General features: G+C 43.5%; 3 protein-coding genes and 1 pseudogene across 6 annotated transcripts in view; 2 read left to right on the top strand and 2 right to left on the bottom strand.

Moving 5' to 3' along the window:
* The window catches only part of ARK2N (arkadia (RNF111) N-terminal like PKA signaling regulator 2N), an 88101-nt gene extending 77889 nt beyond the window's left edge, over window positions 1-10212 (bottom strand). For 2 of the 3 annotated variants that reach the window (XM_059409587.1, XM_059409590.1), the window contains exon 1: window positions 9405-9699. The gene's annotated coding sequence lies outside the window, so the exon portion shown is untranslated. Of the gene's footprint in view, window positions 1-9404; window positions 9700-10015 lie in introns of those variants that run through there. The other variant, XM_059409588.1, reaches the window with a different exon arrangement.
* A 14211-nt stretch (window positions 10213-24423) lies between these two features.
* On the top strand, window positions 24424-32202 carry LOC132023009 (large ribosomal subunit protein uL6-like; annotated as a pseudogene).
* Window positions 32203-42157: 9955 nt separating this feature from the next.
* HAUS1 (HAUS augmin like complex subunit 1) lies at window positions 42158-56875 on the bottom strand. 2 transcript variants are annotated; one of them, XM_059409585.1, is made up of 9 exons: window positions 56782-56875; window positions 55833-56046; window positions 50444-50579; window positions 49049-49183; window positions 47442-47565; window positions 46562-46627; window positions 44909-44980; window positions 44622-44669; window positions 42158-42419 (listed from the first exon to the last, which is right to left on the bottom strand). In XM_059409585.1, the coding sequence occupies exons 1-9, from the start codon at window positions 56809-56811 to the stop codon at window positions 42369-42371; spliced, it is 876 nt and encodes a 291-aa protein (XP_059265568.1). In that variant the 5' UTR covers window positions 56812-56875; the 3' UTR covers window positions 42158-42368. The 2 variants fall into 2 exon arrangements, with proteins under 2 accessions (XP_059265568.1, XP_059265569.1); XM_059409586.1 differs by having other exon boundaries at window positions 55872-56046.
* A 3053-nt stretch (window positions 56876-59928) lies between these two features.
* On the top strand, window positions 59929-70122 carry ATP5F1A (ATP synthase F1 subunit alpha). The gene is made up of 12 exons (XM_059409584.1): window positions 59929-60063; window positions 61952-62030; window positions 64184-64353; window positions 66047-66220; window positions 66308-66474; window positions 66660-66808; window positions 67234-67385; window positions 67496-67720; window positions 68428-68535; window positions 68665-68809; window positions 69601-69751; window positions 69888-70122. Exons 1-12 carry the CDS (start codon window positions 60004-60006, stop codon window positions 69967-69969), a joined length of 1662 nt encoding a protein of 553 aa, XP_059265567.1. The 5' UTR covers window positions 59929-60003; the 3' UTR covers window positions 69970-70122.
* Window positions 70123-70709: the final 587 nt, after the last annotated feature.

Below are 70709 nucleotides of genomic sequence, written 5' to 3'. Positions count from 1 at the left end.
ATGATCCCAGAGTCCTGAGATCCAGTCCCTCATCGGGCTCCCCACTCAGTAGGAGACCTGTTTCTCCCTCTCCCATTTCCTCTGGTTGTGTTCCGTCTCTTGCTGTCTCTGTCAAATAAATAAACAAAATCTTAAAACAAAAACAAAAACAAAAAAAAACCCTAACACAAAAACGGACACCACTAATAACCTGGTATTTTTCCTTAATTAGAATACTAAATATAGGGGCACCTGGGTGGCTCAGTGGGTTAAAGCCTCTGCCTTCAGCTCAGGTCATGATCTCAGGATCCTGGGATGGAGCCCCGCATCGCATGGGGCTCTTTGCTCAGCAGGGAGCCTGCTTCCCTCACTCTCTCTCTCTCTGCCTGCCTCTCTGCCTACTTGTGATCTGTGTCTGTCAAATAAATAAATAAAATCTTTAAAAAAAAAGAATACTATATATAAATGTTTGTGAACTGATGCATAAAGATGCAAAAATAAACACAACTAAACTAAATTTCTTAGACAACATAACACAAATAAGGTAAAAGTAGAATTATCTTACTAAAAATCAAAACAAAGCCCCCAGTTCTAGGAAGAGAATCCACTATGTCTTTAACAGTGATGTTGCCAAATCTTTTGAAATAGAAAAATCAATCTTTTTTTCTAATTTTTATATATGCACACTTCAATTTTTTAAATTTTTTTTAAGATTTTATTTCTTTTGAGATAGGGCACATGAGCACGACTGGGGTGAGGGACAGAGGGAAAAAAAGACTTCTCCAGGGACGCCTGGGTGGCTCAGTTGGTTAAGCAGCTGCCTTCGGCTCAGGTCATGATCCCGGCGTCCTGGGATCGAGTCCCACATCGGGCTCCTTGCTTGGCGGGGAGCCTGCTTCTCCCTCTGCCTCTGCCTGCCACTCTGTCTGCCTGTGCTTGCTCTCGCTTCTCTCTCTATGACAAATAAATAAAATAAAAAAAAATTAAAAAAAAAAAAAAAAAGACTTCTCCACTGAGCAGGGAGCCCGATGCAGGACTTAATCCCAGTACCCTGGAATCATGACTTGAGCCAGCTGCAGATGCTTAACTGACTAAGCCACCCAGGCACCCACTAACCTACTCTAATAATAACAGTAGTCTTACCTTAGTAAGCACCAATATCTCAAAACAAATTTTGCTCCCAAAGGACTTCTTTTGATTACTTGTTGTATTTGGGGTTAGTTTTTTCACTAAGAAGTTGCAGGTAGCATGGATAATATGCACAGTCCAGGAACCAAAGATCAGGACTGAAATAAAACCACTACAATATAATGATGTAACGGAAACAGCCCTCTTCCCCACAGCAACTCATCCCTTCCCTTAGCTCTCAAAAGGAAGAGGTTGAAGAGGCTATAAACAAGGTACAGTATAAAAGCCTCAGAAATGAGAATGATGAAAGGCATTCAGAGTGAGGAATTAGGAGTAATTAAGTGCAGCTCAGCAATGAGTGTCAACAGCTGCTAACACCACAGAGAACCAAACATTATGTGCCTCCTCATACAACTACTCAACATGATCTAACAAGGTATATTTTTGCCCCTTCAAAGAAAAAGGAAAGAAACAATATACATTACAGGGGTGCTTGGGTGGCTCAGTTGGTTAAGTGTCTGCCTTGGGACTGAGTCATGATCCCAAGGTCCTGCGATGGAGCCCCACGTCGGCTTCCCTGCTCAGTGAGGAGTCTGCTTCTCCCTCTCCCACTCCCTCTGCTTGTGTGTGCGCTCCCGCTCTTGCACTCTGTCAAATAAATAATATCTTAAAATACACACAAACACACACACACACACACAGTATAAAAACTGAATCTGATCAAGCCTCTAAACCTAATACCAAATAACAAGAGACCGAGGGACAGAGGAACATGTTTAAAACCACCATAGGAATGTAACTGACAAATTCAAATGGGGAAAACTGTTTCTTCAAGTTATTTGCCAGGGAAAAAATGTAGGGGGAAACTTTAGATTACCAAACAATACCCAAACCTTTTTGACTCAGTCTGAATAAGTATGAAAATACATTTAGGAGACAATGGAACAATGTGAACACTAAATATCATATGATAGTAAGAAATTATTGCTAATTATCTTCAGTGTGGTAATAGTTATTTGGGTTTTTTTCCTTCATGAGTGAAGTTGACTAAGAAACTGAAGTGCTAAAAAATTGGAGTACAGAAAAGAAACATTAGAAATTAATGCAGCTGGGGCGCCTGAGTGGCTCAGTGGGTTAAAGCCTTGGCCTTCAGCTCAGGTCATGATCCCAGGGTCCTGGGATCGAGACCCGCATCGGGCTCTCTGTTCAGCAGGGATCCTGCTTCCTCCTCTCTCTCTCTCTCTCTCTGCCTGCCCCTCTGCCTACTTGTGATCTCTCTCTGTCAAATAAATAAATAAAATCTTTAAAAAAAAAAAAAAAAAGAAATTAATGCAGCTGAATGGATTTGGCCCACCTAGACTGAAATATAAATTGTGAGACCATGGGAAGACAGCAGCTCTGCTTGCTTGCCAGCCAACCTTCCTCCAGTGATACAACCTCTATAAATAGGCCAAGAGTGATAATGGCTGCTCAAATCATTTCATGTTGCAGATACCACCACTACTGACATGCAACTGGCCCAGCCCCAGGCTGTGAATAAACCAGCATCAAGAGCCAAGGAAGTTACCACATGCAAAGAATGCACCACGGCTAATATGAGACCCTCCAAGTACTCAAAAGCACTATCAGTGTAAATCAAAAATACTTTAAAACACACGTTCCAGATTTCCTCCAAGATCTCTGCTCTGGCCATTTCTATCTCCCTCAAAATACAGTACACATAAAGATGGGATAAAGATGGGTCATCATATGCCAGGACCTGAGGTCCCCTAGCTAAATGGTGCCGAAAACTTAACATAGCAATTATTTGATGAACTGTAGTGGAATAAAGTAATGGGAAACCCTTGATAAAGCCCTGATGTAAGAATAAATGATGCTTCTATGCTAGGTTAAAACTAGGGCAGACAGAATACCACTTAAAATCTTAACCACATGAGGTTTTTGTTCTTAACACAGAAAGGAAAACAGTCCTGTTTTCCCAGAGTTTTAGTCCACACCCAATTTCCCTATCCCCAACAATACCTTTCTCTAATTATAAGGCACCTAGCAAAATGCTGACTCAGAACATCATAAAAGTTGTTGTTGTTGTTGTTTTTCTTTAAACCAGACAACTCAGTATAAAATAACTTCTGGACACTTCAGTCAGTATCTTGTTTCCCAAATGTTTATCATGCTAATGAAAACTTAAAATTCTAGATTACCTAAGCACAAGCCTAGTTTATCCAAATTCTTAGGAATGACTGCTATAAATTTTTAAAGATTTAATTTTGTTGCTCTTTGAACAATCAAAACTAATTTACTACTAATACATGGACTTGAATTCCAGGCAGAGGAAAAAGTATTTTGTAAATGAACTGGCAGTACAAAAAAGAACACTCAAGTCTCCAATCATTTTCTTTCACATTTAGAGACCTATTTAGGAAAAACGTCATTCTCCAATACCGTATTTAAAATGATTTTATAAAGGAAAAGACTAACTCCATCCTATACTTCGCTATACGTTTTTCTGCTATAACCTACTTTTCTTCACATTTTAGGACAGGAAAGAAACTTAAAGGTCATCTGGCTCACTAGATTTGAGTACCTTATGCAGAAATTTTCTTTCATCTTTCTACCCATCCCCAACTGGCACCTAAGTACTCAGTAAATGGGCTTCCGATTTAAAAAGGTATAAACACCCCCACAAACAAACATGGCAGTTATGTGGTAGGTTTCTACTTTTAACTAATCTTAACTAGAAAATACCATCCAGGTTGTTTCAAAATTGAATCAAGTCAAATTAATAACTTAGGATTTATACCATCTATCTTTTGGCTATTAAGTGACAGAAGCGGAGGTCCCTGTTTTGAATGAAGACATGAGAGAGAACAGAAACAAAACTTAAAATGAACACTATAAAGCCACAAATCCTAAACAAGACAATCATCAAATCTGAGTCACACTGGTTTTCTGCTATTTTTAAACTACGTTTAGTATTATCATCTGTTACTAAAGTGTTATGAAAAGTATGTTTAATATATACAACACACATTTCCTCCCTTAGCCCAGAAATACAGAAGGAATATAAAATACTTTTTAGTTTCACCCTGCTCCTTTCTTTTACCACAAGGACTTGTAGGCTGAGTGTGCAAACTGACTAAACATCAATCCCACTTGTGCTGAGGCTGCCCACACAGAAGCAGAAAACACTGTTTATTTCCCCTACCATGAGCCCCGAAAGAGTAAGAAAGGTAGGTACAATTTAAAGATAACCCCTTGGGGCGCCTGGGTGGCTCAATGGGTTAAGCCGCTGCCTTCAGCTCAGATCATGATCTCAGGGTCCTGGGATCGAGTCCCGCATCGGGCTCTCTTCTCAGCAGGGAGCCTGCTTCCCTCTCTCTCTCTCTGCCTGCCTCTCCATCTACTTGTGATTTCTCTCTGTCAAATAAATAAATAAAATCTTAAAAAAAAAAAAAAAAAGATAACCCCTTAAAAAAAGATAAACCCTAAAAGGATTTAGAAAAAAGTTTCATGACAACAATCAAATTTATACTTAAAACTGGAATTTAAAACCTAAAGAAAAGTACTATCAAATTAGTCTGACAAATAAGAATCAAACCCAAAATAAAAAAGAAAACCAGTGGAACAGCTGGATGGCTCAGTTGATTGAGCGTCTGACTCTTGATTTCAGCTCAGGTCATGATCTCAGGGTCCTGGGTCTTGGGACTGAGCTCAGCATAAGGCTCCACACTGAGTATAGAACCTGCTTAAAATTCTCTCTCCTCTCTCCCTCTGCTCCTCTCCACTCACTCATTCGCTTACTCACTCTAAAATAATAATAATAATAGGGACGCCTGGGTGGCTCAGTGGGTTAGGCCTCTGCCTTCAGCTCGGGTCATGATCACAGGGTCCTGGGATCAAGTCCCGCATCAGGCTCTCTGCTGGGCGGAGCATGCTTCCCCCTCTCTCTGCCTGCCTCTCTGCCTACTTGTGATTTCTCTGTGTATCAAAATAAATGAATAAAATCTTTTTAAATAATAATAATAATAAAATTAAACCAGTAACATTTCTACTCATTGAACAGAAGAATGAAGAAAATTTTTCAAGGGGCGCCTGGGTGGCTCAGTGGATTAAGCCGCTGCCTTCGGCTCAGGTCATGATCTCAAGGTCCTGGGATCGAGCCCCGCATCGGGCTCTTTGCTCAGCAGGAGCCTGCTTCTCTCTCTCTCTCTCTCTGCCTGACTCTCCGCCTACTTGTGATCTCTCTCTCTCTGTCAAATAAATAAATAAATAAAATCTTTAAAAAAAAAAAAAAAAGAAAGAAAATTTTTCAAAAGGAATGCCCATCCTTCATATTCCACCTGAGCTTTTTCCCCTAAAAGAAAAAAAAAAAACAAAAAAACACTTTAGCAGACTAACGTACCTTCACAACCTATCCCTTTGTGAACTCAAGGCACTGGCCACACTTAACCAGCCAAGAATGATACTCATGACTCTGGGTAAGCAGTTACCTAGGCTGGAATGCCCACCTGGAAACTCATCTTAAACTCAGGTTTAAATGTTTAAATGTTTAAGTTCTTTTAGCATCAGGACCTTGTCAGTCCTTTTCACCAGTATATCTCTAACAACTAGAGCATTAGCGACACACAGTAGGCAATCAATAAATTAGTGTTGTAAGAATAAAGAGGTTCTACCTGAATGTGTTGTCCTCTGTTTGCTCAAAGTTTTCAGTAGCTCTTCCCCAATTATTAATGTCTATTTCATTTTCACTACAGCTAAGAAAATTTATTTGGCCCCAGATTCTTTCCTAAAATAATACAGAATACCATAATCAGTATGGTTCAAAAGAACACACTTAATAGCACATTTTGAGGGGCATCTGGCTGGCTCAATCCATAGCGCATATGACTCAATCTCGGGATTGTGCGCCTGAACCCTCATTAGGTGTAGTATTTACTTAAAAAATAAAAACTTTGTAAAAGTAGCAGGCTGCCTGGGTGGCTCAGTTGGTTAAGCTACTGCCTTTGGCTTGGGTCAAGATCCTAAAGTCCCGGGATGGAGTCCCACATCGGGCGTCCAGCTCCATGGGGAGTCTGCTTCTCCCTCTGACCTTCTCTCCTCTCATGCTTTCTCTCTCTCTTTCTCTCAAATTTAAAAAAAAAAAAAAAAAATTTTTAAGTAGCAGATTTTTGGGATGCCTGGGTGGTTCAATCGGTTAAGTGTTTGCCTTTAGCTTAGGTCCTAGGATCCAGCCTGGCATGGGCTTCCTGCCCAGCCGGGAGTCCACTTCTCCCTCTGCCCCTCCTGCTGCTTGCGGTGTGGGCACACACAGACTCGCGTTCTCTGTCTCTCTCTCTCTCTGTCAAATAAATAAATAAATACATTTTTAAAAGGTAGAACATTTTTAATGTTTTACAGGAAGGTCTAAGATGATTCACTGAAATTACACAGGGTTTGAGTCTCTAATATATACCAGTACCAAACTTTAAAAGAAAGATAAAACAAAAACAAAACCATTCTAACTACATATACATCGAGTTTACTCATGCAGATGTCAGAACAAAACTCTTAAGACTGAAGATCCCAGCAAAACAACTCCCTGAAAAATGAGTTTACAAGTTACACAAACCTGGAGAAGTTACTAGTCATATAGTAACGAGACTTAAGGTACCAATGTCACTTACAAAATAAAAGCTTTGAAGGACATATACTAAGCACTCAATTCCAAAAGAACTGCATTAAATTAAAATTTAAGCTGAATTTATTTTTAATATACAGATCTTGGATTAATCACAGAGAGTACAAGACAAAGAGTATTAGAACACTTTCATAAATGCACTTAAGAGTAAATGTAAACTAAATTAGTGAGCAATGGAACAACTACACTGTGAACTTAACATGAAGCTAGCAGTGAGGAAAGTCTCCAGCTCCACTCTTTTTTCACAAAAAGATGTCAGAAAAATTTTTTTCGTTAAGAAATCATTTAGCTGGGGGCGCCTGAAGAGGCTCAGTGGGTTAAATAAAGCCTCTGCCTTCGGCTCAAGTCATGATCCCAGCATCCTGGGATCGAGCCCTGCATCAGGCTCTCTGCTCGGCAGGGAGCCTGCTTTCCCCTCTCTCTCTGTCTGCCTCTCTGCCTACCTGTGATCTCTCTCTCTCTCTCAAATAAATAAATAAAATCTTTTTTAAAAATAACAAATAAATAAAAAGAAAGAAATCATGAAGTTTCTCTCTGCCTCTCATATTGCACACACCTATCTATACTGAAGCTTTTTTTAATTTATTCATTTGACAGGGAAAGACTCGAGAGAGGGAACACAACCAGGGGGAGTGGGAGAAGAAGCAAGCTTCCCGTGGAATATGGGGCTCAATCCATCAGGACCTGAGCCAAAGGCAGACGCTTAACAACTGAGCCACCCAGGCACCCCACTTATTTTGAAGTTTGTATCTACAAAAGGTTATTATGAAAAATAAACATGGTTTGAAGTTTTAAGAGTACAGTGATACTGAAAAGCACTCTGATTTAAAAATGGCTAAAAATGGGACGCCTGGGTGGCTCAGGTGGTTGAGCAGCTGCCTTTGGCTCAGGTCATGATCCCAGCGTCCTGGGATCGAGTCCCGCGTCGGGCTCCTTGTTCGGCAGGGAGCCTGCTTCTCCCTCTGCCTCTGCCTGCCATTCTGTATGCCTGTGCTCGCTCTCTCTCCCTCTCTGACAAATAAATAAAATCTTTAAAAAAAAAAATGGCTAAAAATATTTTTATTTCTCAATGGAACTGCATAAAATTTCAGTAAGATTCTTTTTAAAGCAGCATAGGTCATTGCAGTAAATTCCATCTCAGTTTCCTAAATTAAAACTTAACTCAATTTTATATTTACTGAGCACCTACTATGCATAAAGCACTAAATGAAGCATCGGACTGGCCAGATTAGACAGCCAAAATATTACACTTCCCACTAACAAACGGTTAGCATTTTGACTCCTCAGGACATCAGGTAATAACTATCAATTTTAAGCCTCTAAAAATGCTTGTTAAACCAAAAGGCAATGCTCTTACTGGAGGAATCCAGATTGCCTGCATCAGCAAAACTACATTAGAAAGTTAATAGCCTCCATCCTTAAAATATCCCAGGAGAAGAAAGGAAGTGATTCAAACTGTTAGCATGTGCCCAACGACACTACACAATAATAGCCTAAGCAAAACTGCCAGATGTATTTGTAATTAAGAGGTCCAACCTTGACAAAGCATCATCAGTGGGATTTTCATCCTACTGGGTAGATGGATTCAGAAAGCAAAAGCTCAGTCAAGAAATGAAAAGCACATGTAAGCATAAACTGCTCAAGCGGTTCGATCAGGAAGAACAAGTAGAGACAGAGGTTCATTCGTTCAACCTGCAAGCCTCTACTCTGCGACAGCCGAGAGGACTTAAAAGAAGAGAATGAATGACCTGCGGTTTCTCGTGGGAACTGCGGCCCCAACAATAAACTGAGGACGGTGCTGTAAGAAAATAAGTTACAAAGCATGGAGTGCTAGTGGGGAGAAGTGAAAACTCCCCGGGAAGAGTCAAAGAAGACAATGATCTTTAACTTGGGGCCCGTCAGTTTACATCTGCGCCTATTTTCTACATAAAGTTGACAAATTGTCCAGAAGAGGTCAGTTTTGGAGGCTGGCTGACACATCCCTCCCATCGACTGGCGGCGTCTGCCGACCGAAGGTGGTGGAAGCACCGAGAGGCAGGCGGCGCCAACCAAAGGAAGCCTTTTCTCCCTCCTCCTAGGCCCCGGCAACCGCGGCACTGGGGCGGCCGCCCGGGCTCCCGGGAGCAGTGGCAGGTGTCGGCGCCAGATCCCGGCTCGCGGAGCTGGCAGAGTTGGCAGGGCTGCTGCCGCCGCTTCTCCCACGGGCTGGGGCGCCGTAAAGTTGCATGAAGACAACTTCAGGGCCGAAAAGCCGCTCTCCCGCGCGGCTCGCGGGCAGCGGCACCACCAGCCTCCTCTCAGCTCCGGGAGAGAGAGATCCGCGGCCCGGGGAAGGCGAGAGGGAGCTCGACCCGCCAGCTCGCCCCGGCCGGGAGGACCTGAGGGTCACCGGCGGGCGGACGAACAAGGCGTCCAGTGATTCCGCTCTCGTCGGGGGCCCCCACCTGGGCCGTGCCTCCCGCCAAGTCCGGGCGCGAACAGTCTGCGCCCGCCGGGCCCGTCACGACCCCGCAGCCCGGGCGCCGCAGAGCCTACACCCGCGGCCCGTACCCCTCCGACCCAACCCGACCCCTCCCGAGGACGCAGCCGGGCCCCAGCCCTGCGCACCTTCCCGGCTCACCTGAGCTCCGCAACAGCTCTGCACCTCCTCGCCCGCTCCGCGCGCCCCGTCGGGGCACGGACCGACCCCCCGGCCGGGACTCCCCCGGCCGCGGTGACTCGGGACGCGACGGTCACCGCCGCCTTCTCCTCTTCAGCAGAAGCCCCAGCGGCGAGCAGAGAGTCGAGGTCAAAGCCCCGCCGAAGCTAAAGCGAATTTCGCCACCTCCACAGCCTTCACCACCAAGTCCCTTCACTCGTCCGCGCCGCCCGGAGAAAATGTCACCAGAGGCCGTTCCGCTCGGCGCCTCACTTCCGCCCGGAACCACAGAGCCCGCACGGATCGGCTAGAGCGGCCGCTGCGGCGGCAGCCTCCAGGGACTGGAGCGGGAAGCCAAGGGAAAGCCAGAGAGCGCCATCTGGTGGAAAGGAATCCGCGCTCCTCCCGCTGCAGAGCGCCCGGCGCGCGGGCACCAGCTTCCCGGGCTTCTTTCCCGCGCTCATCCATCTGATCAGGGATCTCCCTTCCAGAAACACCCTTCCCAGAGGACTGGAAACCAGTCAGTGCAAGCCAAGGACAATGCCCTAAAAGAAGGACAACACTCCCTTTTCCGCGCGCTTCTCAGTACTCACCCCTTCTGAACCCTTCCCGAATGAAGCTCGTAGTGTCCGAATCCTTGAGTGACTCCAGCAAGGAGTCCGCTCTCTTCTCTCCCCACTTTTTCCGGATGTCGACAGCTCGGCTCGAGGAGACTCCGCTGTGCGCGTCTTGCAGTGGCATCAGCATCCCGTTCAAGTTTCTGGTCGGTTACCTTGCGGGCCTGGCCGATAGACCGCCACCTGCTGGTGAGACAGGGTCCGCCGGGAGAGCCTGCTCCGCCCCTCCGCGCGTTGCCAACGCCCCAAATTCCACCTCTGCAGAGTCACTCCTCTCTTTTGCACTTCACTGTGGGAAGCGGGACGCGCCCGGGTGCTCTGAGTTCTCGAGGCCCTCCCTTCAGGTCTGTGATGGAAAGGAACGTGCTGTACGCGGGACCTGGAGGAAAGGTGAAGTGAGCGCCGACCACCTGGCCCCGTGCAGGGCTCAGAAGGCTCGGAGAACAAAAACGCAACTCGAAGTCTAGCTGGTGCTCCCAAAGTCAGGGTTTTGAGAAGTAAATGAATAAATAAATAAGAGCTTGAGGAGAAAATGTAAGAGGTCTTTACTTTTTCAGGAGCCGTGCTGGCACCTGGGGTAACACTACCCTTCATACCAGGTGCTTCGGCTGCCCCAGTTCACTCATTTATGCTGACTGCCCACAAGCATGGGAGTTTTCCTTCCACGATTAAACGAATACATTGATAAAATAATTTTATATTACTAGCCAACTTTTTTTGAATGCCCACTGTGTGCCAGGCACTGTAGCATGGGTTTAAATGGATTTATTCATTTAATTCCCACAACAACCCTATAAGCTCAGGACTATTCCCAGCCCCAGGTGACAAAAATGGAAACTGAGGCCCAGAATGGTTAAAGTGACCCACCCAAGGTCACACATCAGGAGTGGCAGGATGGGACTCCAGCACAAACAGTCCAACTCTAGGCCTTGCTCTCCCAACCTCTACCACACCCATCTCTTTGAAATGCACTGAGATTACACTACGTGCCCGATACACATTTTGTCTATGTATATTTCACTCACTTGTTCATCTCTTTGTTCACTTTTTCCCGTGCTACCTTAGTCCTCAAGGAATTGGAGAAGGTGTGGGGTAGTGATAAGAGCCCAGGCTCTTTCAGTACAAAAAACAGAAAATTTCACTATGAAGATCACACCTGCAGTTTTTGAAATGAAAGAGTAAATGTGGATTAATACCTTCGGTTTGAAAATTACTCCTTGACAGTATTATCTCATCAGTGCTGTAGAGATACCGAATGGTCTCCCAGAATCTCAAGTGCAGGGCATGCTCAGCTCTCTAAGCTCCTGAAATCCCATCTCCATGCAACAAGCCTGGCCCAGCCTCCCTTCCCCCTCCATCTACATCACTAGCAACCCCCTCCGCCCCATTGTCACCACCAGAAATTGAACGTGACCCCTGCGTTCGCAGACACCATCCCACAAACATTTCCATCCCTTAGCCTACCTGCAGTGTTACAACTGAAACAGAGCTGTAGTTCTCCTCCCAACTTCTGTCCTAAGTCTTGGAGGCCAAGGCCAGCCCTGTCTGAAACACTCTTCTGGGGTCATTGCTTAAACCTGGTGCAGTGCCAGCACTGAGGCTGGGCCTGCAGTAGGTACCTGTTAGAAATGGTGACCTGAACAGTAGCATCAAAGTATGGCTGGACTGTGACTTGCTTTGACTATAGCCCCTTCCCTCCTGACCAAGCTGGTTACTTCTGCCATTTCTTTTTGTAAGGTAGACATTACTATTAGGGTCATTCTTTAGATGAGGAGAATGGGAGATTGTGGGTCTGGGCTGCTCCACTCTTTCTTCTAGATTGCTAAGAACCAGGCTACCCCTCCCTCAGGGTAACCACCCAGCCCTCTACCCTCCAACCCCAGCATGACCAACATTCACTACAATCACCCAATATACACTGTAAGGGGAACTGTTGAAAGTCTGTCCTGCGTTGTCCACATAACCTCAGACAAGTCACTGCCTCCAGAATTAACACTACCTGCTTGGCCTCAGAGCATTATTCCATGGAATTAAATTATGCCTTCCACGAGGAAGGCCATCCAGAACATTCTAAGGATTCCAGGTAGCAGAGGGTCACATGGTTATCAGCCCTAGGGGCTCCGCAATATGACAGAGCTGAATTTGGATACAGTTCTGCCTCCCTCTAGCAGTGACCCCCTGGGCGGTTCAGAAACCCTGCCAAGCACAAAGGTCCTTACCAGTTTACCGCATCACACTCCTGACACCACTTTGCAGCCTTTTGTAAGGGCTAAGAGTGAGGTGACTTGTGTATGTAAAGCTGTCAGCAGGATTCTTGACTCAGAGAGAACACTCCACAAACCGGGCCCTTGTTCTGCTGGTAACACTCCGGACAGGCACCTCCCAGAGTCACCTAGACTCACTGGTTAAGTACAGTGATGCTGCCAATTCAGCTCCCAAGTTCATGTGGAACCAGAACGGATCAGGGCAGAAGAGGCCATGAGAGTGGAGCCATTCGGGGCCGAGGGTGGCTGGGAGGGGATGCCTCCCCTCAGCTCCCCCATTCCCTGGGGTGGCTGAGTGAGGCTTCTCTGTCTTGGGCTCCCCAACCCTCTTTCCAAACAGCGATACCCCCTTCTATATGCAAAGTCTATAGCTTATATTAAAATGTGGAAATAAGGGCACCTGGGTGGCTCAGTAGGTTAAGCCTCTGCCTTCAGCTCAGGTCATGATCTCAGAGTCCTGGGGATCAAGCCCGCATCAGGCTCTCTGCTCAGCAGGGATCCTGCTTCCTCCCCACCCCCTCCCGGCCTCTCTGCCTACTTGTGATCTCTCTCTCTCCCTCTCTCTGTCAAATAAATAAAATCCTTTAAAAAAAAAAAAAAAGTGGAAATAAATGCAACAGGCAGTTTAAAATTTCTCAATTAGTGTGTGTTGTCCTCTCATTTTTCAATGTAAGGAGTAGCTCTGTATGACTCAGGACCTGACCTTGTGTGACCTCCAGGGTTCAAGGAGCAAGAGGTTCCTCAGACACGCCATCAGACCAGCACACCACTGCCCACCTCAGGAACTGTTTGTTCCCTTCATAACATCTGCCCTCCTGTGTACCTGTTGTATGCATTCTTCCTCCTCACTTACCTGACTCACCAGGGAGAGCCTCGGGGGCCCTCTTCTGTGGCGGACACAAATCCGTGGGTGTGAATGGAGGAAGTCCACCGAGCATCTAGCCAGGGAGACATGGAAGCCTGAAGGGATGTCAAGACAAGGAAGTGGTGCCACATGCCAAGTGGGTGAGAGGCTGGGAGGAGGTAGGACTGCAGTTGAGGGCGATGAGGGATCCCTGAGGGAAGGCCTGACCACTGTTACAAAGGAAGAAGAGAGCCAGTGCCCTGAGGGCAAAGCTCAGGCCTCCTTCTTCTGAGCTCCCTTGGTGTCCAGCACAGAGCCTGGCAGAAAGAGCAAGCCAATAATTGTGACTGAGAGAAAATATGCAGAGAAGCTGATCTTGGTGGGGAAAGGGGTAAAGGGGTAAGAGGTGGAAAAGCCCCTGGGATGCTGGGGGGGACAAGGACTCTGGCGCCAAGCTGCCAGTGACTGGACAGCAGAGGAGTGAGGAGAGGGACGGCCAGAGGGGAGGTGGGGGCTGCAGGTGAGTCTGGGCTGCGCTCCTTCAGCGCTAACAGGGAAGCAGGTGTCTCCCCCGCTGCTGAGTGTTACTCTCAAGACCTCAGACAGCAGATCCTCCCTGCCCAAGAACAACCTGGCAAGGAATCGACCCCACACCGACCGCACCCCGGGGCAGGGAGAGCCAGAAAGACTCAGTCTGGTTCCTGTTGAAGTAGAAGGAAGGAAAACATTATAGAAAGAAGGTAAGGGCCCGCAGCCCTAGGGACCTTCCTTGTTGGGAACGGATAGGACAGTTCCAAAGACACACTGGGATTGGAAAGAAAAGCCTCTTGGGGGGGGGGGGGGGGCGGGGGTAAGCGGCGGAAAAGCCCCTGGGATGTTGGGAGGACAGCGACCCTCGGGATGGAAACAGGAGACAAGGCGGAAGCAAACAGGGAGGCCATGGAAACACCAGTATTATGGACAAGGTCCCCAGTCCCTCACCCTCCCCTTTCCAGCTCTGAAAACTGTGCTATTTAAGTAAGAACAACATCAGGGGCTCTGTGGCAAGATTAAAACTGTGTGGTCTTTGTCCTCAGTTCCTGGCACAGAGCTCCTAAAAGCCTTGGAATTTCCTAAGTGATAAGAGTGCCTTTTGTCATTCTTAGGAAAGTCCTTTCAACCCCACCTGAGTTTATGCTAATGAGGGGTCTCCGGGTGGGCCCGCAGGCGGCTTCAGGATGGGGGCCAACCTCCCCACTAGAGGAGAGTGTTGGAAAGTTCGGCCCTACCCCCACTCTGGGCTGGGGAGAAAGGCGGGAGATGGAGTTCGGTCACCCATGGTCACTGATTTAATTAATCGTGCCTACTTCATGAAACCCCATAAAAGCCCCTGAATGGTAGGGTTCACAGAGAGCGCATGCAGGCGAGCACATTGAGATGTTGGGAAGGTGGCGCTCCCGGGGAGGGCATTCAAGCTCTGCGCAACCCCCATCCCCCCTTCCACCATGTTTCTTTTCCATTGGCTATTCCTAAGTTGTAGCCTTTGAAGTAAGCAGTAATCATAGGTAAAGCACTCTCCTGAGTTCTGTGAGGTGTTCTAGTGAACTATTGGGAGAGTCACAGGAACCCCAAATCCCGGGTCTGCCAGGCTTAAGTGTGGGTAGCCTGGGGACTCCTGTTGCTCCTGGCATCTGAGGTGGGGGCGCTTGTGGGGTCTGCACGAACTCAGGGAAGTTCATGTCAGAATTGAGGTGAATTGTTAAGACCCCCAAAGATCTTTGACTGAAAATTAACATACTTGGTTTTAAATACATGTTATGTTAAGCAAGACCAGTCCTAACAAATCTCTCCTCAGACTCCTCACCTCCCTTCCCTGCGGAGTCTCCTTGTTTTCGCGGGCGGTCAGTGCTGCCAGCACCCAGCACCCGTGAAAGTAGAGCGCTTTGATGTTTGCCTCTCCCAGTGGTACTGAAATATAAAGGAGTGCCTCTGAGGAGGAATTCACCTTTCCTGGGGATATTTCAGGTACCAAATCCTGTGTAGAGATGGTCCCAATGTTCTTCATTTGCACTGACTAAGTGGGCGCCTCCTCTATGTGTACCTCAGGATTGCTCACCGAAGTCTGTACAAATGCCCTTCAGTTTTACTTAAAAGTCATCCATTGAAAGCCCACCCACTGAAAGCAAGGCACACTGTGTTGGGACCTTGACACGTGGTATCTCATTCATCCTCCCCACAGTCAGCAAGGACATGTAGGTTTTACAGAAGAGGAAACTGAGGCCCAGAGAAGACTGTGTGCCTGACTAAGGTCACAGGAGCTAAAAGGGCAGAGCCAGGATTCCTGAAAAAAAAACACCTCTCACCTCCTTCCAGAGCACGGCTGTCCGTCCAGTAACAGGGCTCCATCTAGAAACAAATTACAGTAGTTCACAAGTGGGACACAACATGCCCAAAGCAGAGGAAGGACATGTGGGAGGAAGAAATGAATTCCCAAGAGCAAGAAGGACTTTGTGCCAAGAGGGAGCTTTCAGCTAGGGCCTTGGAGAAAGCAGGGTTTCCAAGGACAGAGATGGAGAGAAAGGTATGCCAGGCAAAGTCTGGCTTGAGAAAAGTCTAGGCTCCCAACATACAGGGCACATCAGACAACATGGAACAGGTGTATTTCTAGCACAAGTGATGTATGGAGTGTTGTGGTTTGGGTCCTCCTACCCCACCCCTCCAGTTTTGCTTTAAACTTTTTTTTTTTTTTTTTAAAGATTTTATTTATCTATTTGACAGAGAGAGATTACAAGCAGGCAGAGAGAGAGAGGAGGAAGCAGGCTCCCCGCTGAGCAGAGAGCCCGATGCGGGACTCGATCCCAGGACCCTGAGATCATGACCTGAGCCGAAGGCAGCGGCCCAACCCACTGAGCCACCCAGGCGCCCTTGCTTTAAACTTTTTGCTGATGAATGTCAACAACACAAGTGTGTTCAGAGCTTACCAAGGACCTTTCATAAGTATGATTTCATTAGCTCTTCTAAACAACTGGGAAAGATAGTGAGCAGGCATTGGTACCATTTTGCAGAGAGGGGCGCCTGGGTGGCTCAGTCAGTTTGATGAAGTCCCAGAACCTAAGTCAGGTTCGGTGGGGTGAGGAGGTTCGGAGCCGACGACTAAAGAAAGAATTCTTAAGACGTCATTGGTGCAAAATGGTGGTTTATTAAAGCACGGGGACAGGACCCGTGGGCAGGAAGAGCTGCTGCCCTGGGTTGTGAAGGTGGACATGTTATATACCCCACGGTTGGGGGGGAGGGGGTGATGGAAGGGGAGGTTTCAACAGAGTTCTCACGTGTTAGGGAGGGGCGACAAGGGGGGGGGGGGGGGGGTCTTTGCCCTTTGGCTCAGGTCATGATCCTGGGGTCCTGGGATCCTGCAAGGAGTCTCCTTCTCCCTCTACCCCTCCCCCTGTTCATGCTCCTGCTCTCTCTCTCTCTCTTTCTTTCTCAAATAAATAAATAAAATATTTTTTTAAAAAAATAGCATTTTGCAGAGACTATATGACTAACACAAGGAGGTACTGAATAAATACTTACTGGATAAACAAATGAATGTATGAATGGATTTGCCCAAGCTCACCAGCACTGTACAGAAGAGTCAGAGCCAAACCCAGCTCTGCTGCACTTAAATCCCAGACTCTTCACTACCGTACATATCTGGGGGACTTAGCAATGCCATTGCGGGTGCGTGCGTGTGTGTGTTTGGGGGGGGGGTGGGAATTAGACTCATTATTGTGTTTTATAATGTGCTGATCATTTGAAAAAGGCTCCAGCCCGAGAACAATACAAGCATTCATTAAAGTCCTTCAACAGACTGACAGCAGCAACAATAACCTAAAATGAAATGAAGCAGAGTATCTCATGTGACCCCTCTCTTGAGGAATCAGTGCAAAGGCACCAGGCTTTGGGAAACAGGATGGGGCGCCCCCGGGAAAAAGACAAAGCAGAGATTTCCAGAACCTGTGTGGGGGCAGTAGACCGGGAGGGCCCTCCCCAGCCAGGCCAGCAAGCACTAGGCGACTTCCAAAGACCTCCCTCCTCTAGAGTTACTGTCATTTACTGAAAACCATGAGTAACCAGCAGGCCTGGGAGGGAGGCCTTAGAGATCACCCCTATATTTTGCAGAAAAATGTGTTTTTGTTCAGCTAATTTTGCTTGTTTGGAGAAATGTGTCCCTTAAAGCACTCAGTAGAGCTGCTCTGGCATTTTCATCCTGCTTGTGGTTTTTGCTGTAAGTCCTTCAAGTTACCAGAAGGGCAAAAGAGCAGTGGATGGGGAGGCCTCACGCAGTGATGTGTGTGTGCAAAGCTGGCTCTGTTCTGTCACCCAAGAGAACACACACGTGTGTACTGTGGGTCAGTCTGGGGGATGTATGAGGTGTCTAGGCAGGCCCTGCCTGCAGAGAACTAAGATCTTGTTCGTGGGATGTACACGTTGACCTTACCTAAGGCAAGCCATAAAATCAGTATCTCTTTGGTGTGTCTGTGCTCACTACAGCCAGGACCCTCCTTGACCCAGTCAGCGTTGTTGCTGTCACCACTCAAGGCCCCAGGACTTTAGCCTTCTTTGCCTGTCTTCCCCACCTTTGACAACCAAAACATCCTGCCCTAGGACTCAATCTCAAAGGCTTCTCATCTCCACGTCTTAATAACAATTAATTAAGGAACCCAATTCTTACTAGAGTGATAGCTGACTAACGCATGACCTCTCCCAGGTGATGGCATTTTGTCCAACTAACATAAGTGCTTCTCTAGAAGCCTTCAAGGAATGACATAAAAGATAGGAATTTCAGGGGCACCTGGGTGGCTCAGTGGGTTAGGCTGCTGCCTTCAGCTCAGGTCATGATCTCAGGGTCCTGGGATTGAGTCCCACATTGGGCTCTCTGCTCAGTGGGGAGCCTGCTTCTCTCTCTCTCTCTCTGCCTGCCTCTCTGCCTACTTGTGATCTTTCTCTGTCAAATAAATAAAATTTAAAAAAAAAAAAAGATAGGAATTTCAGACAACAAGGCAAGTCAGCTGGGAGGAGGGAGATATTTTTGGTTAGCCAGTTTTTTCCTAATTCTCAAATCATACCAATCTGACAGCCTAGGAGGACCAGTCTAACACCCATTCATCTATACATTCTTACTGGGCCTCAACCCCAGCTGTTTTGTAGTTCTAGTGTACTGGGAACTAAGAAACTCTAGAATTTACAAGTAAAGAAGACAAGAATAACTCAAAGTAAAAGAATATTAAGAAGACAGTTGAGGGGGTGCCTGGGTGGCTCAGCTGGTTAAGCGTCTGCCTTCAGCTCAGGTCATGATCCCGGGGTCCTGGGATAGAGCCCAGCATCAGGCTCCCTGCTTCTCCCTCTCCCTCTGCTGCTCCCCCTGCTTGTACTCTCAGGCCTTCACTCTGTCAAGTAAACTAATAAATAAAATCTTTAAGAAAAAAAAAAACAGGCGAGAGATCAATCTGGGTTATTGATTATTAGTAGAATGATAATACATCAGAGAAGGAAAGGTCAGTGCTGTGTAGAAAGAGTCCTACTGTATGGTGGGAAGAGCCTGGGTCTACAGTGTAGGTAGAATACAGATATAAAATGTCCCAGGCCTTTCTAAACTTCAGAAGTTTCAAGAGCCTCTCTCAGATCTGCTCAACACTGAAGGTTTGGAGTAGGGGTGACCACCATGCCCCAAACTGGATTTCCCATTGCCACAAGGACTGCAGGAGGCTTGCTCCATTCTGGCAAGTCACGATCCTTTTGTATAATCATATGCCATCAGTCTGCCTCTTGGGAGAGGTGTGTTTTCAGCCAGAACGCCTGAGTCGATGTTGTTGAACCAGAAGAGCGAGAAACACTAAGGAGACAGTTTGTCTTCCTGGAAGGCCCAAAAGAAGTTGCTCCTGGCTGCCAGGGGTGGGGATGTCCAGTTACTGCCAAGGCTCCCTTGTACCTGCTGAAGTCCCATAGCAGATAAGGAGATGACAATGAGGGCTCACTTCAGCCAGTTTCAGAGCTCTGCAGAGGGTCTACAGCTGCTCCCATGATGCCTCTGTTGGGCGTGTAGCTCTCCCCCAAACAGGGACTACCTGTGTTCATCTTGTCCTCCTGTCCCCATCACCAGCCCTCTTTCCCTTCCTCTCTCTCCATTCTTTGGCTGCATCCTCTGCTTTCACTCTTGCTCTTGCATTGTGTTCCCACCACCACCACCACCCCACCCCACCCTCCCTTCCCTGTGTGCTAATGTCTCCTGCCCCGGGCCTTTCCTCCTGGGGCAGATAGTCGACACTAGAGGAATCTGAAAGAAGGAGTCAGCAGCTCAGAGGGGGACACTCAGCCAGCAGAGGCCAGAGCTCGTGGGTAAATGTCTCATCTTCCTTCCATCAGATGGACAATTCTGTGACCCCTTCTGCAGTGCTCCTCAGAGACAGACAGCCAGACCATGAAGACACTCGGTCTCCACCGAGACCAGCGTGGGAGCCTTCACTAGAATGGCTCTCCCTCCTTCCTCATGCCAATCTTCCTAGTCCCTTCCTTCTGTTCCCAAGCAGCTTCCCCAATCAACTACCTTTATGTCAGCTCTTGTCTCAGGCTCTGTTTTGGGGGGACCCAAAGCCAAACCCAAGCTCTCCTTCCTCTCTTCTGTCCCTCCAACTCAGTTCCCACCTGGCCTCTCCTCTTCTCTTTGCTGGTTTGCTCGCCTCCTCTCAACATACATTCTCCTCCCCGGTCCAACTCAGAGACAGATGCTTGGACCGAGTGTGGGTGACCAAGTCAGATGTTCTTTCCCACACCATCCCATGGAAGCTTTGGCTCTACACCAAGGTAGGGGGTGGGCAGCAGGGATGAGAGAGGGGCTAAAGATGGGACAGAGATGTCTGTGGTTTCTAAGAGGTCTTAACTGCAGTAGAGGTGACTAGCTGGGCCCAAGAGAAAGAGTCCTATTGATCTCATGGCATTCTTGGGCACCTTGCTCCCAGTGGCCCAGTGCTGGCTAGAGGGATCCTTCCTGTCCCACAGAGCCTCACCCCCAGCCCCTACCCACTTGAGGTCATTTCCCAGTGGAGTTTCTTCTTGGCCTCCCTAGGTGCCTCTTCCTCCCACGCATGGGACTTGACCTTAAGCAGCACTTCTCTCCAACCTCACTGGAGGAAGGATAACAATTTTCCTTACTGGGACCTTTAGTCTCTGGAAGGGAACATCCAGTGGCTGAAGGATTCGCCTTCTGGGGCTTCCCCAGGCTGCTGAGAGGATGAGTCACCACACATCTTGAGAATGATAAAACTCTCCCCAAATTACCACACTCCAAACAATAGTTGAGGGAACGAGGGGCTAAATTCTGGACCAGTTCAGGCCTTGGCAAATTTCTTGGTCAGAAGAGAGGGAAAAGGAGAAACATTTCAGGACTTAGAGGATCCAGAATTCATTTCTGGTGGATGATAATCTAGTCCTCCCAACTCAAATATGTAAGAAACATCACTTTCTTTATGTCTTAGAGATCAATTTAATTTCTACTCTAAGGTCCCTACATGGCAGGAAAGAACATGTCAGTCATAGCTGAATTTTTTTTTTTTCTTAAGCTTTTATTTCTTTATTTGAGAGAGGGAGAGCACAGATGGAGAATGAGTGGGAGAGACAGACTCCCCACTGAGCAAAGAACCCAACATGGGGCTCAATCCCAGGACCCTAGGATCATGACCTAAGCCAAGGAAGATGCATAATGGACTGAGCCACCCAGGTGCCCCAGGTCATTGCTGAATTTTCATTTCCCTTCCCCGCTTAGGACTCTAGATCTCAAGGTGGGGTGAGGTCTTGTCGTCCACCCATGCAAATACAGGATTTGCCAAAGCCTGGTGATGGGAGACAGCTGGCTCTGTTTTCACATCCTTTCAGGGAGCAGAAATCTTTGCTCCCATGCCATTAAAGGAGGACTGGTCACCTCCATCATGGTGGGCTGTGCAAGGGTGAGCGCATCCACACCTCCCTTCCCTCCTAGGCCTACATGATTTCTTCTCTTTCAAAAGCTATCTCCCCTCTTTACCCCTCACACTTCCCCCACACGGCGCGCGCGCACACACACACACACATGAAATCCAATGAGTTTAGATTTTTTTCAAAGGACAGGAAGTTATTGAACTTGGGCTCTTCTGCTTTACACCAAGCCCAAATGGAGGAATTACCAACAGGCCAGTCCACTTGAAATGGAAGGGGTGGGGTGGAAAACTATGAGAAACATACAGATTAATATGTCAAACTGTCATCCTGCCACTCATTCATACTCCAGCACTTTGTGGACACCTGTTCTGGAGCCAAGCACCAAGCTAGCACTGGGGACACAGGTGTGACCAGGAAGTCCTTCCAGGTGCAGTGCTCAGCCTAGACTGTCCTAGTGGAGAACACAGACACGTGGCCACCTAACATTAGGACGGTATGACAAAATAATAGAAATATGTACCGGGTCATGGGCGCTGACATGAGAAAGATACAGGTATGACCTGGGCCCCAAGGATGACTCAGCTAGGAGGAGACCTCTGAGCCAAGACTAGAAGAATGAAGAGAATTCTGCAGCGTAGAGAAGAGGAAAGTTGTAATAGGTGGGTGTCCTAATGGAATCTAAGAGCTAGGCCATGCTGGGAACGAGTGGGCCTGGATATAGAGTGCCCATGTGGGAGTGGTGAGGGCACCAGTGAGAGAAGGCTTTAATGTATAACATGGGCTATGGTGCTTTTGCCTTCTCCTTCTGGGGTGGGGCTGTAGGCACAATGAATAACGTTGCCCCTTCTCCTCTAGTTTGGGATCAACTGGGAAATAAGACATGGGAAGCAGAGCAACATTTAAATGTCAACTTTATGGTAAACTTTATGGTAGATACAAACTAGATTGGAGGACGCGGTACACATGTGCCATCCCTAGGGGCTTTCTGATATGCCCCAGGCACTGCAGACAGACATTCACCTGGCAGCAGACAGACCTGGACAGACTCAGCCCTCCCCCAGAAGGCAGGTTTGGTCATGAACAGCTCTGAGTATACATCCCTGTAGGCCGGTAAGTCCTAAAGAGAATATTGTATTAGTTCACAAGGGCTACCATAGTAGAGTATCACACACAGGGGGCTTAACCAGCGGGGAGTTATTTCCTTACGTGCCAGAGGCTGGAAGGCCAAGATCAAGGCGTCAGTAAGATTAGTTTCTTCTAAGGTCTCCTTGGTTTGCAGATGACCTCCCTCCTACTGTGTCTTCACATGGCCTCTCCTCAGTCTGTGTGGTCTGTGTCCTAAGCTCCTAAGGACCCGGGCGGGCGGTTGAGGACCCGGATGCACCCTAATGACTCCATTTTAACTTAATCCCCTCTTTGAGGGCCTGATCTCCAAATACAGCCACGTTCTGAGGTACTGGGGGGTTAGGGCTTCAACATGTGAACTTGGTAAGCTGGTCTTAGTGCAGCATGCTCAGCTCCTTCCCTCAAGTTTTTCAGTCGGATGTCTTTCTTCCAGAGAGAGAGAGAGAGAGAGAGAGAGAGACAGGGGAGACTCCAAGAACCGGCCCAATGCTACCACCCACATGGAAACACAAGGAGTAGGGAATATAGGTTCCATGTCACACTCCACACCCACTCTGTGGGTGCTCATATTACTATCGTTTTCTGGAATAAAGGATAACCCTACACTTCTGTAGAAATCAGACTTGTCACAGCACTTGCCCATCCATGAAACAAAGCAAAAGAAAGAAAGATAAGAGAGTTTCCAGGAATCACCTAACCCCCTCCCTCCTTTACAGGTAAAGGAAGCCAGGTCCACAAGTTCAAGGCACCAGCCTGGGGCCACTTGTCTTTCAGCAGCCATCTATCTTTTGGCCGTACCAAGTTCACTTGATGTTAAGGTCCCCAACACAAAACTCTCCTCTGTCTTTATGCCCTCTCCTGCCAAGGGCCCAGGCTGAGGATCAGCACAACTGTTTGAAAAGGGAATTGAAGTATAACACTCTGAGAAGGGCTAATTGCTTGGAAGGGGCTGGAGTCTCTTGGCCTGGGCAGTGTGCTTGTTTCTGTTTGCCTCCCCAGTGCCCGGCAGGGGGGCCTGTCCACGGTGGGTACTCAGTTCATGTTTCCTGCCCGCGTGCATCATGGCAGAAGAGCCAGAAGACGGGACACGGTCATTTTTTCAGACTGGGTAAAGAGGGATTCTTCACACGATAGAGCCGTGAGCGTGGTATTGATCTGAGGACTCTGCTGGTCTTGTTTGCTGGCACTCGTCCCCATTCTCCAGAGATCTTTCAAGGTCATCTTGGGCACTTTCCTCTCCTCTGTCCTCATATTAAATTGGTTTCCAAGTCCTCTCACATCTCCTTCTTTTCCATCTCTGTTGCCACATCTTGGCCTAGACCCTTATCGCTTCATGCTGGTCTGGACTCATGTGTCAGGCAGGGTTGAGCACAGAAGCCTGGGAGGCAGCTAGGAGGCTATCTTGCAGATCAGGCTGCAGCAAGCTTGTTTTTATCTCCCCTCCCCCTCCAGGGCCTGTGTCTTCTGTCTTATCGGTCCCTCTCACATGGACCCCCTGCCTCTTCCTTCCACCAGCTCCTAGCTCCTCACCCAGCCAGTCGCACTGCTCCCCTACCCACACTCCCCCGCTCCAGCTCACCACCTTGCCTGTCCCTCCCCCTCCCCCTACTTCAGGTTTCAATTAACTAGCTGCACACAGAAAGAGTCCAGCAAATTTATTCTCCCTGAAATAGAAGTGACCCATAACAAGGCTTAATGAGATCATCCCCTAAAGAATTTAATAAGGGACAATTGCTTCAGCCAGTCAAAGGAGCCTGTCAGCTGTGTCTGAGGGAGGATTTGGGGGAGGCAAGACAGACGGTTCATGCGCCACCTCTGGGGCTTGTTAGTGGTCTGCCCCCCCCCCCCCCCCCCCCGCGCGCCCCGTGACAGGCAGCAGGAGTGTAGAAGGCAAGGAGACATGATGGACTGGCCTGGTGGGAGAGCTCAGAAGCACAACCTCACCTCTGTCTGGGCTTTGCCAAGAGCTCACAGGAAACCTGATGCCCTCCCTGACTCAGCTCCCCATGAGCTCCCCAGGTCAGCTCCTGAGGCTGCCAGCCCAAGAACTTTAGGTGCCTGGAGATGAAGAGGGTGAGAGGAAATCTTCTGCCCCTTCCTAAACTGACAGAGATGGGGGCGGGTGCCCAGGGTGGTGAAGCTTCCCTTATACAGCAGGGGGAAAGAGGATGCTTGTTTTTCCTGCTTCGGAAAGATGATCGCTCCTGCAGCCCGGAGCGATGCCAGCTGTGGTCAGTGTCCAGCCTGGCAGCCGGGTCACTGGGGACTCGCTGAGTTCTCAGCTGCCAGTATTTTTCTCTGCTTGTGCATCAGAAGCCTCAACAGCACACCGTCTTGGCATCCACAGCCCCTTCCCCACATCTGCTCACCCACAAAGAAAACCATTCTTCCTCCTCCCAACACTAAAGCCCCCAGCATCTACCCCATACATCAAGTCTCCAAAGCTAGAGCTGGAAATGCTGCTAGGTGTGACAAAACACTTCCCCAGTTTGCAGATAAACAACCGCAGCCCAAGGACGTTAAGGGATGTCTCCACTGTGTTAGTTCTCTGTATTGCGTAACCAACGACCACAGCCGAGTAGACTAAAACAACACACACTTACAAGCTCAGTTTTCATGGATCAGGATTCTGGGTTTGGCTTAGCTGGGTCCATCACTTCCCAGTTTTGCTATCCAGGAATCCAGGTATCAGTTTGGGGTTGCTGTCTCATCAGAGTCTCAAGTGGGGAAAGATCTGTTTCCAGGCCCCTCAGGCTGTGGGCAGAATTTCCTCAAGGGCAGAATTCATCTTCTCTCGTTTGCAGGACTGAGGTCCCAGGTTTCTTGCTGGTGGTCAGCTGGATGCTTTCCATGACTAAAGGCTGCCCATAGTTCCTTGCCCCATGGCCCTCTCCAGAGACCTACTTAGAACTTGACAGCTTCTTCAAAGCAAACGTCTGAGACCCTCTGACCTCAGGGAGGGCCTAGTACCTTTCTTTAAAAATTATTTATTTATTTATTTACTTTAGAGAGAGTGTAGAGGGCAGGACAGAGGGAGAGAATCTCAAGCAGACACCCCTCACTGAGCCAGGAGCCCAAACTGAGGCTTGATCTCATGACCCTGAGATTATGACTGAGGCCAAAATCAAACCAGACACTTAAACCACTGAGCCATCCAGAGGTCTAACTTAGTCCCTCTTTTAAAGGTTTTTACCTGGGGTGCCTGGAGGGCTCAGTGGGTTAAAGCCTCTGCCTTCAGTTCAGATCATGGTCCCAGGGTCTTGGGATGGAGCCCCGCATCAGCCTCTCTGCTCTGCAGGGAGCCAGCTTCCTCCTCTCTCTCTGCGTGCCTCTCTGCCTACTTGTGATCTCTGTCTGTGAAATAAATAAATAAAATCTTAAAAAAAATAAAGGTTTTTACCTGATTAACTCAGGCTCCCTCAGGATAATTTTCCATTTGACTAAATAAAAATCAGTTGATTTGAGATTTTAGTTATATTTTCAAAATTTCTTCACCTTTGCCATATTTTATTACTTAGAAGCAAGTCACAGGTTCTGCCCACACTTAAAGGGATTATATGGGGCCTGCATAATGCAGGAGGCATGAATCTTAGGGCCACCCTATTGAAAGTCACATAGCTAGATAATAGGAGAGATAAGCTATAGAACCTAGATATCATATAGTAACAGGTCCTAGAGGCCAGTTATGTTTCAGAATTCAGAATATTTGGTTTGAGAAAGACAATCAGGTGCTTACACCATAGACTCAGTGATGCATGCAGTGGAGTCTGGGACTATGCCCTGTGATGGAGCATTGTGGATTTCTGTGATGGAATCCATGAGTACTCACACCAAGGGGTACACATGGACCAAAATCAGCGGCATCATGGTTCAGGTGAGGTTTTGCTACTAGATGAATTCAGGTCAGATTACTTTTGCCAAATGAATTCTGAAAGACCCTTGGGTTTTGAGAGCTTGGGAAATTCCAGAAAGGGATTGTGGACATAGAATAACTAACACTCATCCGGTTCTTGTCCTATGCCACTCTTGGGCTAGGTCTTATGCAGTCACAACCCCGTGGAAGGAGAATATTTTTTGGGATATGAACTATTTTTCTCCCTTTCCCTCTTCTCATTCAGGTGGGCTCTGGAGTTGTTGATGTAGAGGGGGAAGGAGTGTGGGTAGGAAAGAGCCTGAAATTCTCTGTTGCTTTTGTGTTCCCAATGCTACTCAAGCCCCAGATGGGGAAGGGGATGTGGGGCTCTGATAAAACACATCGGACAAGCAGAAAGCAAAACAAACCAAACTGGAAATAGATCCTTCACTCTAGGCTAGGAAAGAGAAGAACTGAGCTTTCTGGAAGCACCACCTTCCCTGACAGTACCCCATGGTCAGGGCTTCAAGCTGTATCTGAAGAAGCTGTTGTCTTGGGTGGCCTCCTGTGTGCTTCCCCTGGAACAGAGGGAAGGGATGCCTTAACTGGATGCTCTTTTGCCTTAGGGCTGTCCTTACTGCTTTCTCATAAGGTTGTGCAAGCAAGGCCCCTCTCCGTAGCCAGAACAAATCTATTTTACCCCTGCCCACACAGGGCAGGTTGTTGAGGAGATACGGCTCAATAAATGCTCACTGACCGACTCTCCTAAGTGAGAGAAGGGAGGTGGGTGTGTGGGTGCCCTGGCCCCTCCCTGTGGTGGTTCTTATGCAGTTAACTTCTTCTAAAGTGTTTGATTTGGGAGACCCTCTGATCTATGTCATGATGGTCCATGTCAGTTTCCATGATATCATCCTCCATTCAAGGGACCAGAGCCTTGAGATAAACTGGTGATCCCCCAGGCCTGAAGTGGGAGAGTGGTTTGGGTGCTGGGCCATTTCTCCACTAGGAGAGAATCCCACCGTGGGGATTGACTCTAGCCTGGGAACCCAGGAGGATAGCCTTTCAAGGAATTAGGTTTGTCATTTCTTCCCCTTTGAAAGTGTTATTTTTTTTTTTTTAAGATTTTATTTATTTATTTGACAGACAGAGATCACAAGCAGGCAGAGAGACAGGCAGAGAGAGAGGAGGAAGCAGGCTCCCTGCTGAGCAGAGAGCCCGATATGGGACTCGATCCCAAGACCCTGAGATCATGACCTGAGCCAAAGGCAGCGGCTTAACCCACTGAGCCACCCAGGCGCCCCTGAAAGTGTTATTTTTTTTTAAATTTATTTTTTATTTATTTTCAGTATAAGAGTATTCATTATTTTTGCACCATACCTAGTGCTTCATGCAATCCGTGCCCTCTATAATACCTACCACCTGGTACCCCAACCCCCCCCCCCCCACCCCTTCAAAACCCTCAGGTTGTTTTTCAGAGTCCATAGTCTCTCATGGTTCACCTCCCCTTCCAATTTCCCCCAACTCCTATGGTTTCACTTATTTGTGGAGCCTAACAAATAGCATGGAGGACAGGGGGAGTTAGAGAGGAGAAGGGAGTTAGAAAGTGTTTTTTAAATGTGACTGCCCTCTGGTGGCTAAAATTATACATGTAAATGCCCTTCGCCTTCAAACGACATTCTGACCAGTGATTGGATGTCACCGAAATGGAGAGACTTTGCAGGACCAAGTTATTGAGTTTGGGATTTAGGTGGGAGGGTGGGAATTACTCCCCTTCCTGCATTTTTGGGGGGCACAAAAGCCAGATTTCAGGCACTGACCTGGATCTGGATCATTTTGGCTGTAAGCTTCCTGAGGGCTGGAACCCCTTCTGCTTTGGTTCAGTGTTGTGTCTGAGTACCCAGGAGAGGTCCGGCACACAAGTGCTCAGAAATGCTCCCTGAATGACAGGGTCAGCTGCAGACTTAGTTCAAAGAGGGCAAATACAACCTCATTCATTCTTGTCTTATTAAATGTCTCTTCAATAGATGCTTCATAGATGCAGAAAGGCATTTGAGAAAATTCACCATTTCTTATTTACTTACTTATTTTACTTTTACTTTTGAATTTATATGTTTTTTAAAGTAGACTCCACATCCAACACAGGGTTTGGACTCACAACCCTGGGATCAAGAGTCAGACACTCTACCAACTGAGCCACCCAGGTGCTCCTATTATTTATTCTTTAAAAGCTTAATAAAATCAGAATAGGGAAACTTCCTTGCCATGAGAAATAAATTGGAACTGAGGCTTAAAGGTGAAATACCTTTAGTAGAAGAATTGCTATTCAACACCGGAACACAATAAGGCCATTCCTTTTGGTAGATTGTATGTTGCAAAGCTGGCCTCAAGGATATCTTATCCCATACTTTTCTTTGAGTGCAAGACTGACAGTCCAACCACTGGATGGGAGTCTGTGTTTTCTCCTTGCCCTTGACTCTGTGGTGGTCTTTTGCGAATCTTCTTCAGTGGATATAGTACAGTGTAAGTGATGCTTTGTGACTTTGTTTGTTTTGTTTTAAAGATTATATTTATTTATTTGTCAGAAAGAACTAGAGAGACAGAGAGCAAGCACAAGCAGGGGGAGCAGCAGGCAGAGGGAGAAGCAGACTCTCCGTATAGCAAGGAGCTGGATGTGGGGCTCTATGTGGTGGGTTGTGACCTGAGTCGAAGACAGCCGCTTAACTGACTGAACCACCCAGTCTTCCCAGTGCTTTGTGACTTTTAAGGTTAGATCATAACAATGTAGTACACTTCTGCCTTGCTCTGTTGAGATAGTCACTTCGTTTTTTGTTTTTTGTTTTTTTTTTTTTTAAGATTTTATTTATTTATTTATTTGACAGAGACCCAGTGAGAGAAGGAACATGAGCAGGGGGAGTGGGAAGAGAGAAGCCAGATTCCCACTGAGCAGAGAGCCCCATGTGGGGCTTGATCTTAGGACTCTGGGATCATGGCCTGAGCTGAAGGCAGATGCCCAACAACTGGGCCACATAGGCACCCCCACTCTTTTTTCTTTTTAAGATTTTTTTTATTTATTTGTCAGAGAGAGCAAGAGAGCACACAAGCAGGGGGAGAGGCAGAGGGAGAAGCAGGCTCCCCACGGAGCAGGGAACCTGATGTGGGATTTGATCCCAGGATTCTGGAATCATGACCTGAGCCAGAGGCAGATACTGAACACACTGAGCCATGTGGTGTCTCAAGATGTTCATTCTTAAAAAGTGCCCTGTCTAGGGGTGCCTGAGTGGCTCAGTGGGCTAAAGCCTCTGCCTTCTGCTCAGGTGATGATCCCAGGGTCCTGGGATCGAGCCCCACATTGGGCTCTCTGCTCAGTAGGGAGCCTGCTTCCCTCTCTCTCTCTGCCTGCCTCTCTGTCTACTTGTGATCTCTGTCTGTCAAATAAATAAATAATTTTTTTTTTAAAAGTGCCCTGTCCAGATTCTCCATCTACAGAATCCATGGTTGTTTCATGTCAGTGTGGGATTGTTTGCTACACAGCAATAATGACTAAAACACTATTACCACAAAACCACTTTGGTATTACCATACATGAGAGTACCTCCTGAGATAAAATGAGAAGAATCAAAATTGTTGAGGAACTTAATTTACCATTATATGCTGTGAAATAATTACACAACTAGAAAAGCAAAAAAAAAAAAAAAAAAAAAAAACCAACAGAAGAAGTATTAGAGCGATAAGCTAATTTGGTCAGGGGCTGGGTTCAAAATGAAATTTATTTCCATTTTTTACTTGCATTAATGACCAATGAAAGTTATGATTCCCATTGTCAAGATTCCTATAACACTGGAATCAATTCTCTTTTAGAGACACCATCAGGGGAGAATACACACTGGTGGCCAGTTTAGCAGATAAAAATGCAATACCCAGTTAAGTCTGGAGTTCTGATAAACAGCAAAGAAAACCATATCTGCTTTATACATTTTTCTAAGAAATCCATTTTATTCAGAACAGATAGTGTTGCTCCAAGAGCAAGCCTAGACACCTTCCTTCTGAAATTTCTTCCTTGGACAATGACTTAATTAGATGAACCAAGGGCTCAGAGTTATTCCCTCAACATTTGCATCTACCTGGTGTTGAACTGAATGGGTGTGTTGGTACTTCTGTACCATGTGAATAAATAAAAGGAGAGAAGAAACATGAATTACAATGTTTGCACTTTTAAAAATTATTTATTTATTTATTTATTTTAAGTAAGCTCTACACTCAAGGTGGGACTTGAGCTCACAACCCCAAAACCAAGAGTTGCATTGCTCTATGATGCTCTAAGGCACCCCTACAATGTTCACACTTCATATGTCCACAGTGTTGCAGAGGTCTGTAAGCCAGTTATAAACCTATGCCTGACTGATAGCAGGTTGGTGAGACAGTTGCTTCCTATAAAAAAGATGTGAACTGAAGTATACATTTCAGACCAGATGGTGTGGTATAGAGAAATCTGCATTAAAGTATAAAAGTAGGTCTAAGTGGGTACATTAATCCTTTTGCTGAGAACAACTGGAAAGCCTAGAGAAATGGAAAAGGAAAATTCTGTTTGAAGACATCGGAGAGCTGCCCAGACAGCCAGCACTCAAGGAGCCAAGATTCCAGAGAGAAGGAAAATTCTAAGAACGTGGTGTTTTAGGGACCAAGAGCAGACCCCCTCACCAAAATGGGTCATTTTGGCATGAAAATTATTGAGTTAAAAAGCAATCAAGACCCCCCCAAAATCAGGGAAAGCTCTTTATCTCCCCCACAACTGCCTAAAAGAATTCATACAGGAGGGGCGCCTGGGTGGCTCAGTGGGTTAAAGCCTCTGCCTTTGGCTCAGGTCATGATCCTGGAGTCCTGGGATGGAGCCCCGCATTGCATCAGGCTCTCTCCTCAGCGGGGAACCTGCTTCCCCCTCTCTCTCTCTTTGCCCTGCTTCTCTGCCTACTTGTGATCTGTCTGTCAAATAAATAAATAAAATCCTAAAAAAAAAAAAAAAAAAGAATTCATAGAGGACCTTCTCCAGGAAAAAATTATCCCCATAACTACATTATGAAATGAACTAGTTATGGAGAACAGGGAGGAACATAGCAAGGTCTGTTTGATCTAACTCCTATGTGCCATTGTTTTCTAGTGACCCAGCAAACATTCACCAAACATTTACTTTTCTTCATTGTCCTGTAAATTGCATTCCTTCCCTTTGAAGTCCCAGGCCCCAACCCCCTTTTCCTTGGTTCAAATTGACATATGTACCCCATTTTGCCTGTCTTTGGAATTTCCATGCCTGTGTGGATTCCACAGATGCAGGATAATTGTATTTTCTCCTGTTAATCTGTCTCATATCAATTGGACTCTTAGTCTGGCTGATTCTTCCTTTCCCAAGGGGACAGGAAATTCTTGCTACCTGCCCATATCTTTCCCCCTCTGAGAAATGTGCTGTATCATAAATGGCATGGGAGACAAATGCGGAAAAGCTAGGCAGTGATAACGACAGAAGTGTCTCACAAGGTTCTCTTTTGCTGCATCTACTGTGACAGTGAGGACTGTTTTCCGCAATCAGATGGCTGATGTTCCAGAAAAGGTGAACATCACTCTGAAGGGGTGCACTGTTGTTGTGAAGGGCCCCAGAGGAACCCTGTGGAGGACTTTCAAATGCACCAATGTGGATCTGTCTCCTTGGAAAGAAAAAGAAGAGGCTCCGAGTTGACAAATGGCAGAGAAACAGAAAGGAATTGGCTACCATTCTCACTACGGGTAGTCACTTAGAGAACATGATCAAGGGTGTTACCCTGGGCTTCTGTTACAAGATGTGAATTTGCCTACGCTCACCTCCCCGTCCATGTTGTTATTCAGGAGAATGGTTCTCTTATTGAAATCCAAAATTTCTGGGGCGAAAAATACACCCATGGGGCTCAGATGAGGTCTAGCATTTGCTTATTCATTATCTTGAGCCCAGAAAGGGGAGTTAATTCTTGAAGGAAATGACATTGAACTTGTACTGAATTCAGCTGCTTTGATTCAGTAAGCCACAAAAGTTCCAAACAAGGATATCAGAGAAGTTTTGGATTGTATCTATGTTTCTGAGAAAGGAATGCAGTTCAGCAGGCTGAGAATAAAGAGCTAAGTTGCCCAACTATGGAAACAGCAAGGTGCCAGATGCTTCCTCAGACTTATCTGTGATATTTCAAAGATATGATAAAAACGGTGTCTTGATTTGAGGTGATGAAAAGAGGAAGTGCCTACCAGCAGCAGATTAACAAGAAGATTAGTAATCTAGAAGATAGGTTGGTACAAGTATCCAGACTCAAGAGAGGAAAAAAGACAGAAAAATTTGAAAGAAAAAAAGGTTGGAAAATACAGCAAAGAGTACAAGAAACATATGAGATACACTGACAAAGTCTAATGTGTGGGTAATTGGGAATACCAGAAAGGGAAGAGAAAATAAAGCAGAAGCAATATTTGAAGACATGATGGCTGAATTTTCTCAAATTGATGAAAACTATCAAGCCACCAATACAAGAAGTTCTATGAAACTTAAGAGAAGTTCAAAGAAAAACACACCTAGAATATCGTGGGGTTGTTGAAAACCAATGAGAAAGTTTTAAAAAGCAGCCACAGAAAAAAATATACATTAGTTTTACATTAACAATGGTACGATGAATAGGCCGCTTCTAATGCTGTGTGGATAGACTCTTGTGGTGGCCCCTGTGATTCCTGCCTCCTGGTGCTCGTGACCTGTATGATCCGTCCCTGAGGAGGGACAGGGCCTGTGGCTTCCTTCTTTTTTTTTTTTTAAAGGTTTTATTTATTTATTTGACAGACAGAGATCACAAGCAGGCAGAGAGGCAGGCAGAGAGAGAGGAGGAAGCAGGCTCCCTGCTGAGCAGAGAGCCCGATGCGGGACTCGATCCCAGGACCCTGAGATCATGACCTGAGCTGAAGGCAGAGGCTTAACCCACTGAGCCACCCAGGCGCCCCTGTGGCTTCCTTCTAATCAAGGGAGTAAGCAAAGGTAATGAGAAGTACATGATTATGTGAATACGAGATTGATGAGATTACACGACAATGTTATATAAGACCATGGTGGGGCACCTGGGTAACTCGGTTGAGCGTCCAACTGTTGATTTTGGCTCAGGTCATGATCTCAGGTGGTGGGACTGAGCCTTGCATTGGGCTCCTTGCTCCATAAGGAGTCTGCTTGAGATTTTCTCTCCCTTTCCCTCTGCCCCCTCCTGCTGTGCATGCACTTTCTTACTTTCTCTCTCTCTCTCCCTCATATAAACAAATTGATAAATCTTAAAAAAAAAAAAAAAAAAAGATCAGATCATGGCGCCTGTCTGCTGCTGTCCACTGGAGTCCCATCTCCCTTGCTGGCTTCCAGAAGTAAGTGGTCGTATTGGAGGATCTCGCTTAGCAAGGGATTTTGGAGAGCTAGCTACTCAGAGCAGCCTCAGCTGATAGCTAGCAAGAAATTGAAGCCCTGATGCCTACAACTTCAAGGAAATGAATTCAGCAAAAAAACTGAGTGAACATGGAAGGAGAGTCTTTTCCAGTCAAGCCCCAGAGGAGAACCCAGGACTAACCAATACCTTCACTACAGCCTTGTCCAGGACCAACATAAGTTGTGTCCAGACATCTAACCCACAGAAACTGTGAGATGATAAATGTGTTTTGTTTTAAGATGTTAAGTTTGTGGTAATACTGAATGGCCCCAGATAACTAAGCCATAGAGAAGGAAGGAAAGATTTGAATTATATATTCAAAGTGTTAAAAGAAAAAAACTGACAATCTATGGGTGTAAACCCAGTGAAAATAGCTTTAAAAATGAAGGCAAAATGCACACATGAAAGAAGAAAAGATTGATAAGGTGGGTATCAACATTAATTCTGTTTGTCAAAAAGATGTCATTAGACAAACAAAATGGCGGTCTTCTCTTCCAGTCTTGGCTACAGGAACGAGATGACGTCATAAGATGCACATTTTGTGCCGCCACTGTGGCTGTTAGGACTGTCATGTCCAGAAGTCGACCTGTGGCAGATGTGGCTGCCCTGCCAAGCTAAAGAGCATAACTGGAGTGCTGAGGCTAAAAGATGAAATACCACTGGGTGGGGTCAAATGAGGCACCTGAAAATTGCATATGGCAGATGCAGGCATGAGTCCCTGGAGACACAACACCTAAACCCAAGAGGGCAGCGTGGCAGCATCAGTTTACCTTAAGGATTTTCACAATTGGTAGCAGAATAAATATTCTGGTTTATAAAAAATATTTAAAAATTAAAAAGAATTTAAAAAAAGTAAAATGGCAAGCCACAAAATGAGAGGAGGTATTTGCAATACTTAACAGCTGATAAAGACCTCATAACCAGAATATATAAAGAACTCTTACAAATCAATAAGAAAAAGGCAAACAGTCTAGTAGAAAAGTAGGCAAAAGACTCAACAAGCAACTCACAAAAGAGGGTACCCAGGGGCGCCTGGGTGGCTCAGAGGGTTAAGCCTCTGCCTTCAGCTCAGGTCATGGTTTTAGGGTCTTGGGATCAAGCCCCGCATCAGGGTCTCTGCTCAGTGGGGAGCCTGCTTCTCCTCTCTCTCTGCCTGCCTCTCTTCTTACTTGTGATCTCTCTCTCTGTCAAATAAATAAATAAATATTAAAAAAAAAAAGAGGGTACCCAGATACTCATCAAGCATGAGGGGCTGACCTGTGCATTGTAGCCATTTAACAGCACCCCAGGCGTTTCCCCCTAGGTGACAGTAGCACCTCCTTGGTTGTGACAACCGAAAATGTCTCCGGGTACTGCCAAATGTCACCTGTTCCCAACCCATTGAGAATCACTGCTTTTAAGGCAGTCAAAATAAACACGTTTGTGGGGCACCTGGGTGGCTCAGTGGGTTAAAGCTTCTGCCTTCAGCTCAGGTCATGATCCCAGAGTCCTGGGATCGCACCCCGCGTCGGGCTCTCTGCTCAGCAGGGAGCCTGCTTCCCCCTCTCTCTGCCTGCCTCTCTGCCTGCTCATGATCTCTGTCTGTCAAATAAATAAAATCTTAAAAAAAAAAAAAAAAACACGTTTGTGCTATATGCAACATTTGTCAAAATCCAAACAGAGGGAGTCTGACATCTCAAATTGGAAAAGAAAACTAAACTTTGTTAGAACAAAAAGTGGCAGAAAGAGAAGTGGCAAAACTGAATAAAAAGAAAGGAAATCTAATCTCTGCAAATCTGATTTCCACAGAGTGAAGGTACAAGAGAAGATTCAACCCAAGACCGGAAGGTAGAATAGTTTCTTCTGTGGCAGGGACTTCTAGTCAACCCTTTGTTAATTCTTCTCACTCTTCCTTAAGTGAAGAAGCCCAAATTTATTCTATGTAACAATGTGCCCATGAACATACTACATTTTCTAGCCCCCCTTGCAGCTGGGGTTTTCCAAAGTGACATGGACATGAAAGCTGGTGGTGCTGCAGCTGCCATTATATGACTGTGAGGTGACATAATGCAGCAGACATTTTATGACATAAAAATGGAAACCAGTGCTAAAAGGTAGTTAATCACACAGAGGAACTGAAGTCCCCGATGGTCCCAGAGGGCCCCATCTCCACCCTGAACTACCTGCTTCTGGTATTCTACATACGAAAGATAAGCCACTCTTTTGTTTGAGCTATGGTTTTGTGCTTTCTGTTATATGCAGTTAAATACAATTTACAGGAAAACCTGTAGGCTTAACATATACCACATCTCACACATACATGACAACTATTTTTCAAATATCTGCTCATGCTTATTTGATGAATAAACTCCAATTGATTTATAAATGGTTTTAGTTTCTTTAAAAAAAATTATCTATTTTAAAGAGTGAGAGAAGGGGGGAGGATCACAGGGAGATGGAGAGAGAATTCAAGCAAATTCCATGCTGAGTGTGGAGCCCACGTGAGGTTCTATTGCATAGCCCTGAGATCACGACCTGAGCTGAAACAAAGGGTTGAACGCTTAACAGACTGCGCCACACAGGCACCCTCAAAATGGTACTGATTTCTGATTTCATGTTAGGTCTTAGTTACTGTACATTTTCTCAATCACTGGATATTAATTTTATAATGTTAATGTTAAGGTCATATAAGGAAAATTGAAGCTCACATGTAAGGAAAATTGAAGCTCACTACAGTTTAGCTAAAAGCAGGTGATACAGAGCAAAGATCCTTGGACTGGGAAATAACGTGATTGGCATTCTTTTTGTTCTTTTTTTTTTTTTTTTAAAGATTTTATTTATTTATTTATTTGACAGAGAGAGTGAGCATAGGCCAACACAGTGGCAGGCAGAGGCAGAGGGAGAAGCAGGGTCCCTGCTGAGCAAGGAGCCCGATGTAGGACTCGATCCCAGGAGACTGGGATCATGACCTGAGCCAAAGGCAGCTGCTTAACCAACTGAGCCACCCAGGTGTCCCCTTTTTGTTCTTTTTAAGCAATCTGGGTTCTAATCCCGATTTGGTCAGTGATTGGGTGTGACATCTGGGCAGTTATTATACTTCTTTGGGCCTCCGTTTCCTGGTCTATAAGACTAAAATTTAGACTGGACCGTCCCTTCCAGGCTGATGATCTGTGAAATTTATAAACTGCTTCTCTGAGGGGGGAAGTTCTTACTGATCTTTGAGGCCCCAAAACCTAACACACAGTATCTGATAAAGCTTGTTGCTGAGCAGGTGAATGAGCGGAATGAGTGGCAAGTGAGGGAGAGCACCTGTTATACCCTTAGGACACCTGAGAGTTTACATGACGTCCTTAAGGTCACATTTCCAGGACACAGAAGAACGAGATTTCATGCTCAGCGTCTGAACATGCTGTAGAAATCCGGATCCTGAGAAGGCAGAGAGAGCAATTCTTTTTCCCCACGCAGTGGAGGCAGGCTGTCAGCCCACGACCGCTGCTGCAGAATCCAAAGAAAACTGTAAATGTGAGAGCTGGGTGCTGTAAGATAAACCTAAAAATATACATCTGTACGAAGTGAGAGGAAGCTCAGGTCAGAAGGACATGCGTGCATCACGGTACTAAATATAGCTGGCAGAGTGGCCTCCTTGAGTGGTGTCTCATCAAAGCTGGGACATGTAGGCACGGGGTCCTAGCCAGGCTGTGGCGCGCCAGCTGTCACGTGCTCCCGTGATCAATCACAAGAAAAAGATCCCCTGGCAACCAAACAGGCTCCAAGGACATCCACACATACAATCCTCAGTCTACTCCCAAAATAGCTTCAGACACATTTTGATGAACATCTTTTCATTCATGCTACACTTCTCACTCAATATCGAGCTTCGCAAGTCTCCCAAGTAGCGGAAGCTGTAATAGCTAATCCCCTTCTGCTGGAAACTCGAGCCCCTGCCTACGTCACAACTTCTTAATTTAGTAGAGGCCAAGGCAAATCTGCCCTTCCCACACAGGACAGAACATGGGGCAAATCAAAGGGATTCTTCAGGGCTTGGATCTCAACATGCAGGGTCCCTGGGTTTGGGTCATCCTGGCTGGACTTGCTCAGACAGCTGGATGTGGAGGGGCAATGTTTCATTGGTCTAGAAATGGGGGTCTAATGAAACAGTAAAAGCAAAATGGTCAAAAGCAGGTATTAAAAGCTGACTTCAGATAGAGACAGCGATGCACAATATGGTCCTGGATTGGAAAAACAATTGTCAGGAAGAACATTATATATTTTTTTTATATATAAACCTTTAATCCACCTGGGCATCCCACATTTTTACATCCAGTGTGGGGCTTAAAGTTACAACCCCGAGATCAAGAATCATATACTCCATGAACTGAGCCAGCCAGGTGCCCCTGAGCAGCCCACATTTTTAAAAACCGAAGCATAGGTAACATATAGTGGAGAAGGGAGTTGGGGGAAATTGGAGGGGGAGACGAACCATGAGAGACCGTGGACTCTGAAAAACAATCTGAGGGTTTTGGAGGGCAGGAGGGTGGGGGGTTGGGTGAGCCTAGTGGTGGGTATTATGGAGGGCACGTATTGCATGGAGCAATGGGTGTAGTGCATAAACAATAAATTCTGGAACACTGAAAAGAAATTTTAAAAATAAATAAAAATTTTTTAAAAAAGAAAAAAAATATAGTGTTCTATTAATTTCAGGTGCACAACATAATGATTCAACAATTCTATACATTACTCAATGCTCACCACGGTAAGTGCAGTCAGTCATCATCTGTCACCAAACAACATTTTTACAATCTTTTTTTTTTTAATTTTTAAAAAGATTTTATTTATTTATTTGAGATGTACAGAGTGAGAGAGACAGAAAAAGAGAGAGAGCGCGAGCAGAGGGTAGAGGCAGAGGGAGAGGGACAAGCAGACTCCCCAATGAGTAAGGAGCCTGATGCAGGACTCTATCCCAGGACCCTGGAATCATGACCTGAGCCGAAGGCAGACATTTAACTGACTGAGCCACCCAGGCATCCCAACATTTTTACAATCTTATTGACTATATTCCTTATGCTGCACTTTCCACCTCTGTGGCTTACTTATTTCATAACTGGAAGTTTGTATCTTTTTAGTCCGCTGTATCTATTTCACCCATGCCCCCACCCATGAAGCACATTATTCAGACAACTGGAGAAATCTGAGTAGGGACTATATATTAGGTATTAATATTTTATCAATGTTAAATTTCCTGAATTTGACCATTTTGCTGTGATTACCTAAGAATGTCTCTGTACTTAAGAGATCAATGCACTACGATTTTGGAGTAAAGCAGTGGTTCTCTACAGATAAATATGCAGTCCAAGAGTCAGAATTAGAGACAAAAAACAAAACAACAAAACAGAGGCTCCTTCTCACACACTACCCCCCAAGCCATATCCATATGGGTATATTTGATGTTTCCAGAAAATATGCAGGTTAGAGACCTAGAAATGGAATTAGAACAAAAGGTTTAATTCTGTATTTGCTTGCCCACACCCCACATCCACTTCCAGGGAGGGATGCTCACGTCACTAACTTCATCTGCAAATAGAAACAGCTGTATGTCTTTTTTAATCTGCATACCTTTCCTTCCAACAGCTTTATTTACCATACAGTTCACCCATTTCAAGTATGTAATTTGGGGTGCTTGGGTGGCTCAGTTGGTTAAGCGTCCTACTCTTGATAACAGCTCAGTATTGATCTCAGGGTCATGAGTTCAAGCCCCACACTGAATGCCTCCACACTGGGTGTGGAGCTCACTTAAAAAAGAAAATGAAGTATATAATTCACTGGCTTTTGATATATTCAGACACGTGCAACCATTACCTTAAGAGGAACTCTGTACTGTTTAGCTATCACTCCATATCTCTCAACCTCCCAGCCCTTAGCAGCATCAATTTGCTTTCTGTCTCTGTATATTTCTCGAAGTTCATGTGAATGGAATCCTGTAACATATGGTCTTCCCACTGGCTTCTTTCACTTAGCATAATGATTACAGGGTTCATCCATGGTGCAGTATGGATCAGTAGTTCCCTCCTTTTTGTGGAAGAGTACTACTCCATTGTAGGGATATACCCCATTTTGTTTGTCCACTCATCTGGTGGTGGGCATCTGAATAATCCTAATGTAAATATTCATATGTAAGTTCTTGTGTGGATGTGTGTTTTCATTTCTCTTGGGTACATACCTGGGAGTTGAACTGTTGGGTCATAAAGTAACTTTCTATTAATTACTTGAGACCTTGACAAACTGGATTTTGAAACAACTGTACCATTTTATTCCTACCACTAGTGTATGAGGATTCCAATTTGTCCACATTTTCACCAGCACTTGTTACGATTTCTTTTTTATTTTAGCCACCTTAGTGAGGATGAGATAGCATTTCATTGTGGTTTCGATTTTCATTTCCCTGATAACTAATGATGTCAAGCATCTTTTCATTGCTTATTTGGGCATCTGTACATTTTCACTGGAGAAATGTCTATTCAAATCCCTTACTCATTTGTTAATTGGGTTGTTTGCCTTTTATTAAGTTGGAAGAATTTTTACAGATTCTGGATATAAGTCCCTTATTAGATATGTGATTTGCAAGTATTTACCCCCATTCTGCGGATTATCTATTCATTCTTTTTAAGATTTTATTTTATTTTTTTTATTTGACAGAGAGAGAGAGAAAGAGATCACAAGCAGGCAGAGAGGCAGGCAGAGGGGGAGCGGGAAGCAGGCTCCCTGCTGATCAGAAAGCCCGATGTGGGGCTCCATCCCAGGACCCTGAGATCATGACCTGAGCCGAAGGCAGTGGCTTAACCCACTGAGCCACCCAGGTGCCTCAAGATTTTATTTTAAAGTAATCTCTACACCCAAGGTGGGGCTGGAACTTACAATTGCGAGATAAAGAGTTGCATGCTCCATCTACGGAGCCAGCTGGGCACCCCCTATACATTTCCTTAATGGTGTCTTTTGAAACACAAAAGTTTTTCATTTTCATAAAGTCCAGTTTATCTGTCTTCATGCAGTAAGCTGGGGCAGTCAGAGGGCTCATCTTGTTTTTTTTTCTCTTATGAATTAATGTCCTGTGCTCCTTTGTTATTCAATGTCTGAAGACTATAGTTTCCTTTTTTTTTTTTTTTTTAATTCATTTGAGAGAGAGACAGAGAGACCACAAGCAGGGGGAGAGGCAGAGGGAAAGGGAAAAGCAGGCTCCCCACTGAGTTGGGAGCCCGATGTAGGGCTTGATCCCAGGACCTGGAGATCATGACATGAGCCGAAGGCAGACGCTTAACCCACTGAGCCACCCAGGCACCCCCAGACTTTGTCTCTTGATAGGAGAAGTGGCAAAATCACAATATAAAGGATGAGTATACAGGGACAAGAGGAATTACTGTGGTCATTTCCACAATCAACCTAAGAAGCTGCCTTACCAAAAATACTGGAATTAAGTCCAAAGACAAATGACAAGCTTGAAAAAATATTTACAGTGCAAATCACAAAAGATCAATTTAGCTAATACACAAGGAGCTTCTATATACTGTTAAGCTAAAGACCAAATTGTAATACCTAAACAGCTAAATGGTATGGACAATTTTCAAAAAGTGAAATATAAATGTCTCTTGATTTTGTATCTCCATATATTTGTGGGAAAGGAGAGGAAATTTTTTTTTTAAATTTAAAAAATTTTTTTAATTTTAAAAATTTTTTAAAGATTTTATTTATTTGACAGAGAGAGAAGATCACAAGTAGGCAGAGAGGCAGGCAGAGAGAGAGGAGGAAGCAGGCTCCCCACTGAGTGGAGAGCCCAATGCGGGGCTCGATCCCAACACCCTGGGATCATGACCTGAGCCAAGGCAGAGGCTTTAATCCACTGAGCCACCCAGGCGCCCTGAGAGGGAAATTTTTAAGGCCATTTAGATAATCTTTAAAAAGCCGATGGCAAAAAAACAAAATGAAGCAAAACTAATAGCTTTTTTTTTAACTGATTGCTCCTTAATCACATGGTTCAAAATTTTCAAAAGTACAAAAAGGAAAAAAAAAGTACAAAAAGGAACATAGTGAACATGGTGAAACACAGTGCACATAGTGAATTTTCCCTACACCACATTTGTGAAGTCCTTTGATTTTTACTTCTTAAAGATTTTACTACATGGGAATTTTTAATATTTCCAAATTTTCAAATATTTCTATCATTTCATTTATGGCTCCTGGGTTGGGGACCCATTTTACTGACTCTATGATTATTTAAGAGTCAAAACATTAAAGCTTCTTCATGGTTCCTCTCACTATCTTTTTTTTTTTTTTGTCTTAACATTTAAATCTTTGATCTTTGGGATTATCCTGACATAAGGTGTGAAGTAAAGATCTAGCACCATGTGTTGAATTATCCATTTCTCCGCTACTGATTTAAAAGGTCACCCCTTTCATAAACTAAATTCTTTCATATATTAACATTTGGAGGTAGGCAGGTGAGCTGATCAGAAGGAACTGACAGCAGAACCCTGGAGGGAGGAGTGGGAGAAACATAACTGAGTTGCAGAACTCTTCTCTTCAGTAACTAACCTCATGAGCCGACATGACAAATGTCGTAATGTTCACCAAAGAGACCTAGCGAGGGACACTTAACTGCCAGCAACATAGAGAACCCACAATGCTTTTTAATATGAAAACTATGTATTTGGGCACAGAAATGCAATATATAACCAAAAACCACTGTTCATCAACAGTGACGTTATTATCTCATCTAAGAACACAGGAATTGACTTATTAAAGTAGGCGAAGAGAATACATTCTTTCAAGTCCTAGTCAAAGTATTCTTTGAGGGAAGACGAAGCTTACTTGACTCTGGTCACAGTTCCATCATGTCTACTTTCTTTGTAAGTTCAGCTTCAATGGTATCCTACAGGAAGAAAGAAATACCATAAATTCTATAAATAAGAACATAAAACAGGTGCTCGAATTCCTAGTGTAATTTAAAGTAAGGGAAGCGAAAAAGAAAAACATTAAAACAGAATTTCAAGGGTGCCTGGGTGGCACAGTCAGTTATGTTGTCTGACTCTTGATTTTGACTCAGGTCGTGATCTCAGACTTGTTGGATCAAGCCCCACATTGGGTTCCATGATCAGCATGGAGTCTGCATAAGACTCCCTCTCAGGGGCTCCTGGGTGGCTCAGTGGGTTGAAACCTCTGCCTTCGGCTCAGGTCATGATCCCAAGGTCCTAGGATCAAGCCCCACATCAAGCTCTCTGCTCAGCAGGGAGCCTGCTTCCCCCCCTCTCTCTGCCTGCCTCTCTGCCTACTTGTGATCTCTGTCTGTTAAATAAATAAAAAAAACAAAACAAAACAAAAAAAACACTCCCTCTCCCGACTGTCATGCTCTCTCTCTAAAATAAATAAGTAAATCTTAAAAAAACATTTTTTTGTAAATACCATTATAAATATTAAATATGCTTTTAGACATTTTTTGCTTTTATATCTCTGCATTCTTCTCCATACCCCTGAAAGTTTTCAGACTCCTGATTCTAATAAACATCTCGAGGGGAAAAACTCTTGAGAAAGATGAGTCACTGTATCAGTTTGAAGATACACGGACCCGGGGCGTCTGGGTGGCTCAGGGGGTTAAAGCCTCTGCCTTCAGCTCAGGTCATGATCCCAGGGTCCTGGGATCGAGCCCCACATTGGGCTCTCTGCTTGTGGGGAGCCTGCCTCCTCCTCTCTCTCTGCCTGCCTCACTGCCTGCTTGTGATCTGTCTGTCAAATAAATAAATAAAATCTTTAAAAAGAAAAAAAAAGATACATGGACCCATTTTTCTGACATCTCCTGTTTAAGCAAAGTACTTCCACAACTTCTCTCACATCACCTCTTTCCTACTCTCATTGCCACTTTCTCATTACTTCTCCCCAGTCAAAAGAGGCCAACCAGTTTCTGCAATTTTCTCTCTCTCTCCTCCAGTCTACACTTATACACTGATTCCAGAATAATATTTCTTTTTTCCCCCAGAATAATCTTTCTAAAGAACTGTCCTAATCAAAAAGCATGGCTTTGGGCACCTGAATGGCTCAGTCATTAAGCGTCTGCCTTCGGCTCAAGTCATGAGGATCCTGGGTCCTTGGGATCAAAGCCCTGCATCGGGCTCCCTCTCCAACTCCCCCTGCTTATGTTTCCTCTCTTACTGTATCTCTCTCTCCCCGACAAATAAATAAATAAATAAATAAATCTTAAAAAAACAAAAACCAAAACCCACATAGCTTTGATCACATTTCTCTTTAGCTTAGAAAATAAAGAAATACATAGCAATGTTCAGTGCTCCTTTAGAGCCTCCAAGTTCAAAATCTTTATATTTAACATCCTTTATATCATAAACCAATCGATCTTCTTTAGCCCTACCATCCTTGTATACCCCTAAGCAGCTGGACTGCATCACTTGCCAAAGCTTAGACAAGTCCTCCATTTTTTTTAACTCTTATACCTTTGTTAATTCTTTTGCCTAGGATATTCTATGTCTCTCGACACCCCCTTTTCCAGCCAGGAAAATCTATGAAAAAATTTAAAAGAGATAAAAAATTACTATGTATTTTTTATGGAAAGAAATATATATACATATCCAAAAAAGTATTTAAAAAATACATGGTAGACCATGTGGCTGGCTCATGTGACTATTAATCTCAGGGTCATGAGTTCAAGGCCCACATTGGGTGCTGAGCTGACTCAAAAAAAAAAACAAAAAATTTTTTTTAAAAAAAGCATGGTAATGGGGCGCCTGGGTGGCTCAGTGGTGTAAGCCTCTGCCTTTGGCTCAGGTCATGATCTCAGGGTCCTGGGATTGAGCTCCACATCAGGCTCTCTGCTCGGCGGGTAGCTGCTTCCCCCTCTCTCTCTGCTGCTTCTCTGCCTACTATGATCTCTCTCTGTGTCAAATAAATTAAGAAAATCTTTAAAAAAATAAATTAAAAAAGCATGGTAATGCCACATAGCAACTTTGGAACTGTCGTTTACCTCTGAGTCGGAAGGAAAAAAGAAGGATGAAGGGAGCTTTAGTTCTATCAGCAGTTTTTTTCTTTCTTTTTAAAAAATCAGAAGAAGAAAAATGGAACTACTTACTAACTCCCGCTTTGCTTCTTCAATTTTCACCTGAGCAAGGGACGGGTTCTTTTAAAGAAAAATAAAACAAGAAGACGTTATATTGCATCACCCAGAACTCAAGGAGAAAAAGTGCAACAGTCTTTTTCAAAAGGCAAAAACTTTACAGAAGTGTATCCAGTTTACATACGATACTGAAATTTAGCAGACTTTAAATCCTTAAACATGGACCTAGTATTTTCATGATCATTTAGTACCTTTGGGGAAAGTTGGAGATTGCTTTTTAAAAAATTCATAAAAATAATTACCGGCATTAAATCCAAATAGGACTCTAATTTTTTCTTCAAAGGTATAGTCTGTCGTTTTAGTTCTGCCAATTTCTGGGGGTGGAAAAAACACAAGAGTTACAGAGTGATAGAGATATTCGTAATGCAACTAAACACCACTCATTTCTGAAATAGAATATAATAAAGCATTAACATTAAGTTATTTTAAATAATGTATCAAATTGTACCTATAGGCCAAATGAGGTTCAAAGATATATGAACAAACTTACTTCCAATGGAATCAATCCTTATAAGATGCTTAAAAGAGAAAAGTTATACTCCCATTTACTAAGAATAGGATTTAAGTGGGGTGTCTGGCTGGTTTGGTCCAAGGAGCACATGACTCTTTATTTCAGGGTTGTAAGTTCAAGTTCTACATTGGATGTAGGGACTACTTAAAAATAGAATCTTTTAAAAAAGAGAATAGAAGGGGCACCTGGGTGGCTCAGTGGTTTAAAGCCTCTGCCTTTGGCTTGTGTCATGGTGCCGGGGTCCTGGGATAGAACCCCGAGTTGGGCTCTCTGCTCAGCGGGGAGCCTGCTTCCCTTCCTCTTTCTCTGCCTGCCTCTCTGCCTGCTTGTGATCTCTGTCTGCCAAATAAATACATAAATAATCTTAAAAAGAAAAAAAGAGAGAGAGAGAATAGGAAAAAAAAAATAAGAGAATAGGGGCACCTGGGTGGCTCAACTGGATAAGCGTTAACTCTTAGTTTTGGCTCAGGTCACGATCTCGGGGTCCTGGGATGGAGCCCACACCAGGCTCCGCACTCAGTGCACTCTGCTTGTCCTTCTCTCTCTCTCTCTCTCTCTGTACTGGTCCCGCTCTCTCTCCCTCAAATCAATACAATCTTTAAAAAAAGAGAATAGGATCTAAGTATGCTGTCTAGGAGAACAGGAATCATAATGTAAGGGAGCAGTTAGGGTCTCAAATATGTACTGATGAATTGTCAATCAAAGTGTAAAAAATCATAAGAATAAAATAATAATTGGGATACGTGGGTGGCTCAGTCCGTTAATCGTCTGCCTTTGGATCAGGTCGTGATCCCAGGGTCCTGGGATTGAGTCCCACATCAGGCTCCTTGCTCAGAGGGAAGCTGCTTCTCCCTCTGCCTGCTGCTCCCCCTGTTCATGCTCTCTCTTTCTCCCCCTCTCTCTGACAAATAAATAAATCTTAAAAAAAAGAATAAAAGAATAATAACAAAATAAAACCTCCTCTTTCTCCCTCTTCCCACAAAAATAAACAAGACACTTACACAACCTAAAAACCTAGGATTGCATCCTATAGGAGTTTTCAGGCCTGCCATTTTACTTTTACTGTAAATGAAAAGAGAAGAAGAGAACCTAGATGGTTAGTATATAATCCCTCAATAAATATATTTTATAAACAAATCAATAACATATAACCAACTCTAGCAAAGAGTTTCTAGCATATAGTAATATGTAAAGGAAACCAAATAAATGTGAGGATAGTTACAGCTAACCAAGGAATAAAGGTATAAATGCTGGTGAACGTAAACTACAGAAGTGAAGAAAAACAGGTTAATAGTGAACAAAGCTCTGTACCAAGAAACAAATGAAAAAGTAGATTGTGCACTAAGATTTTAAAGAGAGCTAAATTGGGTTACAATGAGCTCACCTCTGAAAGTGCTACTAGGGACTGATGAGACAGAGAAGCATCCATGCCTCTGGATGAAAGTTGCTCCTATAATTCCAAGAAAGGGAGTTCGGTTAAAAACAATGTTTTGAGGGGTGACTGGGTGGCTCAGTGGGTTAAAGCCTCTGCCTTTGGCTCAGGTCATGATCCCAGGGTCATGGGATCGAGTTCCAAATCAGGCTCTCTGCTGAGCAGGGAGCCTGCTTCCCTTCCTCTCTCTCTGCCTGCCTCTCTGCCTACTTGTGATCTCTGTCTGTCAAATAAATAAATAAAATCTTTAAAACAAACAAACAAACAAAAAAAACAGTATTTTGAAAGTGACCATCATGTTTTCAACATACAACACAGTAACAAGAAGCGACAAGTCATAGATGGAAAACCACACATGCATCTAAGCACTTTTATGCAGCGTGTGGATCATTTCAGTCGCAGAGCTGCCACAAGATGGGTGCACTGCTAAGAGTCTGGGCTCCGGGGCCTGGCTGTCTGCACTTGAATCTGGATACGTGGCTAAGCAGCTATGTGACTTTGGGCAAGTTACCCAACTTCTCCATAGTTCCTTTATCTGGAAAAGGTAGGAATAATATTGCCTAGATGTGAGGGTGAAGGTCAACAAGAAGTTTGAAAAGAATTAAATAGGGGAACCTGGGTGGCTCAGTCAGTTAAGCATCTGCCTTCAGCTCAGGTCATGATCCCAGGGTCCCAAAATTGAGCTTCCCATTGGGCTCTGAACTCAGCAGAAGTCTGCTTCTCCCTCTGACCTTCCTCCTTCTCATGCTCTCTCTCTCTCAAATGCATAAGTAAAATTTAAAAAAAAAAAAAAAAAAAAAAGAACTAAATATATTTAGTCCTTCATACAAACCTCTGCAGTTCTGATTCCAAATCTGAACTCCTCCGACTTTGCTTTGAGGAAGTCCATGTTCTGAAGACGACTGTCAACTTTGGCCCTTTCCGTAGACAGATGAAACTCAGCCTTCTTTAGATCCCTTAAAAAGTAAGGTTGAAAACATTCTCTTCTCTTCAGTGGAATTATAAAAAAGAAGCTACTACTTTTGGGATTTGACTCTGGATTAGCCAAAAGGTGGTAATACACTTGCTAGATTTTCTACTGTATACTTTATTTATTTACTTGACAGACAGTAAGAGAAGGAACATAAGCAGGGGGAGTGGCGGAATGAGAGGGAGAAGTAGGCTTCCCCCTGAGCACGGAGCCCAATGTGGGGCTCGATCCCAGGACCCTGGGATCACAACTTGAGCTGAAGGCAGGCGCTTAACGACTGAGCCACCCAGGAACCCCTCTACCATATACTTTATATTGCAGACTAGCTACCATTTTTTCTTCCAGGTCATCTCCGCCATGCTGCCACCTGGAATTTTTCTCAAGGAATACTAAGTAATTTTAAGAATAATCTGGCCAATTATTCTTGGAGAAAGTAAACCTGCTGTTTGAAGAAATGATTTAATATATCCAAGCCAACTTGAATTATGGAGGTCCCAAAGTCCTCTTTCCTAAATGTGACATGATAGAGTGCCTTGCACCTACATACTCCATATTTGTTAAGGAAATTTACACACCACCAAATTACTTGTGCATATCCACATTCCTGATCTGGAGCATCTAATCTCTGGGGCAACAGGGACCTAAAGAAGGTCCAGAGCATCAAAAGGGATATCAGAGCTCTAGGGGTGTTTGACTCTTGATTTTGGCTGGGGTCATGATCTTAGGGTTGTGAGATCAAGTCCTGAGACAGGCTCTGTGCTCAGTGGGGAGTCTGCTTGAGATTCTCTCTTGTAACTCTCCCTGCCCCTAGCCCCTACTTGCACACGCATACACACACATTCTCTCTCTCTCTAAAATAAATAAATAAATAAATAAATAAATATTTAAAAAAAAAAAAAAAAAGGAGGGATGCCAGAGGTCTAATAAGAATGGGCAACAAATTATAGTGTGACTTTATGTTGCACCATAGCTTATAAGTTAAAAAAAAAAAATCATGTAAAATTCCCCAAATTATAAAACCTAGGCTATTTGTTGGGGCACCTGGGTGGTGTAGTCAGTTAAGCATCCGACCTTTCACTTCCGCTCAGGTCGTGATCTCTGGATGGATGGTTCAAGTCCTGCATGGGCTCCGTGCTCAGTGGGGTGTCTCCTTAAGATTCTTTCTCCCTCTCCCTCTGTCCCACTCTCGCTGATACTCTCTCAGTCTCAAGTAAATAAATCTCAAAACAAACAAACAAAAACTAGGCCATTTGTAAAAGGGGTAAAAAATTGTATGAAGTAAAAGGTGAAAGTCTGTATCCAACCAACTCCTATCTACATCCAAGTCATTTTTTACTTAGAAAACCCATTTATGGACCCCAGTTCCTAATGTTGTTTTAAATCATATCTGCCGCCCAAACTAAATCTGATAATACCCTGTCACGGTTTTTATAATAAACATTGTCACAGCTTCCAACTCAATTACTTACTCTCGTAGACATTTTTCTAACACTAAAGTTGCAGTTAGATTTTTTTCAAGTTTTGCCAGTTCAAGCTTGATTTCTTCATTTTTGGATTTGGTACGGAAAAGATCAGAGGTCAAGTCATTCACTGCAGGGATAAAACTAAAAAAAAAAAAAAAGAATCTGATCACATAAATGGACATTAAGAACAATAATGACAATTATTCCTCATTTCTAACGATGACTTTATCTCTATGTGGATTTTTCTGTCATCACACTTTTTCATACCTCCATGCATTTTTTTCTCTATGCATTTTTTTAAAATATGCTGTTCCCATTGCCTGAAAAGCCTTTCTTCAGGCGAACTTCCATTTGTCTTTCAAAACTCAAATAAGATTTACTCCCATTCTAGAACTCAGTACCCCTTTCTCTATGCTACTTAGCTACAGCTGGTACATTCTTGTATTGTCACAGATGTCAAACTATGCTATAGTTTTACATACCCATCTCCCTTATTTGACCATGAGCAGAGGCTGTCCTTGCTGACAGTTATTAGCCTATGCTTCCCCAGTGCCTGTGTGTGTATGTGTGTGTATACACATCTATCTATATCTATCCATCTGTCTATACGCGTGCGTGTGTATGGCTATATTTATATGCCTAGCATAGAACTGGTATTTGGTGTCTGCTGAATTGACTTAAGTTTAAATTTCTGCTGTAATACAGCCTCATATTCTTAAACTTGAAACACTACTCTCTGAGCATATATATTAATTCCAAGTCCTCATACGGGCAATTAAGTAGAATAGCTAGACAGCTCTCTGATTACAATTTAGAGTGGTCGTCCTAGCCAAGACATGGCCAGCAATGGTAATCATACAGACTCTGGTGTCAAGCTGGGTTGGAATCCCAGTTCTGCCATTTATCAGCTTGGACAAGTTATTTAACACACCTCTCCTGAGCTTCAGCTTCCTACTAGGGTTGTTGGAAAGAACATCATTATATAGGTGGGATGCCTATCACAAAGAATAAAGGTCCTCAACCTACTCTACCCAGTATAGGAAACATGACCAAAATTCACTATGCTCAATCAGATAATTTAGCCTACTGCTTTTCTTATTGTTCACAGGGAGCAATGTAAGCGATAACTCATCCCTTTCCAAATATACCAAATATTCCAAATATACATGTGTACCAACCTTCACAAACCTAATCTTAGAAGAAGAAAATGTAAACAACACCAGGTTTATCTGAATTAATTAAACATGTTCACTGGCGATGATAAGGAGAAATTAAGTAAATTCAATGTTTTTGCATTTATTGTTAATTTCTTCTACAGAATTACCCAGAGAAACAAAAAAATCCTTAAGTCAAGACATTAAAGTATATGATTACAGAAATTAAAATTGTCACAAGAATTACCTAGCTAGTGAAGTATCCTTTATTTCAAGGGCCACTGCACTGTCAGCCAATGCATTCAGGTACCTAGAACCAGTACTAGACAGATTGGCAGGGGAAAAATTCACACTCTCCATGAGAAGGCTCTGAAGATGCTTGGCTGAAAAGATAGGAGAGTTCTATGGTGACTAAGATGTTTCTTTTACTTTAATTTTTAATAGCTTTACTGAAATCTTTTCACATATCATATAATCCACCCACCTAAAGTATACAATTTGATGACTTTTAGTATATTCATAGTGTTGTACACCCACCAATACAATTTAGAGCATTTTCATCACCCCCAAACATACCCCACATTTCTTAATCATCGTATTCCAATTCCCTAACCCATGAAGCCCTAGCAACCACTAACCTACATTCTGTCTTTACTCATTTAATGTTTGGGAATATACCTAGGAGTAGAACTGCTAGTCATATGGTAACTATGTTTAACCATTTGAGGAATTACCAGATTGTTTTCCAAAGCAACCATATGATTTTATAATCCCACCTTCAATTTCTCCATATTTTCACCAACAGTTATTACTAAGATGATGATGATGATGATGATTTTTTGTATCAAAGTCACTCACAGAACTTAGTAATGATCAATAAAATGATAACCCAAGGTCTTTTTGACTATAGACCTCCTTGTAGGTATGAAATGGAATTGTGGTTTTTATTTGCAATTCCCTGATGTCTAATAATGCTGGCTTCTTGGCCATTTTTATAACTGTTTGGGAGAAATGTATATTCACATTCCCATTCTTTTAAATTGGTTATTTATCTCTTTATTATTGAGTTGTAGGAGTTCTTTATATGTTATAAACACAAACCCTTATCAGATATGACTTGAAAATGTTTTCCCCATTCTTTTTTTTTTTTTTTTTTAAAGATTTTATTTATTTATTTGACAGACAGAGATTACAAGTAGACAGAGAGGCAGGCAGAGAGAGGAAGGGAAGCAGAGAGCCCGATGTGGGGCTCGATCCCAGGGCCCTGGGATCATGACCTGAGCTGAAGGCAGAGGCTTTAACCCACTGAGCCACTCAGGCGCCCCGTTTTCTCCCATTCTGTGGGCTGTCTTTTCATTTACTTGATGGTGTCCTTTGAGAACAAAAGTTTTTAACTTTGCTGATGTCCAATTTATTTACTTTTTCTTTTGTTGCTTGTGTTTAGGGGAATGATAGTTAAGAAACCATTGCTAAATTCAAGGTCATAAAGATATACACTGATGTTGTCTTCTGAGTTTTAGGTTCAGGTCTCATGCTTAGATTTTTAATTCATTTGGAATTAATTCTTGCATAGAATTAATTAATTAATTAAGCAGGGTCCAATTTCATTCTTATACATGTGACTATCCAGTTATCCCAGCACTTCTTTGAAAAGCCTATATTCTCCTCCACTGAACTGTCTTGTTACCCTTGTCAAAAATCAGTAGACCAGGATTAAGACTTCTAGCCTAACAGGGCAATGAGAGCTACATACCAGCCCCCACCATGAAACAGACGAAAATTGTAAAAAACAAAACAAGAAACCCAACTACGTAAAAACAACAACAACAACAAAAACCAGAAGCAAAACACGATTTAAAGCCTGGGAAAATGGTTCTAAGGACAAACAGCAAATAAAGAAACATCTATTCTAGAAAATCCATGAAAATTCCGTGAGGAAGGTGAGAGTTGTGGTATTTAAACCAAGACCACCCCCTCTTTTCCCTCCCAGCGCAGTGAGGTGGAGACTCCACTCCAGACTATTGTAGTTAAGAACACAGGGATCTCCATGCCCCCTGCTTCCAGCCAGAGGGCTTTCTGTCCAGGAGGAACTGAATTTCAGTGTTCCTCATCCTGCCCATCAGCTATCTGTTGCTAAGACTGAGTCCTAGGTGAATGTGGCTCAAAGGTGTGGGCTCTTCCGCCACCCAGCCACTGTTTTCGAAATGGAAGCGCTGCCTTGGGTGAGCTTCTACCCTACCCCACGGACCCTTTTACCAGCTCATGAGGTAGTGATTCCACACCAGGAAAGGAAAGTCAAGAGGACGTAAGGCTGCTGTACTCCCTGTCCACCAAGCACTCAGCATCTACCCTCGCAGGGCCACTCAGAGAAAAGTTTGCTTTCGTCTCTACCTCCAACTCCAGATTGTGGCTCAGAGATTTTTGGGCAGAGGAAGAAGCAAGACATAGAAGACATAATTCCCAGTATCTTCACGAAGGAGCTGAATTCATTTGCAACAGAGCCTGGAGAAGTACAAGCCTAAAGAGACTCTCAGGAACTGTGGAAGTTATAGTAAAAAGCAATGGGAGGGGCGCCTGGGTGGCTCAGTGGGTTAAGCCTCTGCCTTCGGCTCGGGTCATGGTCTCAGGGTCCTGGGATGGAGCCCCGCATCAGGCTCTCTGCTCAGCAGGGAGCCTGCTTCCTCCTCTCTCTCTGTCTGCCTCTCTGCCTACTTGTGATCTCTGTCTGTCAAATAAATAAATAAATCTTAAAAAAAAAAAAAAAAGCAATGGGAGAAGAGTCAAGACACAGGTTAAACTGTAGGCTAGTTACTTTGTGCAGGAGAATCAGAGAATAAGATATTTTCGAGGAACCAGTCTTAGGTCACAGCAAATATCAAACACTGCCTTCTGATACCTTTAAGGGTGCCAGAATTTGATTGTATTAGCCTGTAGCTTATGTCCCACAGCATTATTGGACACAATAATGGGCTGTCAATTAGCAGAACTTCGCAGTTAGATATGGTCCATGAAAAAGAGGAAGACAGTCCTTCCAAAACCACTGACACCCCACAGTGACTATGGGGTACTTAAGTCTGTGCCTTCCTGAGGACCAACATCACAGGCTTAACACCATCAAGGGGTAAACAAACTTCATTAGAAACAATCAGCCAGTCATTAAACAAATAAGAAAACACCGACAACAAGGTTTGAGGGGCCGGGGTGTTGGGAGATTTATACTTAGAGTTGCTACAATACATTATCTGATATGTCCTGTTTCTATAAAAAATACATAGGAATGCAAAACAAGAAAGCATGACCCATGGTAAAAGCAAGCAAAAGAAATTGCCTGTCAGAATGATCATATATTGGATTTATCAGAAAAAGACTTCAAAATAGCCATGCGAACAAGCGAACAAGTTCCTCAAGGAAACCAAGAGGAAAGAAGTAACAAAAGGTATGAGGACAATGTTGCATCAAATAGAGAATATCAAGAAGAAACAGAAATTGCTAAAAAAAAAAAAATTAAATGGAAATTCTAGAGTCAAAGAATACAATGACTAAACTGAGAAGTTGACTAAAGAAAATGAACAATTGATTTCAAGTAGCAGAATACATAAGTGAACGTAAAATTAAAGCAATAGAAACTATGGAAGCTGAAGAACAGAGAGGAAAAAAGTTAAAAAAAAAAAAAAGAGAGAGAGAGAGAGAGCACCTCAGAAAAATGAGGAACACCAACATAGGTACAATGGGAGTCCAGAAGAAAGAAACAGGAAAAGAACAGTCAAAGAAATAATGCCTAAAAACTTACCATATTTGTTGAAAAACAATAATCTATACATCCAAGAAATAACTCAACAAAAAAACTCAACAACTCAACAAATCCAAGTGGAATAAATGCAAAAAGATCCACAAATAAACATATCAAAATAAAAATGTTGGAGGAAAAAATAAGGAGACAATCTTGAGAACAGCAAAAGAAAAAGGATTTGTTATTTACAAGAAAACCCCAATAAGATTAATAGTTGACTTCTCAGCAGAAACAATGGAGGCCAGAAAGCAATGGGGTAATATATTCAAAGTGTTCAAGAGAAAAACTATCAATGAGGAATCCTACATTTAGCAAAACTATCTTTCAAAAGTGAATGCAAAGGAAAGACTCCCAGCTAGACAAAAGCAGAGAATTTGTTGTTAGCAGGCCTGACTTAGAAGAAATTCTAAAGGAATTTCTGTGTGACACCAAACAATAATTCAAATGTATACATAAAAAACAATGACTATCAGGAAAGGTGGCTACAGAATTGTAAAGAGCATACATGCATATTTTTTCTCTTGATTTAAAAAGCAATTACAGGGCGCCTGGGTGGCTCAGTGGGTTAAGTCTCTGCCTTTGGCTCAGGTCATGATCTCAGGTCCTGGGATGGAGACCCACATGGGGCTCTCTGCTCAGCGGGGAGCCTGCTCCCCCCACCCCGCCTGCCTCTCTGCCCACTTGTGATTTGTCAAATAAATAAACAAAACTTAAAAGCAATTGCAGGGCGCCTGGGTGGCTCAGTGGGTTAAGCCGCTGCCTTCAGCTCAGGTCATGATCTCAGGGTCCTGGGATCGAGTCCCACATCGGGCTCTCTGCTCAGCAGGGAGCCTGCTTCCCTCTCTCTCTCTCTGCCTGCCTCTCCATCTACTTGTGATTTCTCTCTGTCAAATAAATAAATAAATAAAATCTTTAAAAAAATAAAAATAAAAAAAATAAAAGCAATTGCATAAAATAACATTTATATAAAATATTGCTGCATCGTAGAAATATTATATGCTAAAAGTGAACTAAAACAAAAAGTCAATTTTACTGTATATTAATTTTTAAAAGAAAATTGGAAAAAAAAGCCCATATGCAGTAGAATTACAACACAAACTGTACTATATTCAAAACATTGCATGTAGCACAGGCCACACACATTAAATACAGGGCAACTATAGGTCTCACTTTTTTCCTCTTTTGTATATTCCAACGCATAGAAAGGTTTTTGTCAATTCCTTTGTGTGTAGTTTGTATTACAAAACCACAAGTGTCTTGAATGCACTTTCTCAAGACACCTATGCACAGCAAAAAATTCTAGTGCAATCCCATGAACACATAGTGATGACATGATTTTTTCACAGCAGTTCATGGCTGCCACCTCGCATGTCCTGATGGCTCATTAAACTAAAGCATGGAGGGCGCCTGGGTGGCTCAGTGGGTTAAGCCACTGCCTTCGGCTCAGGTCATGATCTCAGGGTCCTGGGATCGAGTCCCGCATCGGGCTCTCTGCTCGGCAGGGAGCCTGCTTCCCTCTCTCTCTCTCTCTCTGCCTACTTGTAATCTCTCTCTGTCAAATAAATAAATAAAATCTTTAAAAAAAAAAAAAAAAACTAAAGCATGGAGACGGGAAACAGATCAAGAAGATATGTAAGTGAAAAACCAAAAGCCTGTATATCAGCCCAATTTTAGACACATGTTTTTGGGGTTACTATTTGGTATCAGAGTACTAGTAAAATTTACATTATAATGAAATAATGGCTTATGAAGTTGCTATAATAACGGAGTGGGAGCCAAAGCAAAACAAAAAACAGTCTATACTAAATTAATTTTGTATTCTTTAAGTGTTATAAAATGTAGTTACCTCGAGTTATCTCATTCAAAATTCTGTAATTAATCTCACCTTCGGATTCATATTCACTTGCTTTCTGTTTCAAGTCCTCTATTACCAAGGAGACATCCCTGTCCCGAACCCTGTTGCGCTCTGAAAGGTGATGTAAAATCTCCGTGGTCCGAGCATTCACCTCATACTGTGGAATGGAGTGATCTCCAAATATTTTTTTCAACCATGCAGCAACCTAACCATTAAAATAAAAATAAAGCCTTGTTTGTTGTAATAGCATGAAGCAAATACGAGAAAGAAATGATGAGAAGCAAACAAAACGTTCTCTGGAAATACTCTGGCAACGCACTGACTTCGCATTATAATTGTCTGTACGGAGATAGATACCAGATGTCAGGAAAAAGTGAGCAAGCCCAATGAACAAAATCAGAAAACGATCCACCCTTTCCTAAAGCTACAAAGCAATATAAGGATAGTAATTTGCATCACTCGGATGATTTTAAGCTCAGTATGAAGGTGCCAAAACATTATTATACGCTCAAAGTTTGAAAAAAGAGTTGCTCTCAACACGCCCAAAGCCCTGCGGTACCCAGAGGCACCGAGAGTAGGGATGCAGAATAAGGAAGCAGGTCAGGTGTGAAAATCCTGCTAGGAAGCCGCGGTGAACGGTGAAGCTTCGCTGGAAAGTGGGTTTGGATTCGCAAGTCCCACTCCAGTCTGCTGAGAGGCACCTCAGGGGCTCCTCAACCGCTCTCCAAGACTGAGTCCAAGGAAGGAGAGCCCGGGAAAGGAAGGGAAACGCCCTTTCCCGGGGGTCTAAGCAGATCGTGAACTAGGGTCTAAAGATGGACCGGCAGAGTAGGGGGAGGAAAAAAGTAAACAAGGTGCGCTTAGGAAATCCGCGGACGGGGAGAGTGTGTTAAAGATGCCGTCTCCAGAAGGCCATAAATCCCCGATCCCGCCCCATCACCTGCGCCTCTTTCTCTTCCTGTGCTTCCATAGCCGCCGCTCCCGCCACTTCTCGAGGAGTTCCTCGCGGGAGAAGTTCACAGCTCGCCCTGAAGGCCCCGCCCACACGCCGTTGGTTCCTCCCCCTTCTGGGCCCGGGATTTCTGGGAGTTGTAGTTTTTCCTAGGACTGTGGGTCTCTGAGTCCTTGGGCAAGGCTGGTCCAAGGCTCCAAGATCGTGAGCTTGCCGCCTCGCGGGTCTCTCTGCTCTCCTTGGTATCTTTTCCTAGATGAGAAGTACAGCCGTCCAGAACCAGGCTGGGTTTTTTTTTCCCCCCTTTTCTTATATTTTTATTTCTGACTCGAACCACTTGTCTTGAAAAAATACCTGAAACTTGTTTTTTTGGATAGCAGATACTTGTTTCTTCCACAAGGAGTGCATTGACTTAAAATTTTTATTTCATTTTTTATTTTTTTAATCTTTTTTAAAAATTTTATTTATTTATTTGACAGAAATCACAAGTAGATGGAGAGGCAGGCAGAGAGAGAGAGAGAGAGGGAAGCAGGTTTCCTGCTGAGCAGAGAGCCCAATGCAGGACTCGATCCCAGGACCCTGAGATCATGACCTGAGCCAAAGGCAGCGGCTTAACCCACTGAGCCACCCAGGCGCCCTAAAATTTTTACTTTTACCCTAGCAATATGAGCTGCAGCAGTCTTACCTTATCCTTTAGTTTCCACTATGAAAGAGCTACATGTGCTGGAGACTGTTTTAAAATAGTTGACAGTTGGAGTGCCTGCCTGGCTCAATCAGAAGAGTGGGACTTACGATCTGGGTTGTGAGTTCAAGTCCCTCTTGGGGTGTAGAGGTTACTTAGATAAATAAAACTTAAAGAAAAAAACAAAACAAAACAGTTGATGGCATCCAGCTGCTGGCTGGGTCACTGACACTCAGCCATTCTTCATTCATTTCTTGCCTTCCCTACAGTTCTCCCTCCATCACTGTAGTGTTAACTACAAAAGATTTTCTGTAGACTGCAATATATAGATCTCTTTGTTTTCCTATTTTAGTTTCATTCTTACAAGTACCCTGGAAAAATAGATGAACACATTATTCTACCTATTTTCACATTAAAAACCATGCACACATGGATTAAACGACTTGACCAAGATTAAGTAGTAGAACTAGAGTCTGATCCATAATGTTCTGGCTCTGATTGTTTTATCTTTGAAGGCTAGTTAGACCACAATGCTGCCTGCAGCCTCCTGTAGTATACTGTGAAACATCAGGAAAGGTAGCCCATGTACTCAATGGTGTGATATATGTGGTTTAATACCAAATTGTGGATCACTCTTAGCACTAAATATCTTTCTTCTAAGTCAGAAATTTCTTTATGATGAAAATTTTTTTTTCAAAAGAATTTTACTAATAGCCAATACCATATTGTATGGCTTCCTTATTTTTTTTAGTCAAATGTGTCTCTGCTCAATAACCAAATTTCAATTAAGTTGGTACAGCCCCTGAGTATGGGGGGGAAAGTTATCTTTATGTCCTTTGTCCACTTTCATCACTACTAATTTCACAAAATACCCTTCCAACCTTTCTGTTTTTAGAAGCCAATATTTTTTTTTCTGTTAGCCTCCTCTTATCCATAAGGAGAAGGATACTCACCTTGAAAATGGAATAGAATATTAGAAAAGGGATTGCTGACCATACATTCGCAAGCTGTATTTTAGGACATGATCCTTTTAATCCCGATATTCATATGCTCCACCCAGATTAAGGTTTTGTCTGTAAACTAGATAAGACACCCAATATTCCCTCTCCCGACGACAATTCTGTGCATATCATAAAAATCTCACTATGGCAAAAATTCTGGGTGTGTATGATTGGGGAAGTTCTGTTCCAATGTTAGTGTGTCGGTATAGGAAGGTGTTTTTTATTTCATCCTTTACGTTTTATTTTGTTTTTTAAAGATTTTATTTACTGGCAGAGAGAGAGCGTGCGCGTGGGTACAAAGAGAGAATATAAGCAGGAGGAGCAGCAGAGGGAGAGGGAGAAGCAGGCTCCCCGCTGAACAAGGAGCCAGACACAGGGCTAGACTCTAGGAATCTGGGATCATGACCTCAGCGGAAGGCAAATGCTTAACCAACTAAGCCACCAAGGCATCCCTATCATTTCCATTTGATTCCAAATTTATTTTTTTAAAGATCTCATTTATTTATTTGAGAGAGAGTGAGAGAGAGAGAAATCAAGAGCAGGCCGGCAGGGGCATAGGGTAGAGGGAGAAGCAGACTCCCCACTGATCAGGGAGCCCGATCGGGGACTCTATCCCAGGACCCTCCCCCCCCCAACCATGACCTGAGCCCAAGGCGGAGGCTCAACTGAGACACTCAGACGCCTTAATTTTATTCCAAATGTAAAAGCATAGTCCCTGTTGTCCTGAAACTAGTTGTTGGTAGAGGAAATCCTGAATCCTAGTCCAGTCTGGGATGAGACTTCTGATTCTGCACCATCCTCAGTAAATTGGCAACCACTCGTTTTGAAATTGTGCTTGTTACCATTTTTTAAACAATTTGTTCTAATATACAGATTTCATTTAGATAGAATAAAAGAGAACTGCGATTTTCGAACTTGAGTGCGTAACGGATCACCTAGAATGGTGTGGGCGCCTCTCAAAAATTCAGATTACTCCAAATTTTCAACGTTAAGAAGGTCTGGGGGGTGGGGCCAGCGATCTACAGTTTAACCAGCTCCGCACGCCCCTGGTGATAACTGTTTGCTAGTACGCTTTAAAAGCTGTAGTCTCGGACCCCACAACATCAACCTCCCGTCACCTTCAAACCAGCTGCGTTCCAGCGCCGGGTGACGCCTACACGGTCCCCAGCCGGGACTGGGCCTGAAAGCCGCAACGTAAGGGGTTCCGCTACCCACATGGTCGCCAGGGGCAACCACAAGGTCAACTCAATAGGTCAAAACAAATGTGTGACGAAAGCCTGGGCCGAAGTTAACAAAGATCTAATCGCTAATTTTTATGCTTAACTCTAAAAACAATACTTTAAAAAAGTAACTCCACCCCCAACCCTCGCGCAAAACGCCGATTCGCGTCCGGGGGTGAGCGCAAGGGGCGGTACTTCCGGGTCAGGTGGGCCGGCTGCCTTGACCTTCCTCGTCGCTCAGCCATTTTGTCTCAGTCAGTCCGGAGGCTGCGGCTGCGGAGGAACCACCCGAGGAGAACCTGCAAAGATGCTGTCCGTGCGCGTCGCCGCGGCCGTGGCCCGCGCCCTTCCTCGACGGGCCGGGCTGGTGAGTGCGGGGTACCGGCGGGAGGGAGGTGGGCCAGCGGGTCGCTGGTGCTGTGCTGATTCGCGAGCCCTTGCTGCATGGAGGGTGAGGGGCTGGCGGGCGCCGCCATCTTGCACCGCTGGCTGCGCGGCCTTGGGCTGGGCGGCGGCGTAAGGGCCCAGATGCTCGCCATCCGTGCGGGACCGTGTTAAGCGTTGCAGGGGAGGTGGCGACTTCGATGTTGTCTAGAGAGGGACCTCAGGGGGTGTCCAGGACTTCAGTTGAGAGCTGTCCGAGAGGGGGCTTTGGGTGAAGGTCAGGGCTGGGTCGCTAGCTCTCCTACACCTGCTCTGAAACGGCGAGGCTTGTCGCCCGCGGGTTCTCCGGGATTGCCCCACTGAAGGTCAGAGGACTATTGGTAGCTCTAGTTGAAGCGACCTAGGAAAGCCTGACATTGTATGAAGGTCAGTACGCCCCGGCCTTTTCACCTCTGCTCGGAGGTCGGTTCGGGGGAAAGCAATAAATGAAGGTGCTTTTCTGAATACTTAAGTAGACGATCTCAGTGCTGAATACAGAGGTGACTGGGAAACGCTGTACAGTGTAAATGTGCATTTCCTGCGGCCGATACCGTGACAGCAGTGAAACCTAAGTTGTCTCAGGCAGAAAGAAGGCTTTGCTTTGTGTCGTGGTACTTTGACGTGATTTAAGATTTCGTCCTTGAGGAATTGTTAGACAGTGATTGAGAGCTCAAGATAAAGCGTAGGTTGGAAAATGCTTATAAAGGTCAATGCCCTTCGTTACTTATCGCCCTTGAAGGCTTACATTTACTTAACTCTTGTTAAACGTAGTATCAGTTTCAGAGGTAAAATAGACACTGGCTATTTTACTGTTCTAATACAACTGAGTTGCAAGAAAAACATTTTTAATGGTTTTCATCCGGTTCTGTAGAAGATAGTAGGTTCAGAATTGACAGTGACCAATAGCATCGTTAGAACTTGAAAGAGGCGGTCCAGATTGTTGTAGGCTTTGTCTGTGGCAAGGGAAAAAAAAGAATCCACAGCCATTCTTAATTTCTAATCAAAATCTTTTAACATTTAGGAATTTAATTTTTTTAAAAAGATTTTATTTATTTATTTGACAGATCACTAGTAGGCAGAGAAAAGGGAGAGGGGGAAGCAGGCTCCTGGCTGAGCAGAGACTCCCAGGACTCTGAGACCATGACCTGAGCCCCCAACCCATTGTAATTTTTTATTTTTATTTTTATTTCTTTTTTAAGTAAAGTAGGATATATATGGATATTTCTCCTTAGGAAGTTTATCTTACTGAGAATTTCCGCAGTTCAACTCAAATGTATCTAAAGATGAAATAATAGTACCTGGTTCTCTTAAAGGAAAGGATAATTTGGTAACTCTGAGTTTTCAAAAAAACACTTTAAAATTATTTATTTATTTTTTAAAGATTTTATTTATTTATTTGACAGGTCACAAGTAAGCAGAGCAGCAGACAGAGAGAGAAAGGGGGAAGCGCGCTCCCTGCTGAGGGGACAGTTCAATGTGGGGCTTGATCCCAGGACCCTGAGATCATGACCCGAGCTGAAGGCAGAGGCCTAACCCACTGAGCCACCCAGGCACCCCTAAAATAACTTTTTATAAAATACTTAACCATATTCCCAGGAGCTGTTTAATACATTTTTGCATATATCAAAATCTGCTTTGTTGTGTGATTAATAGCCTTCCAGTTTTAAGCAGAATATTTTGAATATAATTAATATTTTCACTGATAACTTGGTCAAACTGATCAAACTAATTTGATCAAACTAAGCCTGCATTTGTTCAAGCTTGCCAGTTTATAAGGTCTTTTTTTTTTTTTTTTTTTAAAAACAAAATTTTTAAAAATGTTTATGCACTAGGTCTCCAAAAATGCTTTGGGATCCTCCTTCATTGCTGCAAGGAACCTCCATGCCTCTAACACTTGTCTTCAGAAGACTGGTAAGTCATTATTTCTAAGTCTGTATACACCACACTTACTGCCTTGTCAGTAGGGGAAAAAATAAGTTATATAGGTTGCATAACTTTTTAATTTTCATTTATTAATTGTTTTTCCCTCTTAATTTTAGTTACTTACAAATCTCAGATTCTTTGCCTATAATGTGCCATTTAGCCCTGTCTTGGTAGGTTCTCTTGTTCTAGTGAAATGTATATTTTTTCATGATACTGCAGCTTTTTTTTTCTGATACAGTATCTTTGGGTGGAAACAAAGTACGCATATCAGATGGTGGGTATCCTTTCTGAACTGTAAAAGATTTCATTTCATTAGAGGGGCGCCTGGGTGGCTCAGTTAAGTGTCTACCTTGTGGTCTGGTCATGATCCCAGGGTCCTGGGACCGATCCCAATCCCTGCGTTGGGCTCCCTGTCCCACCGGAAGCCTGTTCTCCATCTCCCATTCCTTTTGCTTGTGTTCCTTCTCTAGCTGTGTGTCTCTGTCAAAATAAGTAAAAAATCTTAAAAAAAAAAAATAGAAAAAAAAAAACAACTTTTACCTTTATGATTTTAGATGGTAATAGCTGCTTATCTGTACTTGGCAACATACAGATTTGCACATTGCAAATAGATAATGGTGGAGGTGAGCATGGAAGATGCATAGGTTAGGGAATTCTTTTGGGGATATGTGAGTAGGGCTTTTGAACTAAAGATTAAACAAGTGAATACAGAAGTCTCCTACATGCTAAGATGAAGAATATTAAGTATTTGCATGTGTTTAAGGGGAAAGATATTTATACTTTGTTAACAGTTGCTTTTAAAAATGGATTGCTTTTTTGGGGTGCCTGGATGGCTAAGTTGGTTAAGTGTCCCACACTTTTTTTTTTTTTTTTTTTAAATACTGGATTTATTTCTTTGAGAGAGAGAGGGAACACAAGCAGAGGGAGAAGCAAGCTTTCCACCAAGCAGGGAGTCTGATGTTGTGCTCCATCAAAGGACCCTGAGATCATGACCTGAACTGAAGGCAGACACTTAACGACTGAGCCACCCAGACACCCAGGTGTCCCACTCTTGATTTCAGCTCAGTCTCCATGTCAGAGTCATGAGTTTAAGCCCTGCATTGGGCTCCATGCCGGGCATAAAGCCTACTTTAAAAAAAGAAAAAGAAAAAAGATTGCATTTTTAAGCTTCCTGCAGAGTTTAGCAAAAAAGTCAGGTTTCAACATAGATAGAAATTCCTGAGAAATTAAATAAAAGGAGTAAAAGATGAAATTATAATGATGTTGCTTAATTTTATTAGCTGATTATCTGGTTTACATTTGTCTTGTGAAATTTTCTCTCCATCACTTGGATTTGTGTGTTTTTATTTATTTATTTATTAAAGATTTTATTTTATTGACAGAGAGAGACACAGCTAGATAGGGAACACAAACGGGGAGTAGGGGATGGAGAAGCAGGCTACCCACTGAGGAGGGAGCCCAGTGTAGGGCTCAATCCAAGGACCCTGGGAGCATGACAGCCGAAGGCAGATGCCTAACAACTGAGCCACCCAGGTGCCCCTTGGATTTGTTTTTTTATAGCAGTGGTGGATATCAAGCTTTTTTGAGTAGAACCATGCATATTACATTTCAGAATGATTTGGTTAGGGGCGCCTGGGTGGCTCAGTGGGTTAAAGGCTCTGCCTTTGGCTTAGGTCATGATCCCAGGGTCCTGGGATCGAGCCCCACATTGGGCTCTGCTCAGCAGGGAGCCTGCTTCCTCCTCTGTTTTTGCTCTGCCTGCCTCTCTGCCTACTTGTGATCTCTGTTAAGCAAATAAATAAAATGTTAAAAAAATAATTTGGTTATTGTGATTACAAAATTACAGTTTTTATGTTGTTAGGGAAGTGGTTTTTTTTTTTTTTTTTAAGATTTTATTTGTTTATTTAACAAAGAGAGATCACAAGTAGATGGAGAGGCAGGCAGAGAGAGAGAGAGAGAGGGAAGCAGGCTCCCTGCCGACCAGAGAACCCCATTTGGGATTTGATCCCAGGACCCTGAGATCATGACCTGAGCTGAAGGCAGCAGCCTAACCCACTGAGCCACCCATGCGCCCGGGAAGTGGGTTTTAAAAAGATCTTGAGACTAGGCTGTTTTTGCAATGGATTTTTTTCTCTCAATAGGCACTGCCGAAGTGTCCTCTATCCTTGAAGAACGTATTCTTGGAGCCGACACCTCTGTTGACCTTGAAGAGACTGGACGGGTCCTGAGCATTGGTGATGGTATTGCCCGTGTACATGGGCTAAGAAATGTTCAGGCAGAAGAAATGGTAGAGTTTTCTTCAGGTTTAAAGGTAAATTACAAAAAATGAGATTTTGGTGTTTTAGGATTGGTCTCTGAATTACTCAATAATTCAGAGATTTTGCTAGTGTGTTTTTTTAACTTTCACTCTCAACTTCTTCAGTATTTAATCATTTTCATTGATTGTGAAAAAAAATAAACTTAAGGGTTTTGGTTACCAAAGTTTTTATTCTAGGGACTGATAATATATAAATTGTAGGCACTAGTGCTGAAATAAAAAATTGACTAAACCTTCAGCCAAATTCTAAGAAGTCTGCTTTATACCTATTAAGATTGTCTTATAAGAGCCTTGGATAACTTCCAACTAAATTCATTTCTGGTGGAAAGTTGGAAGTCCTTGACTTTGTATATCTTCTAGGAGTAGACCTATTATTAAGCTAGTGGTATAGTTATCAGAAGCTCTCTGATGATAGAAGTCTACTTCTTTCTGTTAGGTTGAGTCTCGTTGGCCAGTGGGATGAAAACAAGTGGTAGCAGTCATGGGTTTTTTAAGGAAAGCAGAGTATAATATCTGGGTAGACCAGGGGGAGTAGGATAACCCACTCAGCGTGGGTAAAGACAGACTTGGTCCTCTGACTACTGACCAGTATGGTAAAAAAAAACCTTGATATGGAAGAATAATTACACAGCCAAAAGTTTTCTCCCTAGCTGTTAGACCTTGGCCAAAAATTTAGCCTCTCATATCTTCAGCGTATACATTGCATAACTTTGAAAGGTGAGGCTGATGTAAATAACCTCTTGAGTTTCTTTTTTAGCTTTTAAGATGTAAAAGTCTAGTATAGTCTAATAGAATTTTCTGCAATGATGGAAATACTTTACGTCTGCGCTATTTAAGTATAGTAACTATTTTACATGTGAGGCTATTGAGGATGTACAGTGTGGAGTGTCTCACAGAGATAGTGGGTGATGTGTAGAGATTTGTTAATTGGGGAGAAAATTGAGTTTCTCTGACTTCGGTAAGATGGTGTTAATTCAAATTTTAAATAGCCACATGTGGTTAGTGACAACTGTATTGAACATTAATTGCAGTGATACTCTCTGTTTGTTCTGAGTATTTCTGCAGAGCTTCAGTAACTGACCAGACTCAGTTCATAAATAGTCTTTATCCTTAGTAATGAATAGGGACCTAAAAATCTTATATTTTGAATTAAAGTTATAATGATGAGAGACGAGCCAGCACTGTTACATTATAGCATTTTATCCTCGTTTGGGTAGATTTTAATTTCCTTTTCTACTAACCTGATGAATTCTCACTGTAATTTTTTTAGATGTTTATGACACTACTCACAGATAAAAAGATGTAAATCAACTGTGTCTTGAAATTTCCAGTTGATCACTTTATTTGGTACTGATCACCTGGTTCAAAATCCATAGACAAAAGAAGTACAGTAAAAAAAGCTTGACCTAGTTTCTTTGTTTCTTCTAGTTCTTTGATGATGTAGTAAATAAATGAGCATGTTAGGCTTAATAATGCTATCCTAAGAGGATTTAAGGGAATGTGTTGCTGTTTTAAGTCTTGATAAAAGAAGGTTTTTTGTCATAAAAATACTTGAGTAAATCAATCAGATCAAAAGTCCAGTACCCTCTCTTTTTTTTTAAACTAGCTATTTTCATTTCATATTGTGTTGGCATTTGGGAAGAAGTACTACTCAGGCTTCATGGGGGTTCAATTGTGTGTTTTGTAGGGTATGTCTCTGAACTTGGAACCCGACAATGTTGGTGTTGTCGTGTTTGGAAATGATAAACTAATTAAGGAAGGAGATATTGTGAAGAGAACAGGAGCCATCGTGGACGTTCCAGTTGGTGAAGAGCTATTGGGCCGTGTTGTGGATGCCCTTGGTAATGCCATTGATGGAAAGGTACGTTTAATGGTTATTAGATGTGTTTGTAGCTTCTAATCGACATCAAAACTCATTGTTGTGGGGCTCCTTTTTATTGTTTAACAGGGTCCAGTTGGTTCCAAGACCCGTAGGCGAGTTGGCCTAAAAGCCCCCGGGATCATTCCTCGAATCTCTGTGCGCGAACCCATGCAGACTGGCATTAAGGCTGTGGATAGCTTGGTGCCAATTGGTCGTGGTCAGCGTGAGCTGATTATTGGTGACCGACAGACTGGGTAAAGCTTGTTAAACATTTTAACTAAAATTTAATTGTGGAAAGATTACTTATTAGGGTTGGAATGGTAAATGTTTTGGATATAATGGGGTGAGTAGAATCTGATGAGGATTAGAAGTAGGACTGAAATTTGAGAAATCCTTTGAAGTATTTACTAAAATTTAAGTTTACATTCTCTTTTTAAAGTAAAACATCAATTGCTATTGACACCATCATTAACCAGAAACGTTTCAATGATGGAACTGATGAAAAGAAGAAGCTATACTGTATCTACGTTGCTATTGGTCAGAAGAGATCCACTGTTGCCCAGTTGGTGAAGAGACTCACAGATGCAGGTATTAAAGAACTTCAGTCCAGGAATGTCTGGCTGGCTCAGTCGATAGAGCATGTGGCTCTTGGTGTTGGGAGTCATGAGTTCAAGCCCCGCCTTGAGGGTAGGGTTTACTTGAAGGGAAAGAACTTTAGTATCATTGTTCTCTGGGAGTCCTAATAACTGCTAATCTTAGGATAGCTTCTACTTCTTGTAGGCTGGTTTTAATTATTTCCTAATGAACTGAAATTTCTTCTGATATAATTGAATAAGTAAAAGTAGTATAAACATTAAGGTTTTTGTCAGTTCCTTTAAAATCTGTGTTGTTTGACTCTGGTTAATCTGACTTTGGTAAATTATGTAGTAAAGCACTTAGTTTTTATCACAGTAGTCTTTAAAACCAAAATGTTGATAACCTTGTGGAACTTAAAAAACTTATTTTCTTCCCAGATGCCATGAAGTATACCATTGTGGTTTCGGCTACTGCTTCTGATGCTGCTCCACTTCAGTACCTGGCTCCTTATTCTGGCTGTTCTATGGGAGAATATTTTAGAGATAATGGCAAACATGCTTTGATCATCTATGATGACTTATCCAAACAGGTCAAAGGACAATATATTTTTAGAATCTGTTTCTACGTTTGCACCACAATTGAAGGTGACAAATTTAGCTTCTAGTAACTGAACTTTATAATCCTCTCTCTGTACCGTAGGCTGTTGCCTATCGTCAGATGTCTCTGCTGCTCCGCCGGCCTCCTGGTCGTGAGGCCTATCCTGGTGATGTGTTCTACCTACACTCCCGTCTCCTAGAAAGAGCAGCCAAAATGAACGATTCTTTTGGTGGTGGCTCCTTGACTGCTTTACCAGTCATAGAAACGCAAGCTGGTGATGTGTCTGCTTACATTCCAACAAATGTCATTTCTATCACTGACGGACAGGTATTATTTTATAATTAAAGTAAATATAAAAGCTTTGGATGATTCCAAGGCGTTGGTTTAAACTAGTGTTGATGAACTGATTTATTAAATGCTTTTCACTCTTTATTGCGGTGAATTTAAAATGTATAGAAAAGGAGAACAATGTAATGAACCCCACATGTCTCTCACCCATTTCAATTTGTGGTATAGTGAACTTCATTTTTGTTTCATTTATAGCCACTGCTGTTCTCTACCCCTGATAATTTTGAAGCAAATCTCAGAGGTCAGATCACTTCCTCTGCATTTTTTTAAAGATTTATTTATTTATTTATCTATTTTGACAGAGATCTCAAATAGGCAGAGGCAGGCAGAGAAAGAGGAGGAAGCAGGCTCCCTGCTGAGCAGAGAGCTCGATTCGGGGTTTGAGACCATGACCTGAGCCGAAGGCAGAGAGAGGCATAACCCTCTGAGCCACCCAGACACCCCTTCTGCATATGTTTTAATAGGAATTCATCACCTGTTTTTTCTCTTCTCCTCTCTTAATCTTAGCAATAGAATATGTAAGTTGATAGGTACTGGGGAAGATTGGAGGGGCACTTTATGATGAGAAGACACTTAACATTTTTCCTTGGAGATGTTGGGCTTCAGTTTTTTTTGCTTAATTTTGAAAATAGTTTTTTTTTTTTTTTTTTTAAAGCTTGTTAACATGTGTTCTCTGTATGTTGTAGATCTTCTTGGAAACAGAATTGTTCTACAAAGGTATCCGCCCTGCCATTAACGTTGGTTTGTCTGTGTCCCGTGTTGGATCTGCTGCCCAAACCAGGGCCATGAAGCAGGTAATTTGCATCACTTTGTCAAGGAGAAGGGATATCATTAGGTTCAAATCATAGTGTACTTGTATAGTGCTCTTTGTCAGTGGGTTAAGTATTTTTGTGTTGCATGAGCTAACCATTTCTGTATTTCAGGTGGCAGGTACCATGAAGCTGGAATTGGCTCAGTATCGTGAGGTTGCTGCTTTTGCCCAGTTCGGTTCTGACCTTGATGCTGCCACTCAACAGCTCTTGAGTCGTGGTGTGCGATTGACTGAGTTGCTGAAGCAAGGACAGTATTGTGAGTTCTTTCATTTCATCAGTGTGTGTACTGTGTGTAAGGGCCTGGGAATCCCATAGCTCCTTACAAGCTATAATACCTGGTGTTCTTTCATTAAAGATAGTGTTTTGAATGTGATTAATGCCTGTTGTACTTCCAGCGCAGTCTGTCATTTGAATAACCAGGAAAACTTACTATATACTTTACTTTTGAGATTTAAAACCTATTAGATCTCTTCCTCCTACCCTTTCCACCTTGGCCTTGAGAGAATGGCATTGGGCAGATTTAAAAGTATGTTAGTATACATTTATTCTTGCTGTAGTTTAAGCAATTTATTTATTTATTTATTTATTTTAAAGATTTAGTTGACAGAGCAAGAGAGGGAACACAAGCAGGGGGAGTGGGAGTAGGAGAGGGAGAAGCAGGCTTCCCGCTGAGCAGGGAGACAGATGCAGGGCTTGATCCCAGGACCCTGGGATCGTGATCTGAGCTGAAGGTAGGTGCTTAATGACTGAGCCACCCAGGTGCCCCTCAGCAAATTATTTATATGTTAAACAGTTGAAATGCTGCCAGATGATAAATAGTGGTTATGGAATATCCCTGAAGATGATTACACTTTTAGGCTTGCAATTAACAAGGAAAACACTTTCCTGGAGAGAGAAGTAGGAAAGATACTAATGTGGAGTTTGTCACAGAGAAAGTGGGAGTAGGTAATATGTAGAAACATGATAATAATTAGAAGAAGAGGTAAGTTTTTCTGACATTGTTAATGTGGTGTTTATTTGAGCAACTTGGCGTTCTTTTGTTTTCAGCTCCCATGGCAATTGAAGAACAAGTGGCTGTTATTTATGCTGGTGTAAGAGGGTATCTTGATAAATTGGAGCCCAGCAAGATCACAAAGTTTGAGCACGCTTTCCTGGCTCATGTTATCAGCCAGCACCAGGCCCTGTTGGGCAATATTAGGTATGAACACAATTGAAGGCCTCTATCCTATAAATTTTAAGATACAAAGTCTTGTTGAAGTTTTTTTGAATTCTGTAGGTAGTCATTGAGTTTTTGATTAGGTCAGTACTGATGAACTGCTTTTTATTTCAAATAGGACTGATGGAAAGATCTCAGAACAGTCAGATGCTAAGCTGAAAGAAATTGTAACAAACTTCTTGGCTGGATTTGAAGCTTAAACTGCCGTGGATTCACATGAAATACCAGTTCGGTTTTGTTGTCGTTTATTCTGGTAATCAGTTCCATTTGTAAAAGGATTACTCCCATATGTCAGTCAGATGTACAGAAATGACCTTAAAAAAAAAATAAAGGTTCCGTATCGGTTGGTGGTTTTCTGTAGTCTGAGTGATTCTTTTAAAAGAGGTAAAATTAATTTGAGGAATTAATAAGCATGCTTTTTAGATGATTCAAGGCTGAGCTCTTCATAAGATTCTAGAGTGCTTTGTGATTGACTAAGGAAGAATTCATGAACTAGGTAACTGGATAATGTGGCAGAGTTTATACTTGGTAATGTTGAAGAGACCCACTGGCTTCTCTGCCAAGAAGGCTGATCTATATAAAGTAATGTAGGCAAGAAAAGTATAAGACAACTAAAATTATCAAGGAAATGAAAAAAAATGCTAAGTGAAGTCTGAAAGGTACAGACTGAGAAAGGACATAGTAGAAATATGAACATTTATCAGTATTTTCTCTTGTTTAGTATTCTTTAACATATCTTTTGTAAGCAGCAGTTTATTATCAAACTGGTCAGTTTTTTTTTTTTTAAAGATTTTATTTATTTATTTGTCAAAGAGAGCGAGAGAGAGCGAGTACAGGCAGACAGAGTGGAAGGCAGAGTCAGAGGGAGAAGCAGGCCCCTTGCGGAGCAAGGAGCCCGATGCGGGACTCGATCCCAGGACGCTGGGATCATGACCCGAGC

Source organism: Mustela nigripes, chromosome 8 (genome assembly GCF_022355385.1).
Source record: "Mustela nigripes isolate SB6536 chromosome 8, MUSNIG.SB6536, whole genome shotgun sequence".
Classification (NCBI taxonomy): domain Eukaryota; kingdom Metazoa; phylum Chordata; class Mammalia; order Carnivora; family Mustelidae; genus Mustela; species Mustela nigripes.
This window is presented reverse-complemented; position numbering and strand designations above follow the sequence as displayed.

Bases quoted from the DNA above. Each gene is read 5' to 3' on its own strand.
- HAUS1 (XM_059409585.1), bottom strand. From the start codon at position 56,811: ATGGAAGCACAGGAAGAGAAAGAGGCGCAG. The intron at 46,628-47,441 runs GTTTGTATGAAG...TTGGAATTATAG, and splicing joins TTGGAATCAGAACTGCAGAG to GAGCAACTTTCATCCAGAGG. The intron at 42,420-44,621 runs GTAAGTAGTTCC...TTCTTCCTGTAG, and splicing joins AAGAAGCAAAGCGGGAGTTA to GATACCATTGAAGCTGAACT.
- ATP5F1A (XM_059409584.1), top strand. From the start codon at position 60,004: ATGCTGTCCGTGCGCGTCGCCGCGGCCGTGGCCCGCGCCCTTCCTCGA. The intron at 62,031-64,183 runs GTAAGTCATTAT...TTCTCTCAATAG, and splicing joins CACTTGTCTTCAGAAGACTG to GCACTGCCGAAGTGTCCTCT. The intron at 68,810-69,600 runs GTGAGTTCTTTC...TTTTGTTTTCAG, and splicing joins GCTGAAGCAAGGACAGTATT to CTCCCATGGCAATTGAAGAA.